Below are 72089 nucleotides of genomic sequence, written 5' to 3'. Positions count from 1 at the left end.
ATTTCAAGGGACGGGTGGCAAGCCTAATCATAAACCTGTCCAAGCCATAAAAGGAGTTCCACAGGATTGCAGGTGAATGATGTAGAAATATGTTACAGTAAATTAATTTTATATTATATTCTGTGCTGCGGTGTTACTCTTTTTTTCGAAAAACATGTTCAAATTCGCCGTATGCGCGCATTAAAATCTCTAATTCCATTCGGGTGAAAAAGGACACGGCGTGAAGTATGTGGATCTGTGGATCTTCAGACGCAAACTAATGTTTCCTCAAAGGGATTTTGTAAATTGAAATGTTAAATAAAGTTTAAAAAAAAAAAGTAGGTGGATCTTTTGTTGTCGCCGGTTGCCATAGTGGATCGTCGAATCGGGGCTCTTGCTGGCTTTTGGTAGTTGTGGCGCACGCCCTAACTCCAGTGAAACTACTTAGAATTGAGTAAATTAACTCAAATCCGCTGTTCTGGAACCGAAAACTCAGAGTTTCCGATCTCAGAGTAGATCAACTAAGAGTTCAGGATTAGACTCAAGAGTTTGTTGAACCTGCTTTGTGCAACGGACCCCAGGTGGCTTGAGAGAGGATGGAAAGAAACCATCCAACTTTAACGAGAGAAAAAATATATTGAACAGAGGAGGTGGTTTCACCATACCAATACATAGAGTGCAGCACTAGATCTCCTCCCCAGGCAATGTTAATTTTTTCTTTAGATGCGCTTTGAGTACCACTGGCCTTCACTAGGTAGTGTGCAGACATGGAAGCAGGGAGAGAGAAGTGAGGACACACAGCAGACATGGAAGCAGGGATCCCAGATGAGACTCCAACCCGCCTGCTCTACTCGTTGAGCTCTAAAGCCCGGTCGACAGGTGATTCTAAGAGAATTTGCACTTTGAATGGTTGAAATAGTTGGCCAGTCATGTGACTAACAATTACAAAAGTATGAACGTTTAACAACAGTTTCACGTCACCAGTCAGAAGTGGAGAAGCCTGTCGGATGAGAGCTGACACACCTCAAGAAACCAAGAAAGAAGTCACGGTACCTTTTTTTTTTTTCAAGCATCTATGACCTCTTTTATTTTGTCTTTTTTCCAACTCCAGAGTTGAGAACTGGGGACACCAGAGCTACCATACAGGATGCAACATTTGGCAACTTTATGCGCTTTTCTTCCACTCCTCTTTTATGTCCATGCAGATGTTGTGCAGCGTTTTGAGGTTTGTGATCTTTTTATTGCTAATATAAAAACTCAAACAACACAATCGTGTACTATAAAAGAATCACTGATCTGAGCTGAACTGTTGTTTCACTCCAGGATGTGCCAGAATGCCTGGTCTACTTCTATAAAGGGAAGGTGCCAGATTTAGGGTCTGCTACACCGGGTGCTGCCCGTCTCTGTCAGCGTTATGTAAACAGGTAGGATGGAAAGAATATTCAATATCTACAGTAAACTTTTCTGAATTCTCAGCAGCACAATGTTACTTGATCCCCACCCCCCCACCACCACCCTCCCACCCATTCACTCAGCTGGATGGGTAAAGGGTACATGTTATGAGTTTATTATGAGAGTGTACACAGATGTTTGTTTGTCAGATTCGACTACATGATGGAGTCGAGGACCCCTCAGTGTGAAATTATCTCCTTCAGTGAGTCAGGCCACAGTGCAATTATCTGGCCTCTGCACGTCTTTATTTCAAAAGCTTCACATTGTAGGAACTTGATTAGGGTTGGGTTAAAAATATCGATATATCGATATTTTATCGATATACATGTGTAGGAACGATTATCGATACATAAATCCAAGTATCGATTTAAAAAAAAAAATATATATATATATTTTTAATCCCGATTTTTTTTCCCCCCGTTTTATCACCCAGTGCTCCTTGCTAAGTCAGTCCTGGGAATTGCTCCCTCTACCAACCCCGGGAGGCCCTACACTGAGATCAAGTCTCCTCCTTAACCTGAGGAGTGAGCAGGCCGCTTCTTTCCACCAGTCAGGGTGAGGCTTCTCTGGCCGGACATAGCGATGGAAGGATCACGTTATTCCATTATTGTAATTAGAATATCGATATCGTATCGGAAATCGTATCGTCTTGGGACCTAGTGTATCGGAATCGTATCGTATCGGGAGGTCAGTGATGATACCCAGCTCTAAACTTGATCATCATGTTTTTACTGCGATACCAACATCACTCATTCAATGCCATTCCTATTCCACTGCACGTCATCTTTGATTGCATTTGTTGATACTATGATTTTTCCTTCTGACTACGTCTAATGCTTTGTTTTTCTGATTTGGTTGATAGCAACTTACTATTATTTGGCACTAAATGTCTTTTACTCTGTTCGCCTGCGGCAACACTTCCGCTCTCCTAATCGCTGTCCATAATCTTGCATCATCAGGTACCACTTTGCCACGCTGTATGACACCAACCATCGCATTGCTGTGTACTCTGCTTATCAGTTTGAGCCCAGCAACGGGGGAGGCAGGGAGAGAAGGTGGTTTGTAGAGCCTCAGGTTAGTGTAACACAATCTTTGCACAAAACAAGTGTATGACTACACAATATGGTGTTAGATTCACTGGGTGTAGGGTTGGTGAGGTCCAGTATATGGAGCAGATTTACCATGGGCCAGAAATTCAGCGATCCTCACTTGAGAGGATTTGTAAAAAGCATATTAGAAATAAAAAAGAAGGTATTATTACAATTCTTTAGATGTTTTTCTCTGTGTAGACAATATGAACCCATGATATTGAATATTTTCTGACTAGCTTCACTTCATTTTACGCTTCAGACCGACAACATATAAGTGTAGGAACAATAGGATTTTACTATACAATTTATATCATTTTTTTTCACAACATTGCACAACTGTTGAGAAGATCATTCAATTAGATTTTTCATTTGTTATTTTGTTCTATTCTTCTCAACAACCTAGGTCTTAAGGAGTTTTAAAAAAAAGTGGTTGACATTAAAACCTTTTTCAAGTTTGTTATAAAGATTCTCTGCACGTTCTCTATTGGAGACAGATCACACTGCAGGGGGCAGATCCAGTACCATCCTCTTCCTTAGCAATGCATCGTAATGTGTGTAGTATCTGCATTTGCAACGTCTCCTTGAGAAAAATGTGAATCTTCATGAATAAAAACAAAACAAATGGCACTATGAAGGCAGCATACACTGCTGTAAAATCTTTACTGATTTTTCAATTTAAATTTTCAATTTCAATTTGATTTATATAGCGTCTATTACAACAGAAGTTGTCTCTAGGATCTTTCCAGAGACCCAGAACATGACCCCCAAGCAATTATAACATAAACATAACATAAACAATGATAGATAAAAACTCCCCTTTAGGAGGGAAGAAACCTGGACCAGGACCAGGATCATAAGGGGGGACCCTCCTGCTGGAGGCCAGCTGGGCAGAGCAGGAAAGAAGAGAACAGACAGAGAGAATGAAGAACAGAGAAAGGAGAGACACAGACACGATGGCTAACTGGTGCACTAGCAGACACTGAGGTGGTCGGCGGGTGGGACTGCAGATCAGCATGCAGCTCCTGAAGCTCTGGCCTGCAAACATGTACAGAAGAGAACAGTATTAATGCTCTGTATTAATGTTGCCATCTCAGAAGTACAAGGGGCAGTGGCACAGTCGGATACCATGTGTGTGGATGTATCAAACGTTTTCTTGCTTTGGGTTTTAGAAATTGACCATATGTTAGGGCAAAACAAAATATGTTGGTAAAGAATCTTATTTAATTTGTTTCCGCGCTCTCAAGTCTCGCGCATTGAGCGTGAGACACATGCATTCAAACAAGTTCACACGCCACACATGGCATTTCTCACGCTGAGAAATGATTAACTTCACCGCACAGTTACTCCAGAAACCCATCTCAGGAGTCAAACGGTGTGGAGGACCAAAACTGACATAATCAAAAATAAAACTAGAAATATATATATTTTGTTTTTCCTTTTCCTTATACATGCAATCCTTGTTTTTACACTCCCTAATCTCCTCTTTTTATTTCACTTCATGCATTTCTGCCCCCCCAACCCCTGCTTAATAAAAAATAAATAAATAAAAATCTCACACCAAGCAAACTACAAAACTTGAGAGCCCTGATTTGAACTGTTTTTTAATGCCTTTTTATATTAAATCTGGGCCATTTTCATGTGGTTTAGCTGGTGGATATGTCCTGGCAAACCGAGATGATGGATGGATACTGGCTGGGGAAAGATAACCCTGAGATATATCTGGGAGAGAGACAAGCCCTGAATGAGGACTACACGCATTCTGGCTTCGACCGAGGTCACCTCAACCCTAACGGACATCATCCAGGTAGTGGAGCTCAACACCAGTGTTGTTTAAGGAGGAGATCAGTAGATGGATATCAAAATCCAGGCCTGCCTATCAGAACATCTTCTGTGTGGAAATTTGAAAATTTGGTGGATAACATGGGTATAAGGATCAACTGTTTACAGAGGTTTCGGCTATTGCAGATGTGTTGTGGATATCAATCATTAATCACCCACATATTTTGATATTATAAAAGCAAAATGTATCTAAATCCACATGCCACCCAGGGTTACATGTGCTTTTAAGCTTGCAGTTATTTTTTGGTTGCAACAGTCAATTCAGGATAGGCTCTTATTTTACAGAGTTTGCAAATGATCACATCATTATTTTAAATGATCTCTGTTGGAAATATAACTGCAGAGTTGATAAATGTTAAAGCCCGATGCAATAAAAGACCAACCAAGGGTCAGCAGACTGTCATGCGATGTTGGGAATCCTTTTACTTGGCACATCCTGTGACTCTAACCCCCTGTTACCTTTGCAGTACATTCCTTTCTTTTTTACCAACATAGACCAACTATTTCTTTTGTTAATTAACAAGTTCTACTTCTCTCCCTCTTTCCCAGTTCCCAGCCGCAATGCCACGTTCACCCTGACCAACGTGATTCCTCAGAACCCCAAACTAAATCAAAATGCCTGGAGGATCCATGAATCCCAGCTCACAGACCTGTTTCGAAGCAAGTGCTCTAAGGCCTACGTACTGGTAGGAGCCGTTCCCTCTGCAGACAACTGGATCATAAAAAATAATGTGAAGCGTGTCAACATCCCAGACTACGTATGGAACGCCTACTGCTGTGTGGACAACAACGACAGACCCATTGAGAGTGGAGCTGCCACTGCAAGAAACACTGAGAAGAACTTGGTGGACAGAGTTACGCTGGAAAAGCTGGGAGAAGTCCTGCAGAAGTTCTCCAATCAACCAGTAGGGGAGCTGTTCTACAACAACTGCAGAGCATGAAATACTGGAAGAAGAATCACTAAAAAGTGAATTAAAGCCCTAATTGTTTTTAATTCTCATAGAAAAAAGCTAAACACAAACAAACAATAAAGGTAAAAATACCTGTAAAACTAAATAATAGTTTTGGACAGCAACTAAATATATAAATAATTACAAGAGATAATGGGTCTGCTTTTGGTGTATTTGTTATTAACAACACGCACACACACACACACACACACACACACACACACACACACACACACACACACACACACATGCATACACATATAAAAGAAAAACTGAAATATTATTAACATAATTTGAAAGCTGTATCTCAAAGTGTAATTAATCCATGAAATATAAGAGGAATAACTGCAAAAATTAACCTAATCACAATCACCTAACAACAGCTGATTAGCTTCAAACTCCCCACCCATCCATCCTCCAGGTGGAGGTCAAGAAGCCTTTCAGCCGAGAGCATAAACACTTCAAGAACCAAGGAAGGAAATCAAGAACTCAGGGTACCCGAATTATGATTCAGAATGCCTGGTCTGCTTTTAAAAGGGGAAAGTGCTGAGCGTATGTGCTTCTGCACCAGTTGCTGGCCGCCCTTATTGGGGTTTATTTCAACATGTAGGACAGAACAAATATTCAAGCTCTAAACTAGAGGCTGCAGAATATTCAGCTGCACAAAACAAACTTGATTTGTTGATTGCAGAGGAACCAAATGAATGCATGGAATGGAATTAGGAAAGTATGGCAATTTGTAAAAGAAAAAAGGGCAAGCTATGTTTCCTTTAAGTCTGTGGAAATATGACCATTGCTCTGAAGCTATAACACATGTTTTAAAGCTCCTCATTTTCCTGTAGCAGCTTTCTGGTCTCCTCATCATTATCCATAATCTTGCATCATCAGGTACCACTTTGCCACGCTATAAAACAATCAACCATCACTTTGCTGTGTACGCTTATCAGTTCGAGCCCGGCAATGGAGGTGGCAAGGAGAGTGGGTGGATTGTAGAGTCTCGACACAATCGTAGTGCAGCAGAACTACATAATTTAATGTCATCCGAATCACTCCACGGTGTGTTGCTGTGGTTCAGTATAGATCTACCACAACCCAGAAGGTCAGCAATCTTGAGCATCACCATGTGCTGACGTTTCCTTTGGTAACAGAAGGAAACCTTCACACACCCCCTGGTGTGTTCATAATTGTACAACTGTAAACAATGAATAGCTTCCTTCTTTTTAGCTTTTTTCCCCCCATGCAGTCACAATGTATAAGATACTTTATGTTTTCTAATTGACTTATTTCCATTTGACAAAGATGTCAATAAATAAGGGGACAGAATATCTTTCATGACTTAACAATGTTGCCAATTGAAGTTGTCGTGAAGGAGCTTCTAAATGGGTTTTAAAACTTTTTTATGTTAAATCTGGCCCATTTTCATGTGATTTGGCTGGTGGATATGTCCTGGCAAGATGACATGAAGGATGTACTGTATATGAGTTGGGGAGGGAAGACCCTGGGACATATGTGGGAGAGAGACAAGCCATGAATGAGGACTACACATATTCTGGCTTTAACTGATGTCAACTCAACCCTCACAGACATCTTGCAGGTAGTGGATCTCAACATAAATGTTGTTTAGGGAGGAGATCAGTAGATGGCACTGCAGTACAGGATATCTTTGACTTTCTGTAAGCCAGCAAGTCCAGTCATATCACAAAAGGTAATGAAGTCAAGAAATAAAAAAGGATCTTCTCATTTTTTTTCCATCATGAAATACTAACACACAGCATTTACCTAAGAATCACACCTCCACGGATAATGCTTTTGACTTGGGATCGGTTTATACCAAAGTCAAAGACTTTGCACAATGGAGGCATTGCCTGCTGAAAGCAACAGATGGCTCAACATAACACACAATACAACCCTTTTGGAATCTTTTCACATGCATTAAACATAACTGTACACAATTTGCAAGCCACTATACAGAATAGAAAGATAAAAACATTCAGATCTACTCATGTGTAAACAATTTGAACATAACTAAAACTTTGCAAGAAGAGATATGTTTTCAGTCCTTTTAAAGACTGTTGTAGTAGACCTGTGTTCTCTCTGGGAAAATCACTCCCTCTAAGAGAATTATGGTTCTTGTCTTGTCAGACAGAGTTTAATCGCAAAAGATGACACAGACATAATATTCAGTTAACAACAATATTGATTTACCAAATAGCAGCAAAATAAAATTTGTCTTCTCTAGGATTTTAAACAAAAGTGATTCAAAGAATGGAAGGTTGATTGAATAATATTATTCAATTATATTGAACAATATTAAGCAGGGTAAAGGAGACCTGCACCAGCTGCCAGGTGGATATACTGTCCTGGGTTATAGAAACTCACTGAAGGTGAACTCTTACTGATAGGTACATGAGAGTCGGATCTGTCACTCTTCCTTTAGGTGGACTTAATGGAAGATTACTGAGTAAAACTCCACTGTTGATAGTGAAGAGAAATTGTTATCAAATATAAACGATGACAAATAAAGAATCTTGAATCTTAAATCACAATGAAGCCAGGAATTTGTCGAAGATGCAAAAATGAAGCTTTCAAAAGGAAAGACTGTAGCTCCTGTTAAACATGGAGGAGGCTCTGCTATGTTCTGGAGCTGCTTTGCTTCATCTGGTGCAGGTTAAATCTGTGCAGGTACAATGAAATCTCAAGACTGTCAAAATCATTCCAAAGACAAATGTTCTGCCCAGTGTCAGAAAACTTGGTGTCAGTCAAAGATCGTGGTTCCTCCACCAAGAAAATGTCCCAAAACACACAACCAAAAAACATCCAAGAGTGAGAGAGAATGTAACATTTGAGTAATCTGTAATGGCTTTTTGCGAGTCCTGATGTAAATCTTTGGGAAGAGCTGAAACCTGAGACGGCTGGAACAGTTTACTAATGAGAAGTGGGCCGAAATACCTTTCTACAGTTGAAGACGTCTTATTGAGAGTTACAGGAATCACTTGATCGCAGTGATTGGCTTAATAAAACTGTGGAACAAAATATTGTTTTTGTCTTGGTAAGTTTCATTAGTTTGCTTTTACTTTTAAATCATTCTGTTGAATCAAAATTTGAAATCAGTGGCTGATTTTAATTCGTCAGTGTTTAGAAATGTTTTTATTATTGTTTTTGTCAGTTTCAAGTTATTTTGAAGTGATTACTGTGTTTTTTTTCCTTTAACGGAAGAACACCAACAAATTAGTCTATGTATGTAATTTAGCACATTGATTTAACAGTCATGTTTTCAAAATAGTAGTTGAAACACTATGTGGCGTTTCTTGTCGTATTCACTCATCATGAGGGTACAACAGTGAAACACAAAGGGCTAAGACTGGGAGGAAAGATCAAGTGCCATCCATCAAACTTCCAGGTTGAGGCTGATGTGGAACTCAGTTTTGTTGCAGTTCTTCGACTGGCCGGTAGAGGCTGGCTCCAAAAGCAAGTCAATCTTCATTGACTCCAATGTTAAAATGTCCAACTTTAGAGCAGAAATAAACATAGCACAGCCTGGTTAAAAAAACAAACCATGTTGATCTCAATTGTTTGATTTTATACCCATGAAAATTCTCAGGGAGGTGAATTCCTTTTCATACAACGGCATGAAAATTGATATAAAGCAACACATTTATTTCTAATATGATTGATTGATAGTTAGCTCAGCCGATGGCAAGCCACTATCATTTCCTCATCCACAATCATTATGCTAACCGGCTTAGCGAAGCAACCATGCATGTAACCCAGTGTTGGCTAAACGCAACTGTAATCTTTCATTTCACTTCGATTGAACATGTTAAATAATATATTCCACTGTAAATGTCTGACAGCAGCTTTGCAGATATTTTAGCAGGGTTCAGCTGAACAAGCCAAGCTAACTTTAAGTGATATACAGTGAAATTTTTCGCAATCAGCTTCACGGGAAACATGACTGTACCCCGCACAAAGAAAGAAGTGCTTCAAAACCAGTCGTCAGAAACCAATGGGTCACATGACCTAATGCTTCTATTATTGTTTGATAGATACTGTGGGAGAGATGTCCTCCTTTTAGCTTGACAAAGTTTGACTCGATCGCTTTTGGAGCCCAGCCGCAGTGGTCAGTCTTATAATTGCAACTATATTAATTTCTGAATTTACAGACTACAGTATAAATTGGATTTAACCCCTTGGCAGTGACGCAGAAAAAAATTGGATAGATAGATGGTTGCATGCTCAAAGATCCATAATTCCATTGCTTGAATGTTAACACTGTAAAAACTCATGTAGCCTACAGTACCTTCCACTTCTTGTTGATGAACTTTGCTGGTGATCATGTAGGTCTTTTGCTGCATCACAAATGAAGCCCCAAACATTTATTTCATGCATATACAACAGACAGGTGTTAATACAATGTAGCACTTAAAACTAAAACTTTCTACATTATCCAAAAACGATTAATAGATTTCACAAATATTAAACTAATTTCTTCACACCACTGGGCTCTGGCCTGCTGTCTTGGCTTTGGTTGTATACAACAGGCAGTGATGGGTTATCGTTAATTAAGTAGGGCCGCAGGGCATCCTGGTTTGGGGAAACAGGGTTCTGTTCATTCACCTCAGTGCTCATGAACATTTATTTCATTTGTGTAATACAAAGTCACTTATTGATCAAAATTCAACTGTTAAGTCAACCCAGTCTCACATGAAAACGTACCCTGCCTACGTTGGTCCAAAGTGCAAAAACGTAGAGGGGCTACAATATTAGCCCTTGAAATGTATAACTGTTACATTTTGAAATGTATAACTGTTACATTTTTCTGCCTATTCATTTTGCGTCCAAGTCACGTGACTTTTAAGATTCTGGCCGTGACAGCAACAAACATGGTGGACATTTTTCATTTTTGAGTGAAAGAAATCAATATTTTGAATTAGTTTCTGCATAGAAATATATATATTTTACTTTCATAATATTCACTCAGTGAATTTACATAATCACTTGCTTGCTCCTGGTTGCAACGTTTTTTCAGATCTCGTCAGAATAATGTAAAACGGTAACGTTTTCAAAATGTGAAAAAGTAACATTTTGGTTGTGGTGCTGTGAAAAAAATCAATATTTTGATGCTTCCTCGTTGTTGGGAATTATTTTCAGATCTCGCCAGAATAATAATTTGAAATTGCAACATTTTGGTGCTGGGATACGTGGCCGTGATATATACACGGCCACGTACAGTATGCCGGCGGGGATTCCCCCCCCAAACCAGATTTTGATAGCGGAGGTGTCGAGCCCACAGAAAGCAGTTTTATTTTGAAAACCAACCGGATTTTCTTGCATTCCAAAAGTCTGACTTCCGGCCCGCCAAAATAAAAGATACAGCCAGACGAATGAAAAAGTGAAAATAATCCCTCTGGGATCCCCCATACGTCATAGTGACTAGGGGGATCCTGGACACGTGACAGATGCCCCCATCATGTGCTGGTTAATATTTAAGATAGTTAAGTTTAGAGTAACTAAACTAAGTAGGGATGCTGTTATAATAATAATAAATCATTATAAATAATTTGAATTCATTATTAATTATATATCAGACTTAACCTCCAGAAATTAATTAATAGGGATGGCACTCCACTGTTCTGGTGTCTAAACCCTGCAGTATAAAGTAAACAAGTTTTGGCATAATCAAAACAAAAAAAAGTCACAAGCTCAAAAAGTTGTATTTTTCTACAATACTGCAATAGTTCGGCTTTTTGTCCAGCGCTTTAAAAACTGAGGGGAGTTAGGAAACAAGGTTGCCAGATTGGTTTCAGGGGGCCGTTTTCGACGCATATAGCAGTGCGGTCGTTGACTAAGTACAGGCGGAGTTGTCAAGTAAAGCCGGAAATATACTCTACGCACGTAACCTGCGTAGCCTGCGTAGCCTGCTTTGTGTCTGTTCATGCTCCACTGCGTACGTCGCGTACCACCCGAGTAGAGCCTGTCATACCGATGGTGACCGATAGGGGGCAGTAAGCAGAGCAACAGTTGGAAAAGCTACTTATATTAAGTAGCAGAAGTAGTAGCAGCAGCAGCGGTAGCAGATTAGAAAAACGAACACTTTTACAGGACAATATTGGATGATGTAGGAGATTATAACATCGTGTGAATGTGTATGAGTGTGTATGAATGTTTGTGGTGGTCGGAGGGGCGCGATATGGCAGCCACGCTCCCGTCAGTCTGCAGGGCAGCTGCGGCTACAGACGGAGCTACCACCGGGGAGAATGTGTGTGAATGAATAATGATCTCTGTAAAGCTCTGGGTGCCTAGAAGGAAGCTAAAGAAAACCATAACATTATTATTATTATTATTACTCTTTTTTTAATGTGTATTACTTATTTATATTACTGTTTTACCCCCTTCCCTGTGTGTGTGTGTGTGTACTTCTGCTACGTGAGTTTCCCCGTTGAGGGGGTAATAAAGGACTATTTTATCTTATCTTATTATTATTGCTTATTATCAAAAGTGGATAGTCTTTCCAGACTAATTTATCCAGCATTCTCCTCACCCATCTCAACAAGAATGACGAAACAATAAATCCAGTTAATTTTAGGTTCATATGGAGAAGTAAATGTCAATATATAAGAAAGATTAACATGGTCAAAAAATGTATTGTTCCTAATATGATTCCAAGTCATTCAATAGTATTTTTATTGAAAAACAGAGTATTTAAAATAAAATAAGTCCCGTCAATTGACTCCTGGCTCCCGGCTCCGCTTCCTCCCGGCTCCGGGAGGCACCGAGGCTCGGCGCGTACCTCCGCCGGGGCTCGGTCGCCGGGGCTCGGTCGCCGGGGCTCGGTCGCCGGGGCTCGGCGGCCGGGGCTCGGCGGCCGGGGCTCGGCGGCCGGGGCTCGCCATCCGCGGTACTCCCGGGGACTCTAGTCCCGCAGCACCAGTGAGTATTTTGACCGGAGAGATTATAAAATACCGGACTTCGGCATATTTTACCGGACAACGGAAACCCTGGGGGGAAGTTAAATATTGCATAAATATATGCACGGGGAACTTTCTCCAGGGGAGAGCAGCATAATCGTGCCAGCCGGGATCAGACCGGGAACAGCGATACTAGCGGCCAGAGCGAGAACTGCAGGTCGCGTACGCGTTCAGTGTCTTTTTGAGAACGTGCACGTCGACGCGTCAAATGTACGCAGGATACGCAGGATACGCGAGACGTGACGTCACGCGTATCCTGCGTCTCGCGTACGCGTTCTGAACTGCAAGTATAAACGCGGCTTAATGCGTGAAAAACGCTGACAATAGCAAACCTGGCAACCACTAATATTGAGTTTTTTTAGCCACTTACCCAAAAACACGGTCCGATTAATTTTCCATGGATGATTGCAATTACTGTAGAAACAGTATATAATTTATCTAGACTTTAGATTTTGAATGTGTTAACAAACCACATCTGGCATATCACATTGAGTAGCCTAACTATACTTTTGAATCTAAACTATTCATCAGTCCGACCATCTCTTCTTCTTAGATTTTTAGATTTAGATTTATTTATTTGCACAGTTAAACATTACACAAATAAAAGTACCAACTTTAAAAATTTAAAGTGCAGGAAGAGGCGAAAACTCAAAGAGTTTATGAGGTGCCTCCACCTATAGTTAACAAAATGTAATATCATCATACTTATAAAAACAAAATATACAAATTATCAGTTAGAAATCTATAGATGATAGAAATTAAAGGAAAATTACAAAGAATTTACACAAAAGAAAAATGATCGGATAAATGAAAAACGAGTAAAATTTAATAATTAAGAAAAAAACAAAAAAATAAACGACTAAATAAACCAGATGAACAAAAAAATAATAATTTCAAGGAGATTACACAAGACGGTAACATTTTTCAGCACATCCATTACTTATGCCAGAGCAGTTCCATTCACAAAACAAAAAGTAAGTGGTGTTTCAGACATCCTTTAAAACCTTGTACAGAGTAGTATTTTTTTGCTAAATGGGAATATGTATTCCATAGTTTCACCCCCCTCTACCGTATTGCATATTTACCCCTGGTTGTAACATGTTTATTAAGTAGACTTTCTAAAAAACGTTTCTTACCGGTTTCTTACCCAAAACCGCTTCGACAAGCTCATCACATACCTGAAGTCACAAGAAGCCATCTATGAGCAGCTAGATCAGCTAAAAGATTTTGTCGAACCCACTAGAGAGAGGATGAAGTTTCAAAAGTACGCCAGAACAAAGACGACCAAGTCCAGCAGTGAAACAGAAGGCTGCATACTTTGTGGTGACCCAAAGCACAGAAAGAGACTGTACTTCTGCAGGAAGTTCAGGACCAACCTGAAGCCATCGGAGAGAAGGTATGCAGCACAACAACTTGGTGCCTGCAAAAGATGCCGCGAACTCCACCCCGGTGAAGACTGCAAGAAAACAATCTATCTGTGTGGAAATCCGGTTTGCAAAGGCCAACACCCAGGGCCGCCGCAAGGGGTGTGCGAACCGTGCGACCGCACGGGGCCTCGCGCTATGGGCCGTTTTTTTTTTTTTTTTTTTTTTTTTCAAAAAAAATTTTTTTTTCAAATTTTTTTTTTTCGTTTTTTCCCTTATAAATATAACAGTCACGTTCCATTACAGACCTAAATGTGAACTAGTCTGTGCATATCAATAAATATATGTGCAATGATGCGCGTGTCTGTTGTTCAATACAACTGATCAGACCAAGCGCAGACACAAGCTGCTCTGATCCAGACGGGTGGAGTTGGAACAAACTGTCACACAATGTCGAGAGAACTAGACAGAATCAGGAAATTTCCATCGGGGGATGAAAAAAGAAAAAAAAACTAAAGAAAATGGAAGAGTTTAATGCCTCTCTGAAAGGCACGTTTGATAAATTTGTTACAAAAATCACCGATCCGCCCGGGTCTCAAGCAGCCGCGGGGCCCCGCGTCGAGGCAAGAGATGATGATGAGGCAGGGGAAGGTATCCAGTATTTTGCTAATTGGAGAGTTAAAATTGCGCATAAAGACACCCGATCCGACCCGAAAAACCCCCAAAATTTTGCGAGGGCCCCCCCCCCAACCATTTCGCACAGGGCCTCACAAATCTCCCAGGCGGCTCTGCCAACACCACTACCTTCTCTGTCCAGTTGCCAGGCCTCAGCCCCAAAGAACGTCCAAGTACGGTCCAGTGAGAGCTGAGGGTAAAAGATACACCGAAACTCAAGAAAAGTTTCTCTCCAAACTTACACCTGAGCTGGCGCAGCAGTGTCGAGACGCCTTCTGCAACGTAGCGTCCAGAGCTTACAACTCCACAGCAGCTGAGAGAGGCCTTCTGGAGGAAAACTCCTTGACTGAGTACTAGAGATGCACCGATCGATCGGCCCCCGATCGGGATCGGGCCGATAATGGCCCTATCGGCTTTGATCGGAGATCGGAAAATAATAGTTCAAAACCTAACCAGGGGTAAATAGACTGTGTTACAACCAGGGGTAAATATGCAATACGGTACAGGGGGGTCAAACTATGGAATACATATTCCCATTTAGCAAAAAGATGCTTCTCTGTACAAGGTTTTAAAGGATGGTTGAAAGACAGTCACATTACTTATGTTGTCATTAATCATTGTCTGATAATGTCTCTGAATGTTTGCTATAAACACTGGTTTGTGCTACAGGTGTATTTATTATTATACTAAATATTAATATTATGATTAATATAAATTATTAATTAATTTCTGGAGGTTAAGTCTGATATATAATTAATAATTAATTCAAATTAATTATCTGGGGGGGCATCTGTCACGTGTCCAGGATCCCCCTCGTCACTATGACGTATGGGGGATCCCAGAGGGATTATTTTCACTTTTTCATTCGTCTGGCTGTATCTTTTATTTTGGCGGGCCGGAAGTCAGACTTTTGGAATGCAAGACAATCCGGTTGGTTTTCAAAATAAAACTGCTTTCTGTGGGCTCGACTCCTCTGCTATCAAAATCTGGTTTGGGGGGGGAATCCCCGCCGGCATACTGTACGTGTCCGTGTATATATCACGGCCACGTATCCCAGCACCAAAATGTTGCAATTTCAAATTATTATTCTGGTGAGATCTGAAAATAATTCCCAACAACGAGGAAGCATCAAAATATAGATTTTTTTCACAGCACCACAACCAAGATGTTACTTTTTCACATTTTGAAAACGTTACCGTTTTACATTATTCTGACGAGATCTGAAAAAACGTTGCAACCACGAGCAAGCAAGTGATTATGTAAATTCACTGAGTGAATATTATGAAAGTAAAATATATATATTTCTATGCAGAAACTAAATCAAAATATTGATTTCTTTCACTCAAAAATGAAAAATGTCCACCATGTTTGTTGCTGTCACGGCCAGAATCTTAAAAGTCACGTGACTTGGACGCAAAATGAATAGGCAGAAAAATGTAACAGATATACATTTCAAAATGTAACAGTTATACATTTCAAGGGCTAATATTGTAGCCCCTCTACGTTTTTGCACTTTGGACCAACGTAGGCAGGGTACGTGTGAGACTGGGTTGCAAGATCGTAGACCCTAGCTTTAAGTAAACATTCTGGCAACCACCTGCTACAAGAAACAGAAATAAGTAATGCACAAAATCCTGTCAGATTTTATAGTTAATGTCCAACAATACTGAACACCAGCCATACCATTCCCAAGTACAAGAAAAATACACATTTCCCTCTTATTTATAACCCGAATTAAGGAGAAAAGAATTATCTTGAAAGTAGCACTTTTATCTAGCCGAGAATACAGAATAATAAACAGTTCCACAGCCACCAGGCATATGTGATGATTTATGTTAGTAAAAATGTGATGACAATATCCATCATCAGGGCAGCACGGTGGCTTAGTGGTTAGCACTGTTGCCTCACAGCAAGAAGGTCCCCGGTTCGACTCCCAGGCCCGGCAGGGGTCTTTCTGTGTGGAGTTTGCATGTTCTCCCCGTGCTTGCGTGGGTTTTCTCCGGGTACTCCGGCTTCCTCCCACAGTCCAAAAAACATGCATATTAGGTTAATTGATGATTCTAAATTGCCCGTAGGTGTGAGTGTGAGTGTGATTGTGAGCATGGTTTGTGTGTCTATATGTGGCCCTGTGATGGATTGGTGTCCTGTCCAGGGTGTAACCCCTGCCTCTCACCTAAAATGAGCTGGGATAGGCTCCAGCAGACCCCCGTGACCCCGCAAGGGATAAAGCGGGTAAGATAATGAATGAATGAATGAATGAATATCCATCATGTCATGTTAAAGTTTTGGATATGGTCACTTCTGACACCTAATTATGTGCTCTCAGACATAGAGAAAGGGATTTCCATTTCATAATGTGTCCATTTCCAACAACTACCATGATGAAAGTAATACATGGCTGAAAACTAATTACCAAGAATGATCACTAAACACCCTAAACTAGATCAACTCTGAAGTTCAGGCATACTGGACCATGGGATGATCACTCCAGGGAGCAAGGCTAGAGAGCTTCTCCTCAGTGGCCCTTTCGATGGGCCATCCCCAGGCTTTAAGGAATCCTGTCACGTTCATCCCCACAGAGCGAGAGAAGGTCTCAGCATACAGGTTCATCTTTCCTGGGTTGTCTCCAGGAAAGTCGCTCATGTCATGATAGGCAGCAAACACTTTTTTGAAAGTGTCCCAACCAAACTTTTCTTGGAGCTGCAAGAGATTGTTAGAGAGAGATATAATACATTTCTTTACACTACATATCAGCTGTGCACTTAAGTTAAAGATGATAACTCTGAGAGAAAGTTAGGGAGAACATATTCCATCTTTTTCTCTCTCTTTTTCGCTCCCTCATACGTACAATAAAAGCCATTAAACTGTTAAACCATTAATGATTATGTGACTTCAACAATCTGATCACAAATGGACCGCTCTAATCACAGGTTTGAATGAACCGAGAAAGCATTGCATTGATCACAAAGATCACATTTGAAAAGGGTTAAGACAATATACATTATTCAAGCAATATGTGCATAAATATATCCAGGCAAACATAACAAACTATCTACTTAACTACCATGGTCCCTGGCAGTGAAAAAACTCTAACATAATTCATGTTATCATGAGTTCCTGTTGTATTAACTGTTCGTCAATATTTAAATTAAATGGTTTGCCTGGTTCAGGATTTGTTTTCTAGATGATGTGAGTAGTGGCTCAGTTTTAATGTAGGAGATGTGTCAGTGTCCATCTTAGTGTCAGGTATGAGCAGATATCAAGCATTCAGAAAACAGAATGTGTTGAAGTATTGGATCTCCTGAGGGTGGTGTGGGCAGCAGTAGCTCAACTTTAACTATACTCTGGGGACATGAGAGACATACATGTGGCGAACAGTGGACAGTAAGCTCTCAATTTACAGAATCCAGAAAAAAAGATTGGACACAATTCACATAATATAACCGAAACAAAAAAACACATACACACAACCAAACAAACAAATACAGAGAATTGGTCAAATTTGGGGCGATTTATGCTCTTTTGTCTTTTTTTGTACACTTGCTACTTTTTTATATTCTATTTCTTTTTGTTTAATTTATTGTTGTCCGCAGAACAAAAAAATTACTTTAGCAAATTTGCAATGTTTCTTGTGGGGTGTTGCTAGTATACATTGATGAAGACTCCAGTACAACCCAAGCTTCATGCAGATGATAAAAAATAATTATTTTCTCTTACCTGCAAGTACGTCTCCAGTGCAGTCCAGACGTGCCAGTTATCGAGGTTCCTGCCTGACTTAACATAGTCTTCTACACACTGCTTTCGTGTTTCCAAGGTCAGGGTAGGATGAGCCTGCATAATGAACATTTAAATGAACTTTTAAAAGGTTAAATTGTGCAATGTGAACAAAACTATAGATAAACAACATTGCCTTATTTCCAATTAGTTGCAATACATTTAGACACTGGCGGCAGCTGGACATGGTTCAAGATCCTGGTTCTTTATCATAACATTTTATGACAGAAAGTCAATATCTGGCTGCTCATTTAGACATAACACCAACATGTTCATTTGCTGTCAGAATATTAAAAAGGAGTATATTTCTGACTAAAGCTTCTGCGATCTTCTGTGGCCCTTGGTCCCACCTTAGCTCTGTTGAGTCCCAGCACCTCCTCATGCACATAAACAGACCATAGGTTACACGTGGCCTCTGTAGTGTGTCCCGAGAACTCCCAGCATCTTCTCTGTTGGTTGTGTCCCAGCTCATGGATTTCTCCCCACAGACCTTCGGTCCTGGCGTCTTTTGGTCTGACCAGCTCTGCTGCTACTGAAGAGTACATCATGATTGGGTAGCCAGAGTGCATCCAACCTGGATGCAGAAAAGAAAAACTAAACACCGAACCCTGATACAATCAATCAGCAGGCTGCAGTGCTTGTTCAACCCCTTGTTCAACCATGATATGAAACAGCAAGAGGGTGAAGGCAACTGATGCCAATAAACTGTAAACTATATATAAATAGTTTCATTTTTATTTTGTTAACTCATCCTGAATTTAAGTATTTCCATTAGAATAAAAAAAGCTTTACTTATCTCTGTCGTAAACACTTTAAATGTGTGAGAATGTTAAAGAGAAGTACATTTACCATGAGAAATCTGCACGTCAGCTACAATGCGCTCTTTGCGGTCAAAGTTGTCTATGACAGCCAGATCAGCCACCCCCTTCATGATGTCGTTCCAGAGTTTTGCCACCTCATCAGGATGCTGCAGGTCACGAACAATGTGTGATGGTACAGAGAGGATGATGTTGTCAAACTCCAACTCTGCCCAGGGTGAAGGAGCTGCACGCAGCACCGACCATTCATCTGCTGTCGTCACACCTGAAGGGAAGCAGGGGTGGAAGCAAGGGTGGATGTTGTTTTAAAATATTCTTATTCCGGGCCTCCCGGGGGGGGCGGGGCCGTGGGCGTGGGGGTCCCACCCGGAGGGCCCGGCCCTGCCTGGGTGGGGGGTGGCTGTCTGCGCTGGGGGGGCATTGCTGCCTTGGTCCTCCGTCGCTGGGCGGGGGCCAAGTGCCCCTGCGGATGTGGGGACTCCGGGACCCTTGGGGTGTCCGCCGGGGTGGCCTCGGGGGGGGGTGGGGCCGGGTCCGGGGAGCGGGCCTCCCCTGACCGGGGGGTGCACGGGCGGGCGCGGCGGCGGGGTGGCACCATTCCCAGGTATCTATGTCTTATGTTGTCAGTATGAATGGGAGGATGTTGGACCGTTTCCCCCTCCGTCTGGGGGCTCCGGCGGCGCCGGGGGCGCCCTTGGAGGTGCGGTGGGGCCCTTGCCCGGCTCGGGGGGCCGGCCCCCGTCTACTGGACGGCCGGTGGGGAGACGCGGGTGTCTTATCAGGGCCGGCTTTGCTGGTCCTGCTTCCTGGCTTCGGCCTCCGCTCCCCCTCTTGCCCCCCCTACACGATTCATACGCACATAGGCGAAAGGCGGGGGGTCCGGGTCGTGGGGGGCACTGTCCCGCGGGGCCTGGCACTCCCCGCCTCACGGTTTTAACAGCAAAATAGACACTGCACATTCAACACTTAATAAATACATTTGACAAGGACACGTAGTTCGGGAGGGGGGGGGGTCTGTGTCAAATCGATACTTGGCCCTCCCTCCTCCCTGTTTTTATGGCATTAATCACATGCACTCAACACAAGGGGCGGGAGGGGGTCCCACATCACCCGCGTTCCCTCACCGGCCTGGGCCTGGGACGGGTGGGTCGGGTTACCCGGGCCTGGCGGGGCCCGCCGTGCAGCCTGGGGTGCCTTCTGGCGGTGCTGGATCCCCCCGGGGAGGGGGAAACGGTGCGTGATTGTATGTCTGTGTCGGTGGGAATGCGGTATGGAAGGGTCCTGCCATGGAGGATTTGAGCCTCCATTGGCGGGACATCAAAAACTTAATAATTTATCAATATTATTTTATACAAAGATGGTTATTATTATTATTATTATTAGTATTATTATTAGTATTATTATTATTATTATGTATAGTATATTATTATTAGTATAGGTATCGAATAGGTGAATGGATGAATGAATGGGATGCCTGGGTCTGGGGCCCTCCGTTGTCGGGCCTGCGCGGGTGTCGCCTTGTTGGGGGGTTCCCTCTCTCCGGGCCCGTCTCCGGTCCCCCCCGCTGCCTCTACGGCGGGGCGCCCCCTCTGGTCTTGGAGGGCCACTTTCGTGGGGGACGGGTGCGCCTGCCCGCGTCGGCGGCCGGGGCGGCTCTGTCTCTCCGGGCAGGCTGGCCCCCTGCCGGGTGGGGGTCGTTGGCCTGAAGGGTGAGGGCCTCCTGGCCGCGTGTCCGGCCCGGACCGGGTGGCCGGGGATTGCCTGGGTCGCGGTCCGCCGCCGCGGGATCCCTGGCTGCTTCTTTCCGCGCCGTGGGGGCCCCGCCCGCGGGCCCCCTCGGCCGCCGCCGGGTGGGGGGGGGGCATCGCAGGCGGTGGGTTGCCTCCCTCCTACTTCTCCCCTCTGTGGGGTTGCCGGTGGCCTGGGTTCCGGGCTCTTCCTTGTCGGCCTCTGGTCTCGCGGGTGGCGGGGTTGCTCCCCCCCCTCCCCCACTATAGATACACTTCAGGTGGAGCTTTGTTTGGTTTATTACACACACACACACACACACACACACACACACACACACACACACACACACACACACACACACACACACACACATATACACACACACATATAGTCATTTAGTCACATGCATACACACACACACACACACACACACACACACACATGCATGATCATATACATACACACACACACACATAGACATACACACTGGCTTGTTCACCTGCATGCTGGCTCTCTAGTTTTTGGGTTTAGGTAGCGGTAGCGATAGCTTAGCTCAGACTGCGATCAGATCTCAAGATTTAGGTCGATTGCTGTTCGTGTTTTGGATGGCTCCGTGCCGGTTTCGTGCTTTGTTTGTGGTTTTTTTGTTGCAGATTTCCAGTGCTTGACGTGTGTCTCCGTGTGTTCCTGCTTCCTGGATTGGCAGTGGATGTCGTCACCCCCCCCCCCCCACCCCCCCCAAAAAAAAAAAAAACAAAAAAAAACAAAAAAAAAAAAAAAAAAAAAAAAAAAAAAACACTGGGTTTGTATGTGTATGTTTATGTATGTCTACGCATATGTGTGCGTATATATATGTATATATTACATATAGTAATAATGCACATATATACACTTTTGGTTTCTACCGTCATGGTATCAATCAATAATATGTGTGCAGACAAGGTAAAAAAAAAAAAAAAAAAAATAAAAAATATTCTTAATATTCAACAAAATAAACATCATTGGCTGAATAGATGACCAATATGTACGATTTGTGAAACGTAAACTAAGACAGGGATGTGAAGGTTGTACTCTTGCAACCCTGGCAAGACTGGCTTTGTAGGTCACCGTGTTATTGAGGCTGACTCAAACAGTTGCTATTTCGGTCAAGCCTTTAACCATCATATGCATCGCTGAATAGTACCAAAACTAAAGGACACTGCTTTGTGTTGATAATTTTGAATTCATCATTCTTAATAAGATTACCGACTATTAATGCCCAACAACAAATGGGGTGTCATCTAGCTTCTAGATTCTAGAAGCTAGTTTTGGCACACAGGACGAGCAGCATCTGATGATCCCTGTCATCCTTCTATTCAATTCAGTTTTATTTATATAACGTCTATTACGATATGAGTTGTCTGTGGGGGCTTTCCAGAGACCCAGAGCACCACCCTCAAGCAATTCTTATCCTGTTATTATCCTCAATGGTTGATAAAAGTAAGAGTAAAACCCCTAGGCCAAACAGTGACAAGAAAAACCTCCTCTTTTAGAGGGAAGAAAAAAGAGGACCGTCTGGGACCGTCCTGCCAAAGGCCAGCCGTGTAGAGTAGGAAAAGGGAGATTGGAAAGAGAGAATGAAGAACAGAAAGAGTAGAAGCACCGATATATTGTCAACGGTGCAAAACACCATAATAATATTAATAGTCTTTACCCATTAGCTGGAGAACTGAGAGTTCTATGTACATTGTTGGGCCACAGTCCTATGTGAACATGGGAAGCCTTAATTTCAACTTTAAGGCCCGGCTCTGAAGCCTTACTCTGAGACCAGCCTTGATTTCTCAATGCTGACTGCATGGTTTTAAATAAAGGAATTAAGAAATGACTCCAAAACCCAGCTGCCTTTACAGTTTATTGACTGTAGAGGTGTCAACAGGGGGCGGGATTGACGTCACGCGCGTACAGTAAGGACAGTCAATTGGTCCGCAGGCCCTGCTGATGCAAAGCGCATCCCCGCTGGTGTTTAAAAGCAGTGGCTTCATGAACCTCATCCTCTTTTCTTCCAGGCTTCTAAGTTCTTCCACGGAGCTCTCCGTGAGCAACAAATGCTTCATGCTTACCAACACGGAGACAAGGAAAGGCGAGGAAAAGAGACGCTCTTTACCAGGATACCCTGCGGAGCGTAACCATCAAGCTGTTCACCAAGGAACTCTGGTCTGCTTCCCAAATCGTACTCTCTCTGACCTTTTTCATCACAAGGGGAAACACCTCATCTCCGATCAGCGTGACCAGCATCAGTTGAGGAGCATCCCGCCTTCTGCCCTCGTGGAAGCCCATTCGCCCACCCGCGTTACAACGGAGTAACCCACAAACGTTCCGATGAAGGGGACGGGGACCAAACGCAACAAGACGAAGTGCCAAAGCTAGGACGACCAGGAAAGGGGGAGCACCCGACTGCTAGCGACGCTGCATCATCTGTCTCTGGGAGACAGAGAGGGAGAGAGAAAAAGTGGGAGCCACTCACACTGAACCACTAGTGGGAGCGTAAAATCAATAACCTGTGGACTGGGACCAGAAACAGGAGTTCCAAAAATCCCAGAGGCTTGTGTCGGGGCAGTTAGTTTAAAGCAGTTAGCGTCGATTGTGTTTGCAGTGTTTGTTTTGCTCATTACTGTGTAACGCGCCGACGGTCTCTCATGCAGACCGATGGTCGTTACGTTTGTGTATTATATTGTTGGGGGCCCGTGTAAGGGGACCCATATAAGTAGTAGTAGTAGTAAATATTTATTTCGGTCAATCACAAACAATAACGTGTTCCCTCACAGCGGAAGCGGTTCGTGCTCCTGTTTCCCGTCAAAAGCTTAGAGCGAGTGTCGTTGATTCAGCCCCATACACTGGCTCCTGGGTGGGAAACAGCAGAACGATAAAGGTACCGGTGGTGAGAGACCACACCAGTTTTCCAAAGTGGTTGGCATTGATTGTGTTTGCATTGTTTGTTTCATGCAGACCGACAGTCGTTATGTTCGTGTATTATATTGTTACGTTGGTGAAAGATCACGCCAGTTTTCCTTTCCTTCTTACTAGCCCACACGGACAAGTTAGTACCCTGGCCATCAGGCCTCCGATACATTCAGTCACCACTGGGTGAAGAAACCTTCCCCGGTAGTTTTGAAAAGCGCGTGTTCGCTATCTCTCTTTGAGGTCTTAGGTGACGTGACGCTGTTCGCCATTTTCCCTTTGATCTACTTAACGTAGTCCGCCACTTTCCTTTTGGTTTACGTAACGTTGACCATTTTGTTTTTGGTCCACGTGATGTGACATTCTGACACACGCACACACACACACACACACACATACTGACGGACACACCCACACACATGTACATGATCTGAAGTTTGTGTTTACTGTTAGTTGTTGTTTATGTGTAGTTTAGCCATCATAATTTAACCTAAGTGGTGTTTTATTATCTTTTAACACTCAGGTAAATACATTCTAAATTGAATCAAAGAAGTTGTATGTGTTTATACAACAGCAGCTGCTGGATGCAAAGGTCTCAGACTCCTTCCTTCATTGTTATTCTTTAACGCCACTACTGGCAACAGTTTGGCACGTAGGGAATAACAGCTACTTTGAGACTGATTTTCCGGTTTAGTTATTATATTCCTGATGAGTCAGGTGGTCCACGTTTTGACTAATTAATTTGGATAATTCATTTTGATAAGTAATCTTCTTTATAAATTATTAATAACTATCGTAAGATGATTATTACTCACTCACTCACTCATCTTCATCCGCTTTATCCGTTACCGGGTCGCGGGGGCAGCAGCCTCAGCAGGGATGCCCAGACTTCCCTCACCCCAGACACTTCCTCCAGCTCTTCCGGGGGGAGTCCGAGGCGTTCCCAGGCCAGCCGAGAGACATAGTCTCTCCAGTGTGTCCTGGGTCTTCCCCGGGGTCTCCTCCCGGTGGGACATGCCTGGAACACCTCCCTAGGGAGGCGTCCAGGAGGCATCCGGTACAGATGCCCAAGCCACCTCAGCTGACTCCTCTCAATGTGAAGGAGCAGCGGCTCGACTCCGAGCTCCTCCCGGGTGACCGAACTCCTCACCCTATCTCTAAGGGAGCGTCCAGCCACACTGCGGAGGAAACTCATCTCGGCCGCTTGTATCCGCGATCTTGTCCTTTCGGTCACTACCCAAAGTTCATGACCATAGGTGAGGGTAGGGGCGTAGATTGACCGGTAAATCGAGAGCTTCGCCTTTCGACTCAGCTCCCTCTTCACCACGACGGTCCAGTACATCGACCGCATTACTGCGGACGCTGCACCGATCCGTCTGTCAATCTCACGCTCCATTGTTCCCTCACTCGTGAACAAGATCCAGAGATACCTCCTGAGGCAGGACTTCTCCACCCACCCGGAGAAGGCATGCCACCCTTTTCCGATGGAGAACCATGGCCTCGGTCTTGGAGGTGCTGATTCTCATCCCTGCCGCGTCGCACTCGGCCGCAAACCGCCCCAGCACATGCTGGAGGTCCCGGTCTGATGAAGCCAACAGGACAACATCATCTGCAAAAAGCAGAGATGAAATCCTGAGGTTCCCAAACCGGATCCCCTCCGGCCCCTGGCTGCGCCTAGAAATCATGTCCATAAAAATTATGAACAGGACCGGTGACAAAGGGCAGCCCTGCCGGAGTCCAACATGCACTGGGAACAAGTCTGACTTACTGCCGGCAATGCGAACCAGACTCCTGCTTCGATCATACAGAGACCGGACAGCCCTTAGTAGAGGGCCCCGGACTCCATACTCACTCAGCACCCCCCACAGAATGGCACGAGGGACACGGTCAAATGCCTTCTCCAGATCCACAAAACACATGTAGACTGGTTGGGCAAATTCCCATGAACCCTCGAGCACCCTGCGGAGGGTATAGAGCTGGTCCAGTGTTCCACGACCGGGACGAAAACCGCATTGTTCCTCCTGAATCCGAGGTTCGACTATCGGCCGTAATCTCCTCTCCAGTACCCTGGCGTAGACTTTCCCCGGGAGGCTGAGAAGTGTGATCCCCCTGTAGTTGGAACACACTCTCCGGTCCCCCTTTTTAAACAGAGGGACCACCACCCCGGTTTGCCACCCCAGCGGTACTGTCCCCTTCCTCCATGCAATGTCGCGGAGGCGTGTCAACCAAGGCAGCCCTACAACATCCAGAGACTTGAGGTACTCAGGGCGAATCTCATCCACCCCCGGTGCCCTGCCACCGAGGAGCTTACGAACCACCTCGGTGACCTCGGCTTGGGTGATGGATGAGCACGCCTCCAAGCCCCAACCCTCTGCTTTCTCAGTGGAAGGCATGTCAGTCGGGTTGAGGATATCCTCGAAGTATTCCTTCCACCGTCCGACAATGTCCCCAGTCGAGGTCAACAGCTCCCCACCAGCACCATAAATGGTGCCGGCAGAGTACTGCTTCCCCCTTCTGAGGCGCCGAACGGTCCTCCAGAATTTCCTCGAGGCCGACCGAAAGTCCTCCTCCATGGCCTCCCCGAACTCCTCCCAGACCCGGGTTTTTGCCTCCAGGACTGCCCGAGCCGCGGCTCGCTTGGCCTGCCGGTACCTATCTACTGCGTCAGGAGTCCCACCGGCCAACATAGCCCGGTAGGACTCCTTCTTCAGTCTGACGGCATCCTGTACTTCCGGTGTCCACCACCGGGTTCTAGGATTGCCGCCACGACAGGCACCGGAGACCTTGCGTCCACAGCTTCGAGCCGCCGCGTTGACAGTGGAGGCAGAGAACATGGTCCATTCGGACTCGATGTCCCCCGCCTCCCCCGGGATCCGAGAGAAGCTCTCTCGGAGGTGGGAGTTGAAGATGTCCCTGACAGAGGTCTCAGCCAGACGTTCCCAACAGACCCTCACAATCCGTTTGGGTCTGCCCGGTCTGTCCAACCTCCTCCACCGCCAGCGCATCCAACTCACCACCAGGTGGTGATCAGTTGACAGCTCAGCCCCTCTCTTCACCCGAGTGTCCAAGACATGCGGCCGAAGGTCAGATGAAACGACAACAAAGTCGATCATTGACCTCCGGCCTAGGGTGTCCTGGTGCCACGTGCACTGATGGACACCCTTATGCTTGAACATGGTGTTCCTGATGGACAAACTGTGACTCGCACAGAAGTCCAACAACAAAACACCACTCGGGTTCAGATCGGGGAGGCCGTTCCTCCCAATCACGCCTCTCCAGGTATCACTGTCATTACCCACGTGAGCGTTGAAGTCCCCCAGTAGAACAATGGAGTCCCCAGTTGGAGCACCATCAAGTACACCTCCCAGGGACTCCAAGAAGGCCGGGTACTCCCCACTGCTGTTCGGCCCGTAGGCACAAACAACAGTGAGAGACCTTTTCCCGACCCGAAGGCGCAGGGAAGCGACCCTCTCGTTCACCGGGGTGAACTCCAACACATGGCGGCTGAGCTGGGGGGCTATAACCAAGCCCACACCAGCCCGCCGCCTCTCACCCTGGGCAACTCCAGAGTAGTGGAGGACCCAGTCCCCTTCAAGGAGCTGGGTTCCAGAGCCCAAGCTATGTGTGGAGGTGAGCCCGACTATCTCTAGCCGGTATCTCTCAACCTCACGCACAAGCTCCGGCTCCTTCCCCCCCAGCGAGGTGACATTCCATGTCCCCACTGTGAGGGTTTTGGTCCAGGGATTGGGTCGTCGAGGCACCCCGCCACGACTGCTACCCAGCCCACATTGCACCGGTCTGCCATGGTCCTTCCTGCGGGTGGTGGGCCTACAGGAAGGCGGGCCCACGTCGCCGTTTCGGGCTGAGCCCGGCCGGGTCCCACGGGCAAAGACCCGGCCACCAGGCGCTCGCCTACGAGCCCCAACCCCAGGCCTGGCTCCAGGGCGGGGCCCGGTGACGCCGATCCGGGTGACGTTACGGTCCTTGCTTGCATTCTTCTCATGGTAGGCTTGAGATGATTATTAATAACTCTTTAATGACTGAACCAGTCATTAGATGGTTAGCTGATGCTCTACTACAGAGACGACTATGTAAACAGATGTAGACAGCAGACACTGAGGTGGTCAGAGGGTTTGACTAGCACAACAAAAGCAATGGAGAACAATGATGTTGATGAGTGTCATTAATAACTGAGGGTTTCTCTAAAGAAAGGAAAGTGAAGAACAGGAGGAACTATGAGTAAACCTGCCCACTGAGAATGGAGAGCTCTGTTAGGAACATAAGGTGCTGTTAGGTCTGCAAATAACACAGAGCTAGGCTAAATTTTACACGGAGCGAATGGAGGGAGGCTAACACAGTAGAGACGTGCTTTACTTGCTTTTTTCCAACACTCCATCTTGGTTAGGTCTGTTTAAGGAACCAGAGTGACTGACTTCTCACATGCCTTCTGCTGTCTCTTGCCAAGGTCACTGCTGTTCTGAAAACCCCACCACCCCCGCCTGTAGGCTCTGACTCAACAGAAACAGGATTAAGTCATGGTCATCACCCCCAATGTTTCTATAACTTAAAATGGAGATTTATCAGAGCCCAGTCACCAAAACTTTTTATCATTAAGAAAGGTTTTGAATTCTTCATTGTGAGACTGAAATGTATATATGGACATAGGTATCTTTATAATCTAGCATTAATAAGAAAGTGAGGTTATGAATTTATTTTTAAAGCAAAGGAGGTTGGTGGATGGGTGATGCAAAGTCAAAGCAAAATAATGTGTGGCACCCTGCAAAAGAAAAGTAGGGTGCCACACACAAACTGATCGAAGGAAATAATACAGTTCTGTATTGATTTTGAAAATGAGTTTGAACAACAATGTAGCTACCGATCAGCCAACAGAAAAATAATGCACATATAATGACTTTGATGGCTTTGATTCTCAAAACAATCACCTTATAGAGTATAAGTACATTGTGACAAACACTCACCAGACTTGTAGTATGGAGCAGACACAGCCACTTGGACCACAACCTCTTCCTCCTCAACCTTGATGTCACATGGAGCCACCAGGTAGATGAGCCCCCCCCACAAGTTCCACACCTGCATCAACTCTGAGGTAACAAGGAATTCCTTTGTAGCACGAGAAGCTCTCTTTAACTCTTCAGCATCCAGCCAGTCACTTTGGCAGCCTATCAGGATCTGTGGATAGACAAAGTTTTAGGCTGCAACGTTGAAAACCTACAGTACAAGGGGCACGGTGGCACAGCTGGTACTGCAGATGTCCCACAGCAAGAAGGTCAATTCCCTCCGGGGACACTGTGGGCGCTGAGTGCGTGTTAAGTTCCCCCATGACTTCAGCACCCGCACCCTGGGTGGGGTTGGCGAAAGGGCCTTTATGTGTTCTGTGTTCCCTTGGGTAGCTAATGTGTGCTGCCCTCACAGAAAACATGCACACAGTCCTGGGCTATACACGGCCCTCTCTGGCCAGCCAGGGCGCCAGATGGGGTGGGGAAGATCTGGCCGGAATAACATGATCCTTCCATGCATTACGTCCGGCCAGAGAAACCCCACCCTGTCTGGTGAAAAGAAGCGGCCTGCTCACTCCTCAGGATAAGAAGGAGACCTGAGCTCAGTGTGGGGCGCTCTCAGGTTTGGTAGAGGAGAGCAATGCCCAGGGGCCTCATTTATAAAAGGGTGTGTAGGATCCATACTAAAAGTGCGCGTAAACCCAAAAGCCGAAAATGGCGGGCGCAAAAAAAAAATCCTGATTTATAAAACCTTGTGCTTGCACGCAATGTTCGCTTTATAAATCACAGTCCAGCTGGAAGGTTCCGCACGTGAATTAGCTCATATCCCACCCTCTACACGCCCACTTTTTACCATAAATGGGCAATGCAAACTACATGATGACTGTATTTGCATATAAATGAGCCTGCTGAGCATGCGCAGCGGCTTCCTGCAGTCTGTTTCTGCTGTGAGTCAGGATGAATGAGACATGTCGAGCCAGGCCACCGTGCCGGTGCCACTAAATTTCATGGAGACTGAGATTGAGATGTTGTGGATGAGGTGGAGGCCAGGAAAACCACATTATTTGGTGGTCACAGTAATGGCATCACTAACAAATATAAAGCGAGTGAGTTGGGAGCGCGCACAGCAGACCGTTGAGCGATAGCGCTGAAACGTCGAAATAGACCACGCTTCCACATAGACATCAACATTTATCTATGTGGAAGTGTGATCTGACAGGGTATTTTCATCTGTCAAATCATCCTACCTGCATTTATCTATGTGGAAGCGTGATTTGGCTTTTTTTTTCTTCCACCAAAGCGTCGTACACATAGATCTATGTGAAGCACATTCTGACTTCCTGCTGTTAAATCGTCTATTTGCATGAAAAAGCCTTTGAAAAAAAAGAAACTGAGATAAAAGAAACGGGGATCGTACGGTAGTATTTTCTGCCGAGGTAGGACAACTCGGCAGAACACCGGCTTGGGTGTACATGGATCTATAAGTCTGATATGTGATGACATTAAAAGTATTACATGAATCTGGCTTTATTTCACCACCTCACCGCCTGCGTCGCCAGTTCCCCATATCTTCGTGCGCGAGGGTCTGGGTTGGCGTAGAGATACACACATTTTTCGGTTAGTTTTTTATTTTTATATCCCAACCTTTGCGTAGAAGGTGGCTTGCGAGTCTTTCAAGCCCTGTTTTGTGCGCAAGCAAGCTTTATAAATGAGGCCCCAGGACTGTCACTTAGGTAGGAGCACTGGGTGACATAATGGGTAAAAAATCGGGGATAAAAACTTAAAAAAAAAAAAAAAGAAAAAGAAACGTTGCTGCAAACGTGAGTTACGTCACTGTGTTTGTATTGGCTCAAAAGTTGAAGCAACAACAACGTATTTGCTCTAATACGGACTTGGTCCGTGTAGCACCCTCCATGGACCATATTGCTAAAAAACATGTTGTCTCCTCCACAGACCACTGCTGCTTTGCTGCATTCATATAAATTTGTCACTTATTTGAAAATGTCGCCGTCTCGCAGTGTTGGTATTGCCGTTGGTCCTAATTCTAGCTCTCCAGCGTTCTCCGTTCTGACTTCGCGTTGCCGACCCTGCCTGTTTTTGGACTCTGCCTCGACTCCTGTTCCTCGATACCCGACCTTGTCTTACGAACCTGACGCTGATTATTGCCTTCTTGTCCGGTATTCCCGCCTGCTCTTTGCCTCCGTTGCGGTAAATAAAGTGAACCAGACAAGCTACCTCTGTGTGAGCTAAGCAGTTAAGTCACAAATGCAATCAGGAGCTATGGCTGTTGTCAATCAAGACTATGCCCCTTATTTATAGATTATTTTCGGCCTTTATTACATTTAATTTTACCTGACTCGAGTCATTAACTTCGCCCAAACATTAATAAACATGTTTGTTTATTTCTGCTGCAAAGATGGACATTTGCTGAGGAACTGCAACTATATTTATTTGCAGACTCATCATATTACCATCATACTAACAATTTTGGATCAAACGGTAGCCTAAATGAATTGGATGTACTGTAATAATGTTGATATTTACTGTACCTTCCAGTTCTTGTTGACGAATGTTGCTGGTATGATCATGTCGGTCTTTAGGCCAGGAGAAAGGTACAGACCTGTACTGATCCATTCTTCATTTTCTGAATCACAATAATAGCCACAAATATTTATGTCATGTATACACAACAGGCAGAAGAGAGATTAAGCTTAATACAATACAGCACTGAAAATTGCAACATTTTAGATTAAAAACAATTTACCAGAAATAGTTCCTTCAATAAATCTTAGAATAATTTCCACTGGGCCCTGACCTGCTGTCTTGGCATTGATCTTGATCCTTTGGTTGTAGACAAGAGGCAGTGATGGGTTATCCTTAATTAAGTAGGGCAGCAGGGCATCCTGGTTTGGGGAAACATTATACAACACTCTTCCCAAACTCAGGAGTAGTTTATCCGTCAGATTCTTCACAGGGTTCTGTTCATTCACCTTGAAGAACGATGCATATGAGCACTTACTGTATTTAACAAATTTGTGTAACAGTTGTAAGTAGATGTTTCACTCAGTCAGGACAAGTGTCTGTACACCGTCTCTCTCTCTCTCTCTCTCTCTCTCTCTCTCTCTCTCTCTCTCTCTCTCTCTCTCTCTCTCTCTCTCTCTCTCTCTCTCTCACACTCTCACACGCACATATATATGAATATATTATTATTTAGCAGGCTTGATGAGCAGTCCATAAGCAAACCTGTGGAAACTTTGATGACAAATAGGTTGTCCTGCTCATCAGCGCTTTCGGTTTTGTTTGTTTTTAAAGAAATCACATTTGATTGGAACTCCCGTTACCTCGCTCTCCTGCATCTCTCCAACTCAGCCATACCTTGACAAAACGGACCAGCCACAATGTACCCAGCAGGAGAAATCTTTGGGTTTTGGGAGAACGTCCGCCGGGAGGCAGGCGTAACAATGGGCAGGAGGAGGAAGAGGAACAGGAGTCCACCTTCTGGGGAACGTACCTGGATCTCGGCTCTCTGGTTCTTGGCGGGCCCAAGAGTATTCAGGCCTGGTATAAGCAGAAATGGAGACAAGGGCGGCGACAACCCCATCCTGTCCCTGTTCGGGTTGTCCTGGACGCACCTCACCATGTCCCTGTTCCTGGGGTTGTCCTGGACACACCCCAGCCAGTCTTCGTTTCCCTGCCTGCACCAGAGCCCCCCAGGCCCCTGCCCAGGACTCTGCCCACGCCACAACCCAAGTCCCAGCCCAGGACTCTGCCCAGAGGCTGGACCCCTGTACTGTCTCATCAGTCGGTCCGGCCTAGAGCCCAGGCCCCCTGAACTCTCTGTGTGCTGGACTGGGCACTCGTCCAGGCCCCCTCGCACCTCTCTGTTATGGTTTTTTTTTTGTTAGGAACATATGGTACATGTTGCTTAAGGGGACAACTCCCAGACATGTTTGAGCAGATAAACATCCAAAACTTTAGTGGCAGGAGACAAGTGATCATAAATCAGACCAGAACACATAGGTTTTGCAAATGCTAGGAATTTCCAGGCTGCTGGTAAAAGCTAGAATCATGCTACAGGTGTAACTCAGTCCACCACATTCTTTTTCGTTTGCAATGCTGACTGCAACGAAAGAAAGCCTTTTCAATCTACGTTCTCTAGTTTAGTTTTTATTTTGTTAGGTGTTTAGTCAGTGTTTATGTCCTTGTATTATATGATAATTAGCCTACTGTTGTGTGTAATTTATATACAGAATCCCCTTCATCACTTGAGCCCCACCAGTCAGCAGGATCTTGAGATATTTAAAATTCTCTACTTGAGAAATAACCCCACTTCCAACACAGTGATACATCCATCATTTTCCGACAGAAGATCATAACACTTCTTCAATGATGGAAGTCTGTGTTTAGAAAAGCCAATGTGGCATCAAAGCAAAGATTCACTCCAGAGCCAATTGAACTGGAAACATCCACCCCCTGGCTGCACATTGAAATGCTGACATTAAAGTTATGACCAAGGTTGGGGACAAAAGGCAGCTTTGGCTTTTCAAACTTTCAAGCCTCCCTATTAAGGTTGTTGGGCTTCAATCTCAGGGTAAAGAATGCTTAAAGTGGAAAGACAGTAATCTAATTGGACAAGACTGGTGCAGAGTGACTGCTGTGCTGTGTGAATGTATTAGTTTTCATGTGCCACCTCTTTATTTTCTTTTATAGAGCAAACTTAAGTCAAAGCTGGGCTTCTGTCAGTTCAGTAGATGATGGTGTTTTAGTTTGTGGTGAGTGTTTACTTTCATTTCACTAAAAGTTAAACATCTCAATTTTTTTCCTTGAGGATTTTTTCATTGATCCAATCATACATAAATAATATAATGAATATATTTACTCCTAAAGAAAATCAATTTACAAAACTTTGTGTTACCCACCTGTGGCATGCCTGTTTTCTTCAAGGTGTCAGTAAGGATGGACAGAACCTGCATGTAGGAGAAGCTATGGTACGCTTTCATTTCCAAGAACTTGGTACACTCCATTCCTAGTTTTTTAAGACGTTGTTCCTCTTGTTCGGAAAGTTTTTCGCCCTCAGTAACATGACCAATGAAGCGGCTCAGGAAAGAGCGAAAGTGTGAGTGGTTGGTGTGGTTGATCTCAGGAGGCTTGTAGAAACTGTTTTGAATTGTATTCTTCAACACGCTCAGGCCCATTTTGTTCAGGATCTTGTTACCTGAAACACAGAAGATACACAAATGTGACACTCTGAATCAGAATCAGAGTGACTTTATTGCCAGTGTCAGTGAAACAGCTTTACAGATTAGGAAATTGCTCTGATGTAATGGTGCAAATAACATAAAATGATTTTTAAAAGAAAGTAAAAATAATTAAAAGATCAAATAAAATGAGAAACAATAAAGTAATTAGGAGTGCATGCAGGATTGAAATATTGTACGTAACATAAAAATGAAATACATATAGCTTACTAGGTGTAAAAATATGTACATGTGCAAAAAAGGAGCAGATTCTTTAACTGGCGAGTGTGATGGCTGAGGGGAAGAAGCTGTTCTTGTGGCGGGAGGTTCTGGTCCGGATGGACCGCAGCCTCCTGAGGGAAGGGGGTTGAATAGACTGTGTCCAGGGTGAGAAGGGTCAGCTGCAATCTGACCTGCACAGCCTCTTGTTATACTGTGTTTTAGAGTTTATTCCACCACTTTGTCCTTTGGCGCTTTTGCACTAGTACCTAATCAGCCCGACACGGCTCGGCGCGGGTCCACCCGTTTTGTCCCCGTTTGTTTTTCCACAGCCAGTTGAGAAGTGGGGGGGTTGGGGTGAAGCTGCTGTTACGTACGCGATTGCGCAACACCTTTGTTCATGTCGGCGCAGATGAGAAATCAGCTGGAGCCGCGAGCGGCTGAGAAAAAAACAGCCCGTCTACGTCCCTTTTTTAATTCTCTCGTAAGCCAAACAGACGTTTGCGCTTTATAATAAAATCGCCGCGAGCCGCCAGTCGCTCTCGCGCTGACTCCCGCTTCCTGATTCAAACGTCTGACGGCCCCGCCCCCCGACCAATCAGTGGCGCGGAGGGTGATCACGGCCCCGCCCCCCGACCAATCAGCTGCCTGTAAAGTGATGACGTCGGAAATAGTCCCGGCTCAGCCCGGTTAGAACCTCGGCAGAATGGTTACAGAAAAAGTATCTGCTTGGAGCGGCTCCACCCGCCTTAGCCCCTAGTGCAAAAGCGCAAGACGGGGCCTTGGCAGGTAGAAGCGAGCTGAGTAGATACTAGTGCAAAAGCGCCACTTGTTTCTCTGCTGTCAGTATAGCGGGTTAGTATCCATAACGTGTCCATAGTTGTCACCGTTCTTCATCAAAGCTCTGTCCACCTTTGCAGTAAATGTGATAATTGCTTAACAAGGCTTTCTGCTGGACATACACCTCCCTAAACTTTGCTTTCTTTTCTTATATACATTGTTATGGATTCAACTTTTGGATTCCCATCCATCAACAAATATGTATATATAATGTACACTGTGGTTCTTTTGAGGCTTCAAGAGTTTTTTTTTTCTTTCAGTTTGCTTTTTGTTAAAATGAATCAAGCAAATAGCAGTAAAGGGGTACTTGGTACTGCCCACATAATTTTGTTTATCTTTTTTAAGGTTTTAAATAATAACGCCATGAAAAGAGTGTTGAGTTGTTGTCTGAGGTGTTATTTTCCTAATACTGAAACCCACTATAATAAAAGGATTTTCAACATTTTTATACACCAGCGCACATGCACACAGACACAAAAGGTAAACAAGAATCATGTTAGGCATTACCATACCTGGGAACTTTTGTAGTGGGTTTTGTCCCAAGTGTGTACTGTATGCCCAGTTCCAAGACTGTCCTCCAATCACAAGACCTCCCCCTTCAGCTACAAAGCTTTGGATTTCGTGAGCGTGCTCATCGTAGTACGCTGTACACACAAACACGCTCAGGTCTTTCCTGAAGTCTGTCTTCTCACACACTAACTCTGAGTGGGTTATGTTGTTAATTTCTGGCATAAAACCAACAATCCCCTTCCGGCCTTGGTCTAGCCAGTCAAATGCATTCTTCCAAAACGGTGCCAGTGTCTGCAACAAAATATAAAAATAAATGACAAGAGGAGCATGAAACTCATTGCAGGGAACAGGTGACAAGTAGCCTTAAGTTCATGATTGTAAAGAAAAGTAATACTTTTCTACTTTTGAAAAGACCATTTTATATGTGACCTATTCTATGGCAGAGAGACAAACATGTTTTGATCAGTTTATCTGGTTATAACCAAGCATATAATCTGTAATATGTCTTTTCTTCCATAAAAGTCTACTATAATGTATTGTGTACGAATACTTATGTCCTTGTATTTAACTTATTACTTTAAACTGCACCTCTAGTTCCAGAACGGTTTCATGTGTCGCCACAATGACTCGTCCCAGACCATAGTAGGTTCCTGCCAGGAACACTTGTTCATCCTCCGTAATACCGATGGGGAAGGCTAGAGGACCGTGGACCAGAACTGAGGAGGCACCAAAACCTCCTTGGAGGTCAAACCCTGAAATCCCTTTGAGCAGGAACTCCAGGTCCTCCTTTAAATCCTTACGGTTGCTATATTTAAAAAAAATGAGAAACAGATAGAAAGAAAACTAAGAAGGTCGCCAGTCCATCACATTAACAAATGCTTTTGAAAAAAAGAAGTTCTTGTCATTCATTGTAACAGTATTCTAATATTATTTTGAGCAAAACTTGTTTTAAGCATCACTAAAATAGTTGTGACAGTGACAGTCATGTTTTCTCCTACTTTATATATGAAGTCATGAAAACTTAATACACTTTAAAGGTTATATTCTACAATATTGTTGAGGGCTTAACAACATAATTTCACAGATTAAAGGAAAACAACTTTAAAAGAGAAGTGTCCACTTACCCAATGGCTTTCAGACAAGATGGGATTTCAGGGTAAATCGGCAGGTTTTCTGCATTACCATATTCTGCAGAAAAGTAGATTCCTGCCACCCCTGACACTTTGTTTCCTGGAAATTGCAGGAGAACGTTGGGGTTTTGGTAAGACCAGTGCCACGCTTGTCCCCCTATCAGCACCCCTCCTCCTGCCTTCAGAAAGGCCACCAGGGCTGCTGATTCTGCCTCCACGGTGTAAGCATCTGTTACATACACACCAACTGCTGGATTTTCACTGAAAGCCTCCACAACACTGACCTGGAAGACTGATTTATTGAGATTATTAGCAACTGAACTTAGGTTTTGTTGCACCCCCACAGAGTGGTTTTCAGATTCCTCTCCTCCCAGCCAGGTAAGAGCGTTCTCCACCAGAGCAGGGAACATGGTCAGGTAATTCTCATGGCTCAGGACGACAAGTCTGCCACGGCCGTAAAGAGAGGCAGCCATCAGGACCTGACCATGGCTGTCTATTAATAAAGGGAAGGCATTTTCTCCAGCCAGCTCCAGAGTACAGGGAACCCCGGTGCCCCGCAGGTCCAGCTCCGTCAGACCCCTCATCAGAACCCTGTAGGCCCCTTCATGATAAGACTGGGTTGACTGGTTTGACATGGTGAGAGAAATCTAAAGTTTGTAAAGATGGATGAAAGCAGAAAAAGCAATACAGAGGGTCAGAAGGTCTTGTCCTGTGGAATACAAAAAGTTCACAATACAGTTTTAAATAAAAAAACACTTTTCATAGAAGTACAACATTAAAAGTTCAACATTTCACAAGTTTTCTTATCACTGAAGCAACACAAGCCCCCTTTACCGGTTTGGTCCTGTTGAAATATGATCCAGCAGTTTCCCAAACAGATCTGTCCCAGAGGGTAAGACTGAATGATAAATGAAGTTGGTGAAGAGGTGAAGAGGTATTTAAAGGAACTGAGTGGAAAGAAATGAGTAAAAGGATATGAGGAGGGACTTTTCATAATCCAATGAAAAGCGAGAAAGATTTGACAAGCGTAAAGTTCTTGCATCACTTTGGTTCTACAAGTTCTACAAGTTTGCTGAGAGCAACACAGAGTGATGCAACATTAAGAAAACATTCATGAAAATATCCTCTTTTTTAAATTAGATGTAAAAATGACATTAAATAGCCACCTATGCCTATTTCTCCTTAACCTCAAATTTCTTATTAGGCTATGTGGTAGCCTGTGATTACAGCAGAAAACAAATTACCCTAATCAAGTCCCTGGTTGGCAAATGAGGCGAAACACTTTGGGCCCCCTAACTGCTCCTGGGGTGCCAGATAAATGGCAAACTAGGTTAACTAGTGATGGGCTAAAAGCAGATGATTCATGTCAGTGTGTTTCATGAGATATACTGACAAATAAAGATTCTCAATATTATGTCTTCTTGTCTGAGTCTTTGTGCCAGATTTTTTTTTTTTTTTTTACCTTGTCTGCACACATATTAATGGTTAATACCATGCTGGTAAGAACCTAAGGCATATATATATATATATATATATATATATATATATATATATATATATATATATATATATATATATATATATATATATATATATATATATATATATATATATACATATATATATATATGCATTGTTACTATATTACATACGCATACACATACATAGATATACACATACAAACCTGGTGGGGGTGACATCCGCTGCTAATCCAGGATGCGAGAACACACATGGAGGCGCACGTCAAGCACTGGAAATCTGAAAAAAGCAGAACAGACACGAAACAGGCACGGAACCGGCAGACACACGGCAACCGTCCCAAGTCTCGAGATCCAATCACAATCTGAGCTAAATTACCGCGATTAACTAACCCCAAAAACTACAGAGCAAGCATGCAGATAAAACGAGCCGATGTATATGTCTATATGTGTGTGTGTGTGTGTGTCTGTGTATGTATATGTCTGTGTGGCTATGTGTGTGTGTGCGTGTGTGTATATGTATGTGTGGCTATGTGTGTGTATGTGTGTGTCTTTATATATACTGTATGTCCGTGAGGCTGTCTGCGTGTGTGTGCGTGTATATGTATGTGTGTGTGTGTGTGTGTGTGTGTGTGTGTGTGTGTGTGTGTGTGTGTGTGTGTGTGTGTGTGTGTGTGTGTGTGTGTGTGTGTGTGTGTGTGTGTGTATGTCTGTGTGGCTATGTGTGGCTATGTGTGTGTGTATGTGTGTGTATGTGTGTGTATGTGTGGCTATGTGTGTGTGTGTGTGTGTGTGTGTGTGTGTGTGTGTATATCTGTGTGGCTATGTGTGCATATGTGTGTATGTATATGTCTGTGTGGCTATGTGTGTGTGTGTGTGTGTGTGTATGTATGTGTGGCTATGTGTGTGTGTGTGTGTGTGTGTGTGTGTGTATATATATATATGTCTTTGTGGCTGTGTGTGTGTGTGCGTGTATATATATGTGTGGCTATGTGTGTGTGTGTGTATGTGTGTATGTGTGTGTGTGTGTGTGTGTGTGTGTGTGTGTGTGTGTGTGTATATATCTGTGTGGCTATGTGTGCGTATGTGTGTATGTATATGTCTCTGTGGCTATGTGTGTGTGTATGTATATGTGGCAACCCCGCCACCCGCGAGGGGGGAGGCTGACAATGAAGAACCCGGAACCCAGGCCTCCAGCAACCCCACAGAGGGCGAGAAGAGGGCGGGAGGAAACCCACCGCCAGATTTATCTTCCAGGATGTCCAAGAAACATGCAATTCTTGTCACAATATTGTGCTGGAAAAATCAGCATTTTATATGTTGCTTCTGTAACCTTTAAAAATATCTTGCTATATTTTCTTAATATAGTAAATGTCCCCATTTAAAAAAGATTTTTGAATTTGTTTATGTAAAACTGAGGAAGAACGAGGTAAGTTTTTAGCTGAAGAGTGTAGGTTTTCAGTCTTGTTCGGAACAAGTTTGTTTAAATTATCATTCTGCTCCAAGAATTAAGTTCAAGGTAATAACGGTTCTGCTTCAGGGATATAATTACTGGGGTGGGTTTGTCCTTCAACAGGAGGAATGTCCTCCGGGCAAAAAACTCAAAAACAAGGCCTGCAGTTGGTTTCAAGAAAACCACCAGGTGTTTATTCTCTCCGACTTGAAAAGCAACCACATAACCCAAACAGGTTTCATGTGCAATGCTAACATACAACTAAATACAATGTTTGTCACAATGTTCTTATTTTATTTTTGTTATTCTTCCTTTTTTTAAATCCAAAAACAAAAACGACAAAAATGAGGTCACCTCAACCCCAATAGACACCATCCAGGTTCCCATGGATAAGGCCCTCAGGCATCACTGAACAGTAGACATCATCTTTACAGCTGAACTCATCTATTTTGCCTGGACCAAAGGTCTTGAAGTCGAGTGACGGGACACCAAGAAGTGAGAAAGAAGATATAACCACAGATCCATATTTTATTTACCTCAAGAACAATTAAACAGCTAAGCAAAATACAGCAAACAAATGGGACTAGTTTATTGTAAAGATATTTCCCACTAACTGGCTTTATCTGGATGTGGTTGCTCCTGCTTTGTACATACAGTATCAACTCTCTCTGTTGTTCCAAGCAGGTCTATGTATTTTCCCCACCTCTATGAATGAGTTTTCATATTAAACGGTTTCACCATGTGACAGTGCGCTCCCGGCGCCGCGTCGCTGTTTTTCCCCTCTCTGGCCCGTGTGCGCTGTTCTCGCTCTCTCTCTCTGGGGGGATGCAAACGTGGAGGGCACAAGTGAAAACAGTTAAAAACGAGTTTGCACTTGTGTCCTACAGTCCTGGGGCCTCATTTATAAAGCTTTCGTGTGCACAAAACAGGGCTTGAAAGATGCGCACGCCACCTTCTACGGGAGGGTTGGGATTTAAAAAAAGGTTGGGATTAAAAAAAAAAACCTAACGGGAAAATGTGCGTATCTTTACGCAAACTGATCCTAGCGCACGAACATTTTGAAGATATGGGGAGCTGGCGACGCAGACGGTGAGGTGGTGAAATGAAGCCAGATTTATGTCATACTTTTAATGTCATCACATATCAGACTTATAGTATAATAGCGCTGATCGTGTCCCTCTGTGTTTGAAGCACAGCGTCAGCCAGGACACGGCCACTTCCAGGTGCGCCATGTGCTTGGGACGCTCTGGTGCTGCTGGTGCTGCATGCCGCGGTGCCAGGACACGCCATGCCAGGACACGCCGTGCCAGGAACCTCTTCCCACCGCTTCACACTGGAGAGTGACTGAGGACAGAACAAATAAGTGCCGGGCCACTCTCCTCTTGGCCTCCACCTTCAGATCGCACCACTTCTTTTTTATTTCTGCACACAGATCTGTCCGCGGCACTCACGGCATTTAGCTAAGCAACGATGTGCTGCCACTCCCTCGTTTTTTGTTAGTGATGCCACTACTGTGACCACCAAATACTGCCGTTTTCCTGGCCTCCACCTCATCCACAACATCTCGATCTCGGTCTCCGTGAAATTTAGTGGCACGGTGGCCTGGCTCGACACATGACTCATTCATCCTGACGCGCAGCAGAAACAGACTGCAGGAAGCCACTGCGCATGATCATCAGGCTTATTCATATGCAAATACAGTCATCAAGTACTTTGCATTGACCATTCATGGTAAAAAGTGGGCGTATAGAGGGCGGGATATGAGGCAAATTCACGTGCGCAACCTTCCAGGTGGACTGTGATTTATAAAGAAAACATTGCGTGCAGATGTGCGTGCACACGGTTTTACAAATCAGGATTTTTTTGTGCGCACGCTATTTTCGGCTTTTGAGCGCACGTACACTTTTAGTATGAATCCTACGCACTCTTTTATACAGTAAATGAGGCCCCAGCTCCCATAAACTGTCCCTCTTCCCTGTTCTCCTTCCTGTAGTGCGTTTGATGGTGCAGACACTCAACGTGCACATCGACACACAAACACACGCACTCTGCCGTTTATTCCTTTGGTCAAACCAAGACATGTGGAGAACTTAAATGACTTGGGGGCCTGCTCCTACTCGCACAGGACTGGACTCTTCCATCCTTTTGTTCATGAGTATATATTTTGAGTTGTATGTTTTTGATTATTGGTGACAGATGGGTATTTTTGTTTTGCTGTTTTAGGTCATTGTTATTTGTTTAATTAGCATTTCCTGTGTTTGTTTGCTTAGAAAGCACACCCCTGTATATTAACTTTGGTTTGCAAAGGTGATTTAGAAATGGGACAGATTTGTGTTGAGAGAGAGGGAAGTTGAGCTGGAGTCTGACTGAACATTGAGATGCTGAAGTTCTTTGAAAGCTGTAAGTACTGTGACGACCCTCTTTACCTTCCTGCCTTGTGGCTGGTCTTCTCCCTTGCAGGTAGCAGTGGGAGGGGCTGAGGGTCATCAGAGAAGTGGTAGCACCTGTGCTCAACGAGCCTTTAAAAAGCTCTGGCTGCTCACTTCTCCCCTCTCTCTCATCCCTGATGCAGCATTTTGTTTGTGGTTTGGGTTTGCTTTAGTTTTACACCTTACACACATACACCCACATTGTTTCCCCCATGCACTCACTTACACCACTGATCTACTGACTACACACACCATACTTAATTAAGGTTCTTCTTTTAGGTTTATTATTTGGTATTATTTAATAAAAAAATTTTTTGATTGGCTTTCCTTGTGTTGCGTCTCCCTCTTTGTCATGGCCGTGCGGCCCGGTTCGTGACAGTACTTATTAGGGCCTTCGCACTTACAGTGCGAAGGCCCTATTGTATCTGTAGGATTTTTTTTTCTTTCTTTTTCTGAAGAAATGAAGGCCTTTTTCCCCCTTAAACGTACCCCAAAAGTCATCAAATTTTTCACGCAAGCCAGGCCTGGTGAAAAATGTGATATTTAATGGTTTGCATTAATGGGTGTGGCCTAATGGCTCAACAGCGCCCCCTAGAAAAATTTGTGCCTCAAGCCCCACAATACGGTTTGACGTACATGCACAAAAATCGGTACACACCTGTATCATGTCACAACTTAAAGAAAAGTCTCTTGGCGCCATGGCCAAAACCGAAAAGGAAGTCGGCCATTTTGAATTAATCGTGTCATTTTGGCGCAATTTATGCCATTCCTTCGGCAGTTAATACGGCCCGAAACGTAACCTGCACCCAGGTGTGTTATACATCAAAATGTGCGTCTCTATCCTGCGACGACGCGCATTACTTTTCTCAGTCAAAAGCGTTACCGTGGCAACGCTAGAAAAAAAAAGCGCACCCCCCCCTCATCTGATTGGTCCATATTTGATAGTTCCCCAAAAGTCACCAAATTTTGCATGCAAGCCAGGCCTGGCGATAAATTTGATATTTCACGGTTGGCATTAATCGGTGTTGCCTAATGGCTCAACAGCGCCCCCTAGAAAACTTGGTGCCTCAAGCCCCACAATACGGTTTGACGTACATGCACGAAAATCGGCATTACTTTTCTCAGTCAAAAGCGTTACCGTGGCGACGATAGATGTCAAAAAGCGCGGCCCCACTTCATCTGTTTGGTCCATATTTGATAGTTCCTACTTTCTGCCATAACTTTTGAATGGTTTGATATAAAGACTCATGGGTGGTGTGATCTGAGTTGGTATTGAGTACTTGACCTTCATTGGCATGAATAAGCCCCGCCCCTTCTTCTGATTGGTCAATATTTGATAGTTCCTACTTTCTGCCACGACTTTTCAATGATTTGACATAAAGAGTCATAGGTGGTGTCATCGGACTCGGTTTTGAGTCCTTGAACATAATTGGTGTAAATTGGCCCCGCCTCTTCTTCTGATCGGTCAATATTTGATAGTTCCTACTTTCTGCCACGACTTTTCAATGATTTGACATAAAGAGTCATAGGTGGTGTCATCGGACTCGGTTTTGAGTCCTTGAACATAATTGGTGTAAATTGGCCCCGCCTCTTCTTCTGATCGGTCAATATTTGATAGTCCCTATTTTCTGGCATAACTTTTGAATGGTTTGACATAAAGACTCGTGGGTGGTGTCATCGGACTCGGTATTGAATACTTGACCCTCAATGGCATGAATTAGCCCCGCCCCTTCTTCTGATTGGTCAATATCTGATAGTTCCTACTTTCTGCCATAACTTTTGAATGGTTTGACATAAAGAGTCATGGGTGGTGTCATTGGACTCGGTTTTGAATCCTTGACTTTTATTGGTGAAAATTGCACGCGCGAGGGCCCGTTCATCGCTGCTTGCAGCTTTAATTTATTTTATTTTTGGATGCTTCAGCTATTAAGAACAACCAGTGGAGTGGTTCAACACAGGACACTGGTGTTGGATGAAGACCTGGACTACTTAAATAGGCTGGAGGCTGGTGAGACCAAGCCTTTTTTGTGAATATTTCATTTATTGCATCTCATATAAGATCAGATTTTAATTTATCTTCTTAAAGGGCAGACCCATGGGTTGCTACTGGGACGCAAACCGGGGCATGATCAACCCCGGTTGGGTCACCTGGAGGAGTGTGTCTGATGTTGGGAGACTCGCAATGATCCCAGGATACTGATCACTGATGATGTGTCCCATTGCATACAGGAGATGTTTCTTTCAAGCATTTTCCTTTCTCTAAACATTAAAATGTGAATAAAATATGAGCTTGTGAGTTTTAGCAAATCATTACAATCCCCACTTCAGCATAGGAAGAGCAGAAAGGTCCCTACTAGGAGTCGAACCAGGACGCTTGCTAACCACCAAGCCAACATACTAATTTTTTGTCAAGATCATACATTTCCTTTCTCTAAACTTTAAAATGTGAATAAAATATGAGTTTATGAGTTTTGCAAATCATTACAATCCCTTTTAAAGTTAATTTTTTACAAATATCAATGTATCAACATTTTAGGAGTTTGTGTTGTAAGAGAAAACACAACTTAGATAATGGTCTGAAGTTCCCAAAGCAAACTGTTCGAAGTGTATTCTGTTATCACAGCAAATACCAAAAATATTTATCTAAGGAAAAGTAAACTGAAGTTTTGAAGGAATAAATATCCCAAGATTATGTTTTCTAATACCGTCATAGCATTATGTTCATCTGCTTAATCTTGAGCAGGTCCCCCATGTACCCCTTGTAACAGACTGATAGGGAAATAAAGTTACCATGTTGGGGGATCTGATTGCTCTCCACAAAAATGTAGTTGTGTGTCAAGTAACAAAACAAAATTTGTAAGAAGTCTAAAATGCAAATGGCCCTGGCCAGTTCCATCATTCAAGAGTTTCTTGTACATTTAAACAAATGAACACAGTAAAATTGACTTAGTTTTTGAAAATCAAATGGTTTGCCAGTCTAGTTAACTTTACTGTATTTATTACATTTATGTGTGCTTGTGGGAGCAGTTTCCTCTGCAGTCAGCTGGGTCCTCGTAAACAATATAATGTGTTTTAACATCCCATGCCTTCTGCTATGTGGAGAGAAATGAGGAACATAAACAAAAGTGTAAAACCGACTGAAGTTCTCCAATCAACCTATGTATTGTCACAACAACTGCAAAGCATGAATGAAAAATGAAGAGAAACTGAAAAAATACATTTAGATTCCAACGACTTTTTAATTTTGTTTGGATACATAAAAAATAATAATTTGGTGGCAGTAGAAATATACTCCAAGAATGGTTTCACACTGTTGTTAACATACTGTTACTTCTTTATAGCTCACACACTAATAAACTCATTCTTTTGTCATTTTGTCATTGAAAAAAGAGTGATTTCATACAAGTAGTTACAGTGGATGGTGCTGATTCTCTGCATATTTTTATTAGCAACAAACGCAGATAACAACGATCTGAAAATTGTGAAAGTGAGATTTTTTCAGGAGAACCTAACTGACATGTTTATGATGCAGCCTTATGGCAAAAGTTGTTTTGTTTTGGTAAAAAGAACATGTTTTCATGTTTCTATGGTCAAATACAATTTAAAGCATCCTAAACTCAGGAATCATACAGATTTAGGGATTAAATGAGAAGATGCTTTTTCTCAAATGTCTTTTCTATTTTCTTTGCGACTTAGACTGGTGCTCTGAATTCACAGATTATGATTTGTATTGCAAAAAAAAACATTCTCTCAACCACTTGTTACAAGAAACAGAAATAAGTAATGCACAACATCCTGTCATACTTTATACTAATGTCCAAAAATACTGAACACCAGCCATACCATTCCCAAGTACAAGAAAAATACACATTTCCCTCTTATTTATAACCTAAATTAAGAAAAATTAATTATCTTGAAAGTAGCACTTTTATCTAGCCGAGAACATACAATATACAAAAACAAACAGTTCCATAGCCACCAAGCATATGTGATTATTTATGTTAGTAAAAATTTGATTACAATATCCGTCAAGTCAGGTTAAAGCTTTTGATATTGTCACTTCTGACACCTAATTATGCACTCTCAGACATAGAGAAAGGGATTTCCATTTCATAATGTGTCCATTTTCAACAACTACCATGATGAAGGTATTACATGGTTGAAAACTAATTACCATCTAAGAATGATCACTAAACACCCTAAGCTGGATCTACTCTGAAGTTCAGGCATACTGGACCATGGGATGATCACTCCAGGGAGCAAGGCTAGAGAGCTTCTCCTCAGTGGCCCTTTCGATGGGCCATCCCCAGGCTTTAAGGAATCCCGTCACGTTCATCCCCACAGAGCGAGAGAAGGTCTCAGCATACAGGTTCATCTTTCCTGGGTTGTCTCCAGGAAAGTCACTCATGTCATGATAGGCAGCAAACACTTTTTTGAAAGTGTCCCAACCAAACTTTTCTTGGAGCTGCAAGAGATTGTTAGAGAGAGATATAATCAGGGGTTAATTTGTGCCGGATCCTGCCGGAACAAGATCCGGCACCTCTCGATTTTGGCCTCCCTGCGTTCCGGGACTTATTTGGGCAGATCCGGCACCTCTCGTGTATATATATATAAAACAATGATATAAAAAAGTTTTTTTTTAATGTATAAAAAATAATAATATGCATAAATTCATTTACAGAACAAATCCCAAGCATTTCATTTCAGTTTATAAAGATTTAACGTCATTTGAAAGAGTCGGAGATTTGTTGATGCAATGAAAAGATGGGCCAGCAAACCACGCCCCCGACCAAAAAAACTTTGGAAATTTGCTGGATCCGAGGAGCAAGCAGCGAGCAACGCAAACATGTCAAAAAGACAGTTGAATTTACTGTCTTTTTCAAAAAGAAGGAAGAGTTGCGTGATTCTTCAAAACGAATCAGCAAGCGGCGATGAGGGCAGCTGCAGCACAATCAATGTGCTCCTTGCGCCGCGGAGCACATACACATGAATGGATTTGTGTCGGTTGCTGTGGATTATGTTCTCACTACAAATAAAAAAACGGGCTGAAGCCCCCCCAAATTTGATCTCAGCCCCCCCAAAATTAAGAGGACATTTTTCCCTTTCCAACGATACCAATATTGTGTTTGTACAATTTTTAAAACGGCGTTATTTTGGGGCTGATGCAGCCGCATCTCTCTGCCTGCCGTCACTGCACTGTGTCCAGCAATGTCCCGCCCACAGCTCCATCTGATTGGTTACACACAGAGACAGGCACGGGAAACAGCCAATCAGCGGTGAAGGCTGTGCACGCGCTGTGCTCACACACAAACAGAGGAGCGGAGAATATTAGTTATTAATTATTCAGTTATTAATATTAGTTTAGCCGGGTAGAGAAGCTCCGGAGAGGATATGTTTCCAAGGTAAGTTAAGGCAGCAGACACCCTATTATTGTTATTCTAGCTTTCCAAAGTGCACCAGATTGATGCATTTAAATGCATTATGCTCAAAAAATTTCGCGGGGGGGGGGGGGCTGTCCCCCCCCCCCCGGAACCCCCCCCCCCCGGTACCCCCTCGATGTTCCGGGACCTCTTCATGGACAAATTAAGCACTGGATATAATACATTTCTTTACACTACATGTCAGCCATGCACTTAAAGAGCATATTGCAGGTTTTTTCAAAAATTATACCTGACCTTATGTGAAAATGACTATGTGAAAAGTTAATGTAGGATTTTATATGTTTTACAAGACATAAGGGCACGTATTCAGAGGAAAAAGTGGCTGATTTTAGCAAAGCTCCTAAAAATGCTCATATGACGTAGCAGCAGGGAGACGTCTCCACAGCTGCCCCATCTTACTGCGCAGACCCCGTACACACATAGCCGGGTATCTGCTAAACCGAAGATATTTTCCTACGTTTGGACCTGTCATCCACATGAAAACGCAAATAAATGAATGTTTAAAAAAACTCCGGGCAAAGTGAAGATTTTTGAAAACTCCGTTTATGTAGATGCGTGTAGACAGAGACAACCAGAGTTTTGCGTTTTCGAACGTCACATTATGCTCCAAAACAACAACAAATCTGCTCTGAGTCTGACGTCTAACGTGCGACCTTTGTTTACTACAGAACTACAGATGATCCACCGTCTGTTCTCCAAGCTATTTATTAAATAAATGGTCTCTATTCTTGACCACCGTTTACTGCGTTACACCGACGCAGAGCCTACGCCATAGGGTACTCAGCGACGCGCAGCCCTACGCCGTACCCTACGGCGTAGGGCTGCGTCGATTAACGCGGTAGCTCCGTGGCGGGACACGGGGGGACTCGGGCTCGTTACCGAGAAGGAGACGCGGCTCCCGGGGTAGCTGTGCCGCGGAGGCGGCCCGAAGGACGGAAGAACAGATTATCTACAGGTTTGGAATGCTGGAATGTGGTCGAAAACGCAGATCTTCGGTTATGTGTGGAAGGTTGTTTTTTTTAACAACGATGTAATGTGGATACAAATTATTTTATAAACGAAGGGGGGGAAATATTCGGTTTTAAAAATACCCGGCTATTTCGGATGCATTTAATCAGAAAAAAGAGAAGATAATAAGCTTGTTTTTCGTTTAGAAAGTACAAACGTAGACAGATTACAAGTACTCACCCATCTTTTAGGAGTTATTTTCTGAGTTTCTTTCAGGAGCGCACGGGCGGGTGCTGCGGTGAATAAAGGCTGATTTATGGTTCCGCATAAAATCGACGGCGTAGCCTACGGCGTAGGTTATGCGGCGCACGCAGCGTTCGGTGCGTCGCCGCGTAACCTACGCAGTAGAGTCTGCGTTGGTGTAACGCGGTCCCATAAATCAGCCTTTTAAAAAGCGAGTTTCAGCTGTCAATCAAAAGAACGTGGGGGCCCTAATGGGTTCGTAATTATAAGGCTGTGGCCCGTCATATTGGTGTGAATACACATTCACAACCTCAACCTCTCCTGAAATTCACCGCACTCCCTGCCGCTACGTCACTTCCGATTCAGCTTTTTCAGATGCGGAAGTAAAATACTCTCACAAAAACAACTCTGGAGGTCACTGTAGTATATATTTATGTGTATTTCAATGAAAATTCAGTTCCTACATTATTTTCCTACACATTGATTCACAACCTGCAATCTGCTCTTTAAGATAAAAACAGAAGCTGTGCTATCTTTTAACGTGCACCCAGGTGTGTTATACATCAAAATGTGTGTCTCGAGCCTGCGACGATGCACATTACTTTTCTCAATCAAAAGCGTTACGGTAACGGCGATAGACGCCAAAAAGCACGCCCCCCACTTCATCTGATTGGTCCATATTTGATAGTTCCTACTTTCTGCCATAACTTTTGAATGGTTTGACATAGAAAGTCGTGGGTGGTGTCATTTGACTCGGTTTTGAGTACTTGACCTTCATTCATTGGCATAAATTAGCCCTGCCCCTTCTTCTGATTGGTTGATATCTTATAGTTCCTACTTTCTGCCATAACTGTTGAATGGTTTGATATAGAGAGTCGTGGCTGGTGTCATCCGCTAAATGTCCAGGCCTGAAGAATCTACCTGCAAGTCATACAAGAGCTTCCACTGCAGCACGCCTGAACGTGCACAAAGGTGCACGGGTCCGTTCATCGCTGCTTGCAGGTTTAATTTATTTTTATTTCTCTTTATTTAATCTATAGCTGTGCGCAGAACAAAAAAAATACTTTTGCAATTTTGCAATGTTTCTTGTGGTGTGTTGCTCGTATGCATTGATAAAGTACAACCCAAGCTTCATGCAGATGATAAAAAATAATTATTTTCTCTTACCTGCAAGTACGTCTCCAGTGCAGTCCAGACGTTCCAGTTATCGAGGTTCCTGCCTGACTTAACATAGTCTTCTACACACTGCTTTCGATTTTCCAAGGTCATGCTAGGATGAGCCTGCATAAAGAACATTTAATTTAACTTTTAAATGGTTAAAGTGCGCAATGTCAACAAAATTATAGATAAACAACACTGACTTATTTTCAATTAGTTGCAATACATTTAGACACTGGCGGCAGCTGAACATGGTTCAAGATCCTGGTTCTGGTTCATGGTTCAAGAACCTGGTTCTTTATCATAACATCATTTGCTATCAGAATAATAAAAAGGAGTATATTTTGTATATATCTGACTAAAGCTTCCAAGATCTTCTGTGGCCCTTGGTCCCACCTTAGCTCTGTTGAGTCCCAGCACCTCCTCATGCACATAAACAGACCATAGGTTACACGTGGCCTCTGTAGTGTGTGGCGGGAACTCCCAGCAGCTTCTCTGTTGGTTGTGTCCCAGCTCATGGATTTCTCCCCACAGACCTTCGGTCCTGGCGTCTTTTGGTCTGACCAGCTCTGCTGCTACTGAAGAGTGCATCATGATGGGATAGCCAGAGTGCATCCAACCTGGATGGAGACAAGAAAAACTAAACACCGAGCCCTGATCCAATCAATCAGCAGGCTGCATTGCTTGTTCCACCTCTCCTATAAATCAGTCCATGCTGCATTTATTCTACCGCTCCATGGAAGAGGACATTGTCCTGGTGAGACGATATGAAACTTCAAGAGGGTGAAGGCAACTGATGCCAATAAACTGTAAACTATATATAAATATTTTCATTTTTATTTTGTTAACGCATCCTGAATTTAAGAATTTCCATTAGAATAAAAAAAGCTTTACTTATCTCTGTCGTAAACACTTTAAATGTGTGAAAATGTTAAAGAGAAGTACATTTACCAGCAGAAATCTGCACGTCAGCTACAATGCGCTCTTTGCGGTCAAAGTCTATGACAGCCAGATCAGCCACGCCCTTCATGATGTCGTTCCAGAGATTTGCCACCTCATCAGGATGCTGCAGGTCACGAACAATGTGTGATGGTACAGAGAGGACGATGTTGTCAAACTCCAACTCTGCCCAGGGTGAAGGAGCTGCACGCAGCAACGACCATTCATCTGCTGTCGTCACACCTGAAGGGAAGCAGGGGTGTATGTCATTTTAAAATATTCTTCTTTTTTTTCATATTTTTATCCCCAATTTTTTACCCATTTTATCACCCAGTGCTCCTACCTAATTCAGTCCTGGGCATAGCGATCCTCTACCAACCCCGGAAGGGCCCTAAACTGAGCTCAGGTCTCCTCCTTAACTTGAGGAGTGAGCAGGCCGCATCTTTTCACCAGGCAGGGTGGGGCTTCTCTGGCCGGACGTAGCGCGTGGAAGGATCACGTTATTCCGGCCAGATCCTCCCCACCCCATCTGGCGGCCCGGTTGGCCAGAGGGGGCATGTATAGCCCAGGACTGTGTGAATGTTTTTGTGAGGGTAGAAAACATTTGCTACCAAGGGAACACGGGGAGAACATGCAAACTCCACACAGAAAGGCCCTTTCGCCAACCCCACCCAAGTTGGTGGATGGGTGATGCAAAGTCAATATGGCTACACGAAAAAGAAAATAAAAGTAGGGTGCCACACACAAACTGATCTAAGGAAATAATACAGTTCTGTATTGATTTTGAAAATGGGTTTGAACAACAATGTAGTTACCGATCAGCCAACAGTAAAATAATGCACATATAATGACTTTGATTCTCAACACAATCACCTTATAGAGTATAAGTACCGTGTGACAAACACTCACCAGATTTGTAGTATGGAGCAGACACAGCCACTTGGACAATAACTTCTTCCTCCTCAACCTTGATGTCACGTGGAGCCACCAGGTAGATGAGTCCCCCCTACAAGTTCCACACCTGCATCATCTCTGAGGTAACAAGGAATTCCTTTGTAACACGAGGAGCTCTCTTTAACTCTTCAGCATCCAGCCAGTCACTTTGGCAGCCTATCAGGATCTGTGGATAGACAAAGTTTTAGGCTGCAACATTGAAAACCTTGTGTACGTCATAATGTTACTGAGAATGAGTCTTAAGCATTAAAACGCTGCCTGCTGACTTCCATGTTCTGGTGTACTTCAATGATCATGTGGGTGCAAAGACGAAACCTGAAGTAATGAAGTTGAGAGGAAAGATGTGTCCCTTTTAGCTTTGTGCAGATAGCTTACATTAACCTATAATGTATTTAAACTGCTTACACATTAGTTTTCATACAAGAATGAATCAGAAACAAGTGCTGCCAGAGGTGAAATGCGAATTAAGGGTACCCCTTTTCCACCAAACCGGTTCCAGGGATGGTTCTGGGCCAGTGCTGGAGCTGATCCACAACTCGTTCAACTTGCAAATCAGCTGAAAACCAGTTTGCTTTTTCAATCAGGACTGATCCCACACACCTGCTACTCACCTGCACACATCTGCTGCTCATTAACTCTGCCACTATTTAGTCCCCAGTTCCACTCCCTCTCATTGCCAGATTGTTCTTAGCCATCTCGATCCAAGACTCTCCAGCGTTCTCCGTTCTGAGTTCGCGTTGCGGACCCTGCCTGTTTTTGGACTCTGCTCTGACTCCTGTTCCCCGGTACCCGACCTTGTCTTCCGAACCTGACGCTGATTATTGCCTGCTCTTTGTCCGGTATTCCTGCCTGCTCTTCGCCTCTGTTTTGGTAAATAAACTGAACCAGGCAAGCTACCTCTGTTTGAGCTAAGCAGTTAAGTAATGAGTGCAATCAGGAGCTATGGCTGTTGTCAATCAAGACTATGCCCCTTATTTATGCATTAATTTCTGCCTTTATTACATTTAATTTTACCTTACATGAGTCATTAACTTTCCCCAAACATTAATAAACATATTTGTTTATTTCTGCTGCAAAGTTGGACATTTGGAGCCGTTCCCTGGGGGCTGGCTGAGGAACTGCAACTATATTTATTTGCAGATTCATCATACTAGCAAGGTGCTTATAGCATTTTGCAAACAATTTTGGATCAAACAGTAGCCTAAATTAATTGGATGTACTGTAATAATGTTGATATATACTGTACCTTCCACTTCTTGTTGACGAGTGTTGCTGGTATGATCATGTAGGTCTTTAGGCCAGGAGAAAGGTACAGACCTGTACTGATCCATTCTCTATTTTCTGAATCACAATAATAGCCACAAATATTTATGTCATATATATATACAACAGGCAGAAGAGAGGTTAAGCTTAATGCAACACAGCAATGAAAATTACGACATTTTAGATTAAAAACAATTTACCAAAAATAGTTCTTTTAATAAATCTTAAACTAATTTCTTCACACCACTGGGCTCTGACCTGCTGTCTTGGCATTGATCTTGATCCTTTGGTTGTAGACAAGAGGCAGTGATGGGTTATCCTTAATTAAGTAGGGCAGCAGGGCATCCTGGTTTGGGGAAACATTATACAACACACTCCCCAAACTCAGGAGTAGTTTATCCGTCAGATTCTTCACAGGGTTCTGTTCATTCACCTTGAAGAACGATGCATATGAGCACTTATTTAACAAATGTGTGTAAGTATATGCTTCACTCAGTCAGGACAAGTGTCTGTACACCGTTCTCTCTCTCTCTCGCACTCTCACACACCCATATACATATATTATTATTTAGCCGGCTTGATCTTGATTGAGCAGTCTATAAGCAAACCTGTGGAAACTTTGATGACAAACAGGTTGTCCTGCTCAAGAACGCTTTCGGTTTGTTTGTTTTTAAAGAAATCATGTTTGATTGGAACTCCCGTTACCTCGCTCTCCTGCATCTGGGTCCAACTCAGCCACACCTTGACAAAACGGACCATCCAGAATGTACCCAGCAGGAGAAATCTCTGGGTTTTGGGAGTACCTCCGCCGGGAGGCAGGCGTAACAATGGGCAGGAGGAGGAAGAGGAACAGGAGTCCCCCTTCTGGGGAACGCACCTGGTTCTCAGCTCTCTGGCTCTCGGCGGGCCCAAGAGTATTCAGGCCTGGTAAAGGCAAAAATGGAGACAAGGGCAGCGACAACCCCCTCCTGTCCCTTTTTCGGGTTGTCCCGGACACACCCCTCCATTTCCCTGCCTGCACCAGAGCCCCACAAGCCCCTGCCCAGGACTCTGCCCAGAGGCTGGACCCCTGTACTGTCTCATCAGTCGGCCTGGCCTAGAGCCCAGGCCCCCTGACTCTGTGTGCTGTACTGGGCACTCGTCCAGGCCCCCTCCCACCTCCCTGTTCTGGGTATTTTTTCTTGTTAGGAACATATGTTACCTGTTCTTTAAGGGGACAACTCCCAGACATGTTTGAGCAGATAAACATCCAAAACTTTAGTGACAGGAGACAAGTGATCATAAATGAGACCAGAACACATGCATAGGTTTTGTAACTGCTAGGAATTTCCAGGCTGCTGGTAAAAGGTAGAATCATGCTATAGGTGTACCTCACTCTACCACATTCTTGTTAGTTTGCAACGCTGGCTGCAACAAAAGGAAAGCCTTTTCAATCTATGCTCTCTGAGTTTTTCTTTTTTTAGGTGTTTTGTCAGTGTTTAAGTCCTTGTCTTATATGATAATTATTGTTGTGTCATTTATATAGAGAATCTCCTTCATCATTTGATCCCCACCAGTCATCCAAATCTTGAGATATTTAAAATTCTCTACTTGAAAAATAACCCCACTTCCAACACAGCGATACATCATCATCATTTTCTGACTGAAGACCATGACACTGGACTGTGTCTGTGTTTAGAAAAGCCAATGTGGCATCAAAGCAAAGATTCACTCCTGAGCCAATTGAACTGGAAGCATTCACCCCCTGGCTGCATATTGAAACGTTTACATTAAAGTTACGACCAAGGTTGGTGACAAAAGGCAGCTTTGGCTTTTCGAACTTTCAAGCCTCCCTATTAAGGTTGTTGGTCTTCAATCTCAGGGTAAAGAATGCTTAAAGTAGAAAGAGAGTAATCTTAATTGGACAAGATTGGTTCAAAGTGACTGCTGTGCTGTGTGAATGTATTAGTTTTCATGTGCCACCTCTTTTTTTCTTTTATAGGGCAAACTTATGTCAATGCTGGGCTTCTGTCAATTCAGTAGATGATGAGGTGTTTTACTTTGTGGTTCACTTTCATTATTTTTTCTTTAAATTTCCTTAAGAATTTTTTCATTCATCCAGTCATACATAAATAATATACTGAATATATTTACTCCTAAAGAAAATCAATTTACAAAACTTTGTGTTACCCACCTGTGGCATGCCTGTTTTCTTCAAGGTGTCAGTAAGGATGGACAGCACCTGCATGTAGGAGAAGCTATGGTACGCTTTCATTTTCAAGAACTGGGTACACTCCATTCCTAGCTTTTTAAGACGTTGTTCCTCTTGTTTGGAAAGTTTTTCGCCCTCAGTAACATGACCAATGAAGCGGCTCAGGAAAGAGCGAAAGTGTAAGTGGTTGGTGTGGTTGATCTCAGGAGGCTTGTAGAAACTGTTTTGAATTGTATTCTCCAACACGCTCAGGCCCATTTTGTTCAGGATCTTGTTACCTGAAACACAGAAGATACACAAATGTGACACTCTGAATAAGAATTACTTTATTATATTATTATATTGCGGGTGTCAGTGAAACAGGTTCACAGATTAGGAAATTGCTCTGATGTTATGGTGCAAATAACATAAAGTGATTTAAAAAAAACTTAAAAATAATTAAAAGATCAAATAAAATAGGAAACAATAAAATAATTAAGAGTGCATGCAGGAGTGAAATATGGTATGTAACATGAATATACTAGGTGTAAAAATATGTACATGTGCAAAAAGTAGCAGGTTCTTTAACTGGCTGTGCTGCATCAAAGGAATTTTCTGTTGTTCATGAGTGTGATGATGGCTGAAGGGAAGAAGCTGTGTGGCGGTAGGTTCTGGTCCGGATGGAGATTTTTATACACCAGCGCACATGCACACAGACACAAAAGGAAACAAGAATCATGTTAGGAATGACCATACCTGGGAACTTTTGCAGTGGGTTTAAGTGTGTATATGCCCAGTGCCAAGACTGTCCTCCAATCACAAGACCTCCCCCTTCAGCTACAAAGCTTTGGATTTCGTGAACGTGCTCATCGCTGTACGCTGTACACACAAACACGCTCAGGTCTTTCCTGAAGTCTGTCTTCTCACACACTAACTCTGAGTGGGTTATGTTGTTAATTTGTGGCACAAAACCAACAATCCCCTTCCGGCCTTGGTCCAGCCAGTGAAATGCATTCTTCCAAAACGGTGCCAGTGTCTGCAACAAAATGTAAAAATGAATTACAAGGGCTTCCGGCTTAGCGGTACATGGAGTAAGATGTGTGTAGGGGAGCTCCTGCAGAGTTAATTTACTTTGTCATTTAACGGGACTATTCACATCATTCCCAAGCCTTGAGTTTGATCTAACTTCTTCTCAACGCTGTACATGGACTACTTACCACGAAAAGGCCTCCAAAGTCCAATAAAGCGGGGAACAATCCTCATGACATGAATCAAATGTTTCAAAACTCGCGCCGCTGTCGACTACAACATATTCAAATTTCATGAAGCTGTGATTTGCGTACATTTTAAGTCAAAATGCCTGCCAAATGGCCCTTTCACCAAAGGTTTATTAACAACCTTTAAAGGTTTATTAACAACCCTAAACTACTTCTTGGCCATTATTAATCATCCTAAACCACACAACTCCGAAGCAGGGGGTGTGGTTTTTTAACAACCCTAAACCACACCCCCTGCGGGGAGCACAGGAATGAGTGCATTACAACCATAAACACCTCAAAGAAAAAGTTAGAACCACCCCGACTACAACCACTACAGCCCCAAACCAAAGCAGCGAGAGGGGACGGATGGGCAGTAGGGCATACCCATATCAACATTTCCTGAAATGTTTTAGTATTTAACTTATTACTTCAAACTGTACCTTTAGTTCCAGAAGGGTTTCATGTGTCGCCACAATGACTCGTCCCAGACCATAGTAGGTTCCTGCCAGGAACACTTGTTCATCCTCCGTAATACCGATGGGGAAGGCTAGAGGACCGTGGACCAGAGCTGAGGAGGCAGAAAAACCTCCTTGGAGGTCAAACCCTGAAATCCCTTTGAGCAGGAACTCCAGGTCCTCCTTTAAATCCTTACAGGTGCTGTATTTAAAAAAAAAATGAGAAAGAGAGAAAAAGAAAATTAAGAAGGTGGCCAGTCCATCGCAATAACAAATGCATTTGAGAAAAATAAGTTCTTGTCATTCATTATAACATAATTCTAATAATATTTTGAGCAAAAACTTGTTTTAAGCGTCAATAAAATAGTTGTGAGTCAGTGACAGTTATGTTTTCTCCTACTTAATATCTGAAGTCATGAAAACTTAATACACTATTTTTTTATACACATATTTTGAGGGGTTTAACAACATAATTCCAGATTAATAATCACAGATTAAAGGAAAAGAACTTTAAAAGAGAAGTGTCCACTTACCCAATGACTTTCAGACAAGATGGGATTTCAGGGTAAATGGGCAGGTTTTCTCTACCACCATATTCTGCAGAAAAATAGATTCCTGCCACCCCTGACACTTTGTTTCCTGGAAATTGCAGGAGAACGTTGGGGTTTTGGTTAGACCAGTGCCACGCTTGTCCCCCTATCAGCACCCCTCCTCCTGCCTTCAGAAAGGCCACCAGGGCTGCTGATTCTGCCTCCACGGTGTAAGCATCTGTTACATACACACCAACTGCTGGATTGTCACTGAAAGCCTCCACAACACTGACCTGGAAGACTGATTTATTGAGATTATTAGCAATTGAATTTAGGTTTTGTTGCACCCCCACAGAGTGGTTTCCAGATTCCTCTCCTCCCAGCCAGGTAAGAGCGTTCTCCACCAGAGCAGGGAACCTGTACAGGTAAGTCTCATGGCTCAGGACGACAAGTCTGCCACGGCCGTATAGAGAGGCAGCCATCAGGACCTGACCATGGCTGTTTATTAATAAAGGGAAGGCATTTTCTCCAGCCAGCTCCAGGTTACATGGAATACTGGGGCACAGCAGGTCCAGCTCCGTCAGGCCCTTCATCAGAACCCTGTAGGCCCCTTCATGATAAGACTGGGTTGACTGGTTTGACATGGTGAGAGAAATCTAAATGTTGAAAAGAGGAACAAGAGCATAAGAAAGCAAACCAGCATGTTAACAGAATTAAACAGTTGTGCCAGTCAGAATGTCTTGTACTCTGGAATAGAAAACGTTCACAATACACTTTCAAAGAAATGTTTTATAAATGCACAACATTAAAAATTCAACATGTTGCACAAGTTTTCTTCTCATTAAAGCAAAAAAAAAAACAACAACAACAAAAGTCCCTCTTACCAATTTGGTCCTGTCGAAATATGATTCAGTTTTGGAACAGCAATTTCCCAGGCAGCTCTGTCCCAGAGGATAAGTACGAAGATACGTTGAAAAGTGAGAGGCAGCATTTAAATGAATAGAGAGAAGAAAAAAAAATAGATAAGATATGAATATAAGGAAGGATTTCAGCTATCATCCAATGAACAGTGAGGAACATTTGGCAAGAGCATAGCCCTTTTATGGCCAATGTAACCGTTGCTCAGTTCATGCAAGTTCCTCAATTTCAACTTGCATAAACTTTGAATAGCTTATCATCTACATTACACAATAGCAATAAAAGCTTATGAGAATTTGGATACATCACTGTTTGCACTGTTTAGCTAACGGTTCTGTTTCATCTGGCTTCATAGACAATAGAGCTGCGTATCATCAGCATAGCAATGAAAGTGTATGCCGTGGTTCTGGATTATACTTCCCAATGGATGTATTTGAACAAGATCGACCCTAGCACTGAACCCTGCGGAACACCATAACAGACCCTCGACTGTTCTGAAGAAACCTCATGTACATGAACAAACTGGAATCTGTCAGATAGATATGATTTAAACCAAACGTAGAACTGTCCCTTTAATCCCAACAACATGCTCTAACCTGTGCAGTAAAATGCAATGATCTACAGCAGGGGTCGGCAACCTTTTTGACATGGAGTGCCAGTGTGAAATTTTCTTGTCAATGAATGTGCCATAATCAACAGTAGGCTAAAACAAAGTTACATTAAGGTATGACACAAAATACAAAAACATTTCCAACACACCTGGAATTATATTCTATACAGGCCACATGCAAGCATATTTAAATTTTTTCTGTAATTCACAATAGGGGCTTACATATTATGCATGGATCCCATTTCAAAACACTGCTTTTAGTTGTCTATTTCGGATGCATTTAATCAGAAAAAAATAGAAGAGGGCCCTTTTCTCTGCAGAGAAAAGGGCCCTCTTCTATTTTTTCCCGACTCCTGCGCACAGCGCAGGAGTCCCGATCTCCTGCGCTGTGCGTCCCGTCTCCATCACCAAGCGGTTTCCCAAATCCAACTCAGCCTGGATCATTTCTCGTGTCCTCTGCTTTTCCCCCACATCCCAGTAATGATCTGACACGCTGACATGTTTGCTGCATTTAACACCACACGCCCCCTCACTTCACGCTGTTCGCTGTTTGTTTGCGTCACCACACGCCGTTATTAGGCTAATTGTTGTTTTTTTTCCCCACTTACAGGACCTTTTCTCTCCCTCCCGATGTTCCGGGACCTATATAATAATAGGATAGTATTTCTTTCTGCCACTTTATTGAGGTTGTTGTGCTGAAATGAGGAGGAATCATAGAGATAACTTCTCATTTCAATTAACTGGATCCGTTCCTCATCCATGACTGTTTCCTACAGCGCTTTCAACCTGCTTTCAACGCGAGCGACAGGAAGAAAATAGAAGAACATTTAAATATCACAATATCAAGCTTGTTTTCTGTTTAGAAAGTACAAACGTAGGAAGATTACAAGTAATCACCCATCTTTTACTTGTCTTTTTACTCTTTATTTTAGGAGTTTCTTTCATGAGCGCACGCCTTTACGTTCGTTGCGCCGTGTGTGTGTTTTAAATACAGAGATGACACACAAAACTGAGGGTAGCCTATGCCTTTCCACACGGCACGCCGAATGGTCGCGAAAATACGGTATTTATATATGAAATGTCAGAATAGGTAGGCTAATTATTTGACGACACCCCTAAAGCAGTCAGACGACACCCCAGGGTGCCGCAACAGCCCGGATGAGAAAGGCTGTTTTAAACGATAGGCCAACCGAGCGGGCCTTTTCCAGTGTGCCAATGATTATGCCGCCGCGTGCCAATCATGGCACGCGTGCCTGAGGTTGCCGACCCCTGATCTACAGTGTCAAAAGCAGCACTGAGGTCCAGTAGAACCAGTATGGACACTAATCCCTTATCTGAGGCCATAAGGTCATTAGTGACTCAGTGAACAGTGAGGAACATTTGGCAAGAGCATAGTCCTTTTATGGCCAATGTAACCGTTGCTCAGTTTATGCAAATTGCTCAATTTCAATTTGCATAAACTTGCATAAATAGCTCATCATCTACATTACACAATAGCAATAAAAGTTTCTGAGAATTTGGATACATCACTGTTTGCACTGTTTAGCTAACGGTTCTGTTTCATCTGGCTTCATAGATAGATAGATAGATAGATAGATAGATAGATAGATAGATAGATAGATGTACTTTATTAATCCCGAAGGAAATTTAAGAGTGGTCAACTGCTCACAGAATCAGTCACACACACAACTAGTATAATAAAACAAGTTAATAAATATCTAAAATAATAAAACTAATGACAGGAGGGAGAACCGACTTGGGGACAAAGGCAAGGACAGGAAAACCAACACACCGCAACGAAACAGCAACAATGAGGACAGAAGTGTTCCAGCACTTCTGCCTTGGAGAGATTCCCCCCACACCCACTTGACTCCTGCTACTCCTACTCCCCCTCCCGCCTCTTCCTCCCACACAGGGCGTTGTGCAGCCTGATGGCTCGGGGGACAAACGACTTTGTATGTCTCGTTGTTGAGGAGTTCAGTGATCGTAATCTGTTGCTGATGGTGCTCCTCTGCTGGTTAAACACATAGCTCAGTGGATGGTTGGCGTTGTTCATGATTGCCTTGAGTCTGGTGAGTGACCTCTGCTCCGTTATCTCCTCAACAGAGTCCAGCTTCAGGCCCACCACTGAGCCTGCCTTCTTAATGAGCTTGTTCAGCCTCTGGATATTTCTTTTGCTGCCGCTGCCACCCCAGCAAGACACAGCATAAGACAGCACACTAGCCACTACAGAGATATAAAACATCTGTAGGAGCTTGGTGCAGATGTTAAATGATGCCAACCTCCGCAAGAAGTAAAGCCTGCTCTGGCCCTTCTTGTAGAGGTGATCAATGTTCTGAGTCCAGTCCAGTTCATAGACCATTGAAGACAATGGACATTTGTTCCATAGACAAATAGAGCTGCGTATCATCAGCATAGCAATGAAAGTGTATGCCGTGATTCTGGATTATACTTCTCAATGGCTGCATGTATAAACTGAACAAGATTGACCCTAGCACTGAACCCTATGGAACACCATAACAGACCCTCGACTATTCTGAAGAAACCTCATGTACATGAACAAACTGGAATCTGTCAGATAGATATGATTTAAACCAACGTAGAACTTTCCCTTTAATCCCAACAACATGCTCTAACATGTGCAGTAAAGTGCAATGATCTACAGTGTCAAAAGCAGCACTGAGGTCCAGTAGAACCAGTATGGACACTAATCCCTTATCTGAGGCCATAAGAAGGTCATTCGTGACTCAGTGAACAGTGAGGAACATTTGGCAAGAGCATAGCCCTTTTATGGCCAATGTAACCGTTGCTCAGTTTATGCAAGTTGCTCAATTTCAATTTGCATAAACTTGCATAAATAGCTCATCATCTACATTAGACAATAGCAATACTGTAAAAGCTTCTGAGAATTTGGATACATCACTGTTTGCAAGGCTGAAAAGCATTATTTGACAAATGTGATCTATGAGTTCTTTCCAAATTTATTTAGACTGTTACTAAAAGACAAGGGGATGCCACACAAATTGGTCATGGGGATCTGCTGGAGCCTACTCCATCTCTCTTTCATTGAATGGCAGAGGTACACACCACTTAAATTCCCTCCGTTTCGCAATATATAATCACACATTAACTAAAGATGTGATTTTTTTGGCTGTGGGAGGAAGGTAGAGCACCTAAAAAAATCCCCACTTCAGCTTAGAAGGGCAGAAACGTCCCGACTAGGAGTCGAACCAGGACGCTTGCTAACCAACAAGCCAACATACTACTTTTTTGTTAGGATCATACATTCTCTCTGCAAAGTCCTAGGCCGTTTGGGCATGACAGGGGCAGCCAAGAAGAGGGCCATTAAATCCGCTAGCGAAGCCACAGAGAAAGCCACGAGGTGGCTGTGGCTCAAAAGGGCAGACCCGTGGGTTGCTACTGGGACGCAAACCGGAGCATGATCAACCCCGGTTGGGTCATTTGAAGGAGGGTGTCTGATGTTGGGAGACCCGAAACACCCAATGATCCCAGGATACATCACTGATGATGTGTCCCAGTGCATCCAGGAGATGTTTCTTTCAAGCATTTTCCTTTCTCTAAACATTAAAATGTGAATAAACTATGAGTTTATGAGTGTTGCAAATCATCACAATCCCCACTTCAGCATAGGAAGAGAAGAAAGGTCCCTACTAGAAGTCGAACCAGGACGCTTGCTAACCACCAAGCCAACCAACATACACATTTTTTGTCAGGATCATACATTTCCTTTCTCTAAACTTTAAAATGTGAATAAAATATGAGTTTATGAGTTTTGCAAATCATTACAATCCCTTTTAAAGTTCTTTTTACAAAGTATTATCAATGTATCAACATTTTAGGAGTTTGTGTTGTAAGAGAAAACACAACTTAGATAATGGTCTGAAGTTCTCAAAGCAAACTGTTCGAAGTGTATTCTGTTATCAAAGCAAATACCAAAAATATTTCTCTAAGGAAAAGTAAACTGAAGTTTTGAAGGAATACATATCCCAAGAGTATGTTTTCTACAACCTGATCTCACAAAAATCCGTGAAATGCCCAAGACCTCTCACCACTATTTTCCATGGCACCAACACGGAAATGGTAAAATTCCGTGTGAGCACCACGGATATTGTACTATGCGAAGTCAATGGGATCCGTTGTCGTGATATATACACGGATTATTACATTATTATTATGTATATATTGTTTCTTTATTATAGTGGCTAAGTTATGAGTTTTTGATGCGCAAGTTACTGTTTGTTACTGTCAGTTTGTAAAAGCATGTTTTGAACGCTGTTTTAACAGTGTTTTAATGGTGTTTTGATGATTTTTAACAGTATTTTGATGGCGAGTATTTAACTGTGTTTTCTAGTATTTAATGTAAATTCGAGTAAGTGTAAGTGATGTGAAATTATTATTTTTAGAAAAAAACACGTTTCCTACTTCTAACCAATCATAAGTGGTGCAATAACCTAACCAGCTTTATGCTAATCAGCGCCATATTTGTAGTCACATTGGTTTGGGTTAACCCTAACGTATAAAAACGTTTTAAAAAACATATATAAATTGAATATATCTATTATGTAGTGCATCTGAAATAGTAACGGAAAGTAAAGGAATTGTAAATATGTTTGTTTGTTTATTTAGGATAGTTTATTTAACGTCATGTAACTGACTGATGTATTCACAGTGATTCAATATAAGTTGTACCTGTGTACGGTTTATTTTTAATATTTACAGTTCAAAAGCACAATATATTTAACGGTTTACTTCCACGTCCATAGCAACAGTAATCAATGACCACACATCCGCGATTGGGGCACTCGTCACGTGATCAGGATCTCCGCTCGTCACTCTATGACGTACTGTAAAGGGGATGCCCAGGGAATTTCCTGTGGTTGACGAAATGGGAGAATGGTTAAAACAATGAATTTAAATATCGCCTGTCTCCACTTCCTGGTTCAAAAGCAGTTAAAAATTAAAGCTGCAAGCAGTGACGAACGGGCTCTCGCACCCTTGTGCACGTTCAGGCGTGCTACAGTGGAAGCGCTTGTATGACTTGCATGTAGATGAAGTCAGAAATCAGATGAAGGGGGGGCGCGCTTTTTACATCTATCGTCGCCACGGTAACGCTTTTGAAAGAGAAAAGTAATGCGCGTCGTCGCAGGTTGGAGACGAACATTTTGATGTGTAACATACCTGGGTGCACGTTGCGGCTCGGGCCGTATTAACTGCCGAAGGAATGGCATAAATTGTGCCAAAATTACGCGATTAATTAAAAATGTTCCAAATGGCCGACTCCCTGTTCGATTTCGGCCATGGCGCCAGGAGACTTTTCTTTAAGTTGCGACATGATACAGGTGAGTACCAATTTTCGTGGATTTACGTTAAACCGTATTGTGGGGCTTGAGGCACAAAGTTTTTTCTGTATGGACCGATCAGATGAAGGGGGGGCGTGCTTTTTGGCCTCTAGCGTCGCCACCATAACGCTTTTGACTGAGAAAAGTAATGCACATTGTCGCAGGATGGAGACGCACATTTTGATGTATAACACACCTGGGTGCACGTTACGCTTAGGGCGAAGAAGCGGTTGAAGTAATGGCATAAATTTCGCCAAAATGGCCGACTTCCTGTTCGGTTTCCGCCATGGCGCCAAGAGACTTTTCTTTAAGTTGCAACATGATACAGGTGTGTACCGATTTTCACCAGGACCCCCTGCGGAGCGTAACCATCAAGCTGTTCACCAAGGAACGCTGGTCTGCTTCCCAAATCTTACTCTCTCCGACCATTTTCATTGCAAGGGGAAACGTCTACTGTCCTTACGTTTTGTAAGGACTACACCTCATCTCCGATCAGCGTGACCAGCATCAGCTGAGGAGCATCCCGCCAGCTGTGTTCGTGGAAGCCCATTCGCCCACCCGCGTTACAACGGAGTAACCCGCAAACATTCCGACGAAGGGGACAGGGACCGTCCATGGCTAGGACAACCAGGAAAGGGGGACCACCCGACTGCCAGCGACGCTGCATCATCTGTCTCCGAGAGACAGAAAGGGAGAGTGAAAAAGTGGGAGCCACTCACACTGAACCACCAGTGGGAGCGTAAAATCAGTAACCTGTGGACCGTGACCAGAACCAGGAGTTGTGGGCGTGGTTTCACGCAGCGGAGGCCGACCCATGGAAATCTGCGCCTGTCGTGACGTCACAACAGGCGCAGATTCTGACGGCTCGTAGAAGTCACATGACACTGGAAGATTCATCCGGGCTGGGTGTACAGACACTGCAGAATTTGGTTGCTTTCATCCTTTTCTGTGTTGGCAGGGTGAGGGGAGACCACATTAAATATGTTAAAGCCAGTGTTGGGGTAGTTACTCAAAAAAAGTAATCCATTACATATTACTAGTTACTTTAAAAAAAGTAATCCCTTACACTACTTAGTTACTGGTTGCTGAAAGTAACTAGTCACATTACTAGTTACATTACTTTTGTATTACTCTCCGCAATGTCACCTGAGCTGCACCATAACTCGATTGCCAATGAACAACATGTACAGGACTGTCTCAGAAAATTTGAATATTGTGATTTTCTGTAATGCAATTACGAAAACAAAAATGTCATACATTCTGGATTCATTACAAATCAACTGAAATATTGCAAGTCTTGTATTATTTTAATATTGCTGATCATGACTTACAGCTTAAGAAAACTCAAATATCCTATCTCAAAAAATTAGAATATTCTGGGAATCTTAATCTTTAACTGTAAGCCATAATCAGCAATATTAAAATAATAAAAGGCTTGCAATATTTCAGTTGATTTGTAATGAATCCAGAATGTAAGACATTTTTGTTTTTTTTAATTGCATAACAGAAAATAAAGAACTTTATCACAATATTCTAATTTTCTGAGACAGTCCTGTAGTTGGAACCTTATTACTGCAGTGCCCAGATCAGCACACGTGTATTCTAATGAGGAGGACATACACAGGATCTCTCTTTTATGCACTTTAATGCAAAAAACCTTACATAACTTAAGAAGTCGTCCTTTCAACCAACGACCAACCAACAACCAACCAACCAACCAACAAAGTTTGTTTAAATTATATCAATAAATAAAATAAGATAATGGCCCTCATCACAATATCAGACAATGAATGAGATTTCAATTGAAAATAACTGAACATTACATATGAAATGTAATTTGTAACAATGTGAACTACAGCTTTACAGTAGATTTTTTTTCATCCTACTCAACGTGCTTCAAAGAAATGGTTATACCTCAGCAGGAGGAGTCTCTCAAACCGTTTGTCGGACAACCTGTTCCTCCTCGGAGTCAGTACCAGGCTGCCTAGGCTAAAGAGCCTCTCAACCGGTGCACTAGAGGGTGTCGCTGTGTTGTACTTCAGTGATAAAGTCTTTATTGTGGGGAAACGGTGCAGGATATCCATCTCTGACCCCGACTGCAAATAGTCAATGACTTCAGTTTTGTAGTTGTAGGGGGCTAGATCCTCCTCATCAAAGTCAAAAAAGTCATTCTTGCTTGTGCTGGAGGTGGGTGTCTGAGGTGTATGTACAACCTGCTTGTTGTGGGGGGAAGCACGGCATTCAGTGATCAGCAATGTCTTTAAGCCATCTCTCCTCTCTTCTTCTTTCAGCCACCACATTTAAAACCTTGGTAGTGTGACAGCAGCTAGGAGAGCATCTTTGCTGTCCAGCACCAGCTCAAATCGCTTCTTGATGGCCTGCAAATTTGATAGTTTGCTGTGAGCCATTTGTCAGCATCATTACTCGAAATCAAATTAAGTGTGTGCGATGCACATCTCAGGTGGGGGGGCAGAGAAAACTGTCCCTCTGAATCGGCACCGCTAGAGAGCACACCTTCAACATCTGTGAACCTCACATCTTCATCCTCAATCTCCTCGTCTGAATCTGGCGACGTCTCATACATTTTGAAAGCTTTAATAAAATTTGACCCGTTGTCAGTTACAGTAGCAGTCAACCTGTGAGACAATCCATACGCTGAGTGAACCTGTTCAATTTCGCCGGCTACAACATCATACGTGTGTCGTCCTTTTACTCTTCTGCAGGCAATTGCAGCTTTCTCACGCTGGATATTGCTTGGGTTAATCCAGTGGGCAGTCATGCCTAAATAGCTTTTATTGTGGCTAGTCCAGATGTCAGCGGTAGTTGACACATACTCTAAACTCTCAAAAGTTTTCTTATGCTGTTTATTCTCTCCGACTTGCAACTCAACCACATAACCCAAACAAATTTTATGTGCATTGCTAACATACAACTAAATACAATATGTTTGTCACAGTGTTCTTATTTTATTTTTTTTAATTCATAATTTTTTTTAAATCCAAAAACAAAAATTACAAAAATTTAGGTCACCTCAACCCTAACAGACATCATCCAGGTAGTGGAGCTCCACAGTAGATGGCATTGCAGTACAGGATATCTTGGACTTGCTAGTACTCTTTGCTTTGGTTTATTACATCACTTGTGTTGGGCAACAGTCCTGTATTGAACATGGAAAGACTTGATTTCAATTGTGAGGCCTAATCTTCCCTAGGGATTGGGACACCACTCGCTACGTCACTGCATGGTCACGTTCGGGTACGTAAGTGACTGTGTAGTTGTTTGCACATACGTCACACCATATCAGGAAGCCGAAAGCTAAAAGCAAGCTAAAAGCTGTTTTAATTTCCGCTGTAGCGCTGTTAATATCCCACTTTATTAAGTTTTAATATTTTTTCAGGCGTAAAAGTAACCGTTAAGATCCCCAACCTGGCCTCAGTTCATCCAGGGGGAGCAGAGCCTACGACGTAGGGTACAGCGTAGGTGTCACGGCGACGCGCGCCGTACGGTGCACTTTGCTGCGTAGCCTACACCGCAGGCTCTGCGTTGGTGTAACACGGAACCATAAATCAGCCTTTATTCTGGCGAGATCTGAAAAAACAACGCAACAACGAGGAAGCGAGTGATTATGTACATTCACTGAGTGAATATTATGAAGTAAAATATATATTTCTCGCTAGAAATGTAATCAAAACACATTTTTATGCAGAAACTAACTCAGAATATTGATTTTATTCACTAAAAATGAGAAATGTCTGCCATGTTTTTTTGTTTGATTCAGTCTGCAAATGATGACGTAAAGCATTCTGGGATATTTTCTCCAGCCCTCCGTCACGAAGTCAGCATCTGAAATCCCTCGCTGTGAAGGGCTAGATTCATACCCCCTAGCCCTCGTTATGCCCACTACCCCTAGATGCAAAGAGGAATTGGGACACCACTACCCTCACGGGAACGCACAAAATTTAGGGGTAGGGCTGAAAAGTAGGGCTAGGGGGTGTATTGGGACTGGCCCTAAGAGCGGTTTACAAGCTAATCATGGCAAAGAAAAAATCAAGGACTGTTACGTCGCCCAGATTGGTGTCACCGGGGCCCCTCCCTGGAACCAGGTCTGGGGTTGGGGCTCGCTGGCGAGCGCCTGGTGGCCGGGTCTTTGCCCATGGGACCCGGTTGGGCTCAGCCCGAAATGGCAAAGTGGGCCCGCCTTCTTGTAGGCCCACCACCCGCAGGAAGGTCCATGACAGGCTGGTGCTATGTGGTCTGGGTAGCAGTCGTGGCGGGGTGCCTCGGTGACCCAACCCCTGGACCAAAACCCTTGCAGTGGGGACATGTCACCTCACTGGGGGGATGGAGCCGGAGCTTGTGCGTGAGGTTGAGAGATACCGGCTAGATATAGTCGGGCTCACCTCCACACATAACTTGGGCTCTGGAACCCAGCTCCTTGAAAGAGGCTGGACCCTCCACTAATCTGGGGTTGCCCAGGGTGAGAGGCGACGAGCTGGTGTGGGCTTGTTTATAGCCCCCCGGCGTAGCCGCAATGTGTTGGAGTTCACCCCGGTGAACGAGAGGGTCTCTTCCTTAGGCCTTCAGGTCGGGAAAAGGTCTCTCACTGTTGTTTGTGCCTACGGGCCGAACGGCAGTACGGAGTACCCGGCCTTCTTGGAGACCCTGGGAGGAGTACTTGATAGTGCTCCAACTGGGGACTCCATTTTTCTACTGGGGGACTTCAACGCTCACGTGGGCAATGACAGTGATACCTGGAGAGGCGTGATTGGGAGAAACGGCCTCCCCAATCTGAACCCGAGTGGTTCTCTGTAATTGGACTTCTGTGCTAGCATGTTATGTTCGAGCATAAGGGTGTCCATCAGTGCACGTGGCACCAGGACACCCTAGGCTGGAGGTCAATGATCGACTTTGTTGTCGTTTCATCTGATCTTCGGCCGTATGTCTTGGATACTCGAATAAAGAGAGGGGATGAGCTGTAAACTGATCAACAACTGGTGGTTTGTTGGATACGCTGGCGGAGGGAGAAGTTGGACAGATGGGGCAGACCCAAACGTATTGTGAGGGTCTGTTGGGAACGTCTGGCTGAGCCCTCTGTCAGGGAAGTCTTCTACTCTCATCTCTGAGAGAACTTCTCACAAATTCCGAGGGAGGCTGGGGACATTGAGTCCGAGTGGACCATGTTCTCTGCCTCCATTGTCGACATGGCAGCTCGAAGTTGTGGACGCAAATTCTCTGGTGCCTGTCGTGGCGGCAATCCCAGAACCCCGTGGTGGACACCGGAAGTAAGGAATGCCGTCAGACTGAAGAAGGAGTCCTACTGTAAGACTCCTGATGCAGTAGATAGGTACCGGCAGGCCAAGCAAGCCGCAGCTCGGGCAGTCCTGGAGGCAAAGACTTGGGTCTGGGAGGAGTTCGGTGAGGCCATGGAAGAAGACTTTCAGGCGGGCCCGAGGAAATTCTGGTGAACTGTTCGGGGCGCCTCAGAAAGGGGAAGCAGTACTCTGCCAACACCATTTACGGTGCAGGTGGGGAGCTGTTGACCTTGACTGGAGACATCGTCTGACGGTGGAAGAAATACTTCAAGGATCTCCTTAATCTGACTTACATGCCTTCCATTGAGGAAGCAGAGAGTGTTGACTCTGCAGGGATGAGAATCAGCACCTCAAAAACCGAGTCCATGGTTCTCCACCAGGAAAGAATGGCATGCCTTCTCCAGGTGGGTGGGGAAGTCCTGCCTCAGGTGGAGGAGTTCAAGTTAGAGTTGTCCCGATCCGATCACGTGATCGGAAATCGGGGCCGATCACGTGATTGCAGACTCGATCCGGACTCGGACGTTATGAGCCGATCAGGAATCGGATATATATATCAGGGTTTCCGTTGTCCGGTAATTGCCGGACTTTGTCCGGTAAAATATGCCGAAATCCGGTATTTTATAATCTCTCCGGTCAAAATGTCCAGTGAAAATACTCACTGGCGCCGACATCCACGTGTGCGTTGATTTATGGTTCCGCGTCGCACCGACGCAGAGTCTACAGCGTAGGGTTCGCGGCGACGCGAACCCTACGCCAGACCCTACGTTGAAGGCTCTGCGTTGGTGTGACGCAGGACCATAAATCAACGCACACGTGGAGTAGTGGGCTCGGAGCGCATGCGCGGAGAGCACGCCTGTTTGTTTTGAAGCTGAAGCAGCCCTATGCTATCATGTCGGTTGTGTGGAATTTCTTCAGAGTGAACGAGGAAAACAATGCTGTCGCAAACTGCAAGCTTTGTCAAATGGGGATTTCGAGGGGTGGCAAGGACAAAGCTGCTTTTAACACCACAAACCTGATACGACACCTGAAAAACAAACACCCAGCGCAATACACGGAGTTTACACAGGCAACCAAGCCGAAGGCTATCCAGCCCACAGTGGAAGAAGCTTTCCAGAGGCGACAAAAACTGCCCTGCGACAGTGAAAAGGCGAAAAAAATAACTGAAAAGATAGCCGAGATGATAGCAATGAGTGACCAGCCACTCTCGCTGGTAGACGACCCGGGGTTTACTAAGCTTATGGAGTTCATGGAACCACGATACGTCATGCCCTCTCGTCACTATATCACTGAAAAGGCTCTGCCAGCGCTCCAGAAAAAGATAAGTGACAAGCTACTTGTCCTACTGAAAGACGTGCCTGATATCGCGTTTACCACAGATATCTGGAGCTCGTCTGTGTGTCCGATGTCCCTTCTAAGCCTCACGGCGCAATGGATCAGCTCCGATTTTGTATTAAGCCATGCGACGTTACATGCAGAGGAATTCCGTGGGTCCCACTCAGCAGAGCGCATCCAGCAGGCGATCGAGAAAATGCTTAACAACTGGGGACTGGAAAAGAACCGGGTCCATATCATTTTGCGCGACAATGCTGCAAACATGAAGAGAGCCATGCTGGACATGGGAGTGCAGAGTGTGGGCTGTGTTGCTCATACACTTCAACTTGTGGTGCACGAGGGCCTGCTTTCCCAACGCACAGTCATGGATACAATGGCAAACGCCAGGAAGATAGTAGGCCATTTCAAACACTCCCCTCTAGCCTACTCCCGTCTGGAAGACATACAGATAGACTTGAACATGGATGTCAAGCGTCTGCAGCAAGATGTGCAGGTGAGATTCTTTTTACTAAAAATATATAAAAGATATAAAGTACATTTAAAAACTACTTCAGTTGACTAAAGTGCTGAACACTAATAAATAATAACAACATAGCCATAATAATCCAGGGTACATCCATTGCACAGCCATAATAGTACTCTGCCCAAAAAAAAAGTGATTGAAAGCACACCCTTAATGATATTTTATATTTATTATGTGCAGACCAGATGGAATAGCAGCCTCTACATGTTGCAGAGTCTGTTAGAACAAAAACGGGCTCTCAGTGTGTATGCTGCTGAACACACTCTACCAACAACCCTGACAGCCAACCAGTGGGAGCTGATGTCAAAGTCAGCACAGGTGCTTGTTCCCTTTGAAGAGGTGACCAGGGATGTGAGCAGAGAGACTGCATCTGCAGCTGATGTGTTGCCTGCCATTACAGGTAATTTTTATTCATCATTTTGTTTGGTAACATTTTATTGATATTGTTATTTGAAACAGACCACCATCTCTTCATTCATTCATTCATTTATTCATTCATTCATTAGCCCTCAGGCGGGTTCTCTCTCAAGAGGAAGAGCAAGACCGGGGAATCCAGACAATGAAGAAGACTCTCCTGGAGGCAGTGGAGAAACGCTTTGCTACTGTGGAGACAGAGCCATTCTTCTACATGGCCACTCTACTCGACCCCAGATACAAAGATGGGCAAGTAAAGTTAAGTTAAATTAAATCCAATTAAATTAAAATTGAGCTTTTGTGCAATAGGATCATTGTAATCAGAATTAAGTCAATACTTGATTTCCCTTTCAATGTAGAGTACTAGA

The 72089-nt window shown here is 43.7% G+C and overlaps 2 protein-coding genes and 1 pseudogene across 3 annotated transcripts in view; 1 reads left to right on the top strand and 2 right to left on the bottom strand.

Moving 5' to 3' along the window:
• The window catches only part of si:dkey-243k1.3 (endonuclease domain-containing 1 protein-like), a 9080-nt gene extending 3615 nt beyond the window's left edge, over positions 1-5465 (top strand). For both annotated transcript variants that reach the window (XM_061720234.1, XM_061720236.1), the window contains exons 2-6: positions 1091-1204; positions 1303-1403; positions 2391-2505; positions 4170-4326; positions 4911-5465. In XM_061720234.1, the coding sequence (XP_061576218.1) occupies positions 1127-1204; positions 1303-1403; positions 2391-2505; positions 4170-4326; positions 4911-5302 (843 nt within the window). In that variant the 5' untranslated portion in view covers positions 1091-1126 and the 3' untranslated portion in view covers positions 5303-5465. The remainder of the gene's footprint in view (positions 1-1090; positions 1205-1302; positions 1404-2390; positions 2506-4169; positions 4327-4910) is intronic.
• Positions 5466-16594: 11129 nt separating this feature from the next.
• LOC133441559 (TRPM8 channel-associated factor homolog) lies at positions 16595-37425 on the bottom strand. The gene is made up of 12 exons (XM_061718990.1): positions 37367-37425; positions 36527-37179; positions 35991-36207; positions 35405-35693; positions 33516-33811; positions 31412-31586; positions 31146-31240; positions 28558-28768; positions 18942-19175; positions 18443-18666; positions 18036-18149; positions 16595-17018 (listed from the first exon to the last, which is right to left on the bottom strand). Exons 2-12 carry the CDS (start codon positions 37165-37167, stop codon positions 16776-16778), a joined length of 2739 nt encoding a protein of 912 aa, XP_061574974.1. The 5' UTR covers positions 37168-37179; positions 37367-37425; the 3' UTR covers positions 16595-16775.
• Positions 37426-45111: 7686 nt separating this feature from the next.
• On the bottom strand, positions 45112-58306 carry LOC133441561 (TRPM8 channel-associated factor homolog; annotated as a pseudogene).
• Positions 58307-72089: the final 13783 nt, after the last annotated feature.

Source organism: Cololabis saira, chromosome 4 (assembly GCF_033807715.1).
Source record: "Cololabis saira isolate AMF1-May2022 chromosome 4, fColSai1.1, whole genome shotgun sequence".
In the NCBI taxonomy this organism is placed as follows: Eukaryota; Metazoa; Chordata; class Actinopteri; order Beloniformes; family Belonidae; genus Cololabis; species Cololabis saira.
The sequence above is the reverse complement of the archived record's forward strand: the minus strand, read 5'-3'. Positions and strand labels throughout refer to the sequence as shown.

What these genes read in the sequence shown, in the direction of transcription:
- LOC133441559 (XM_061718990.1), bottom strand. Translation starts at nt 37,167, where the DNA reads ATGTCAAACCAGTCAACCCAGTCTTATCATGAAGGGGCCTACAGGGTT. An exon ending in CCCACTACAAAAGTTCCCAG is followed by an intron (nt 33,812 to 35,404) that starts GTATGGTAATGC and finishes TCTGTGTTTCAG; the next exon opens with GTAACAAGATCCTGAACAAA. An exon ending in TCGTCAACAAGAACTGGAAG is followed by an intron (nt 28,769 to 31,145) that starts GTACAGTAAATA and finishes GTCTATCCACAG; the next exon opens with ATCCTGATAGGCTGCCAAAG.